Source organism: Brassica napus, chromosome C5 (genome assembly GCF_020379485.1).
Source record: "Brassica napus cultivar Da-Ae chromosome C5, Da-Ae, whole genome shotgun sequence".
NCBI classification, from domain to species: Eukaryota; Viridiplantae; Streptophyta; class Magnoliopsida; order Brassicales; family Brassicaceae; genus Brassica; species Brassica napus.
In genome coordinates, this window is record NC_063448.1 from 25,538,627 (window position 1) to 25,609,733 (window position 71,107).

The 71,107-nt window shown below is 37.7% G+C and overlaps 8 protein-coding genes and 1 long non-coding RNA gene across 9 annotated transcripts; 5 read left to right on the forward strand and 4 right to left on the reverse strand.

Moving 5' to 3' along the window:
• Nucleotides 1-1,718: 1,718 nt before the first annotated feature.
• Nucleotides 1,719-2,871, reverse strand: LOC106373333. The gene is made up of 4 exons (XM_013813518.1): nt 2,491-2,871; nt 2,079-2,410; nt 1,806-1,980; nt 1,719-1,727 (listed from the first exon to the last, which is right to left on the reverse strand). The coding sequence occupies exons 1-4, from the start codon at nt 2,869-2,871 to the stop codon at nt 1,719-1,721; spliced, it is 897 nt and encodes a 298-aa protein (XP_013668972.1).
• A 6,444-nt stretch (nt 2,872-9,315) lies between these two features.
• LOC106373334 lies at nt 9,316-10,164 on the reverse strand. The gene has a single exon (XM_022702479.1). It carries the CDS (start codon nt 10,162-10,164, stop codon nt 9,316-9,318), a length of 849 nt encoding a protein of 282 aa, XP_022558200.1.
• A 1,989-nt stretch (nt 10,165-12,153) lies between these two features.
• On the forward strand, nt 12,154-14,331 carry LOC106376316. Its single transcript, XM_022703875.2, has 6 exons — nt 12,154-12,486; nt 12,860-13,018; nt 13,447-13,507; nt 13,608-13,695; nt 13,865-13,992; nt 14,103-14,331. Exons 1-5 carry the CDS (start codon nt 12,473-12,475, stop codon nt 13,966-13,968), a joined length of 426 nt encoding a protein of 141 aa, XP_022559596.1. The 5' UTR covers nt 12,154-12,472; the 3' UTR covers nt 13,969-13,992; nt 14,103-14,331.
• A 2,671-nt stretch (nt 14,332-17,002) lies between these two features.
• Nucleotides 17,003-18,339, forward strand: LOC106376317 (50S ribosomal protein L11, chloroplastic). The gene is made up of 4 exons (XM_013816382.3): nt 17,003-17,299; nt 17,374-17,546; nt 17,633-17,696; nt 18,032-18,339. The coding sequence occupies exons 1-4, from the start codon at nt 17,089-17,091 to the stop codon at nt 18,241-18,243; spliced, it is 660 nt and encodes a 219-aa protein (XP_013671836.1). The 5' UTR covers nt 17,003-17,088; the 3' UTR covers nt 18,244-18,339.
• Nucleotides 18,340-22,743: 4,404 nt separating this feature from the next.
• LOC111206388 lies at nt 22,744-31,798 on the forward strand. The gene is made up of 11 exons (XR_002658617.2): nt 22,744-25,791; nt 25,862-25,918; nt 25,996-26,567; nt 26,655-27,936; nt 28,024-28,270; nt 28,472-29,129; nt 29,223-29,558; nt 29,631-29,687; nt 29,767-29,832; nt 30,946-31,044; nt 31,152-31,798. It is a non-coding gene; the product is annotated as an uncharacterized LOC111206388 (long non-coding RNA).
• Nucleotides 31,799-32,522: 724 nt separating this feature from the next.
• LOC125587017 lies at nt 32,523-35,962 on the forward strand. Its single transcript, XM_048757090.1, has 2 exons — nt 32,523-33,817; nt 34,105-35,962. Exon 2 carries the CDS (start codon nt 34,237-34,239, stop codon nt 35,767-35,769), a length of 1,533 nt encoding a protein of 510 aa, XP_048613047.1. The 5' UTR covers nt 32,523-33,817; nt 34,105-34,236; the 3' UTR covers nt 35,770-35,962.
• An 8,241-nt stretch (nt 35,963-44,203) lies between these two features.
• On the reverse strand, nt 44,204-44,631 carry BNAC05G24990D. The gene has a single exon (XM_048757091.1). The coding sequence runs from the start codon at nt 44,506-44,508 to the stop codon at nt 44,308-44,310; it is 201 nt and encodes a 66-aa protein (XP_048613048.1). The 5' UTR covers nt 44,509-44,631; the 3' UTR covers nt 44,204-44,307.
• A 3,672-nt stretch (nt 44,632-48,303) lies between these two features.
• LOC111206122 lies at nt 48,304-50,202 on the forward strand. Its single transcript, XM_022702480.2, has 4 exons — nt 48,304-48,624; nt 48,893-49,278; nt 49,357-49,438; nt 49,582-50,202. Exons 1-4 carry the CDS (start codon nt 48,304-48,306, stop codon nt 50,200-50,202), a joined length of 1,410 nt encoding a protein of 469 aa, XP_022558201.2.
• Nucleotides 50,203-53,568: 3,366 nt separating this feature from the next.
• LOC125587167 lies at nt 53,569-55,392 on the reverse strand. The gene has a single exon (XM_048757345.1). The coding sequence runs from the start codon at nt 55,390-55,392 to the stop codon at nt 53,569-53,571; it is 1,824 nt and encodes a 607-aa protein (XP_048613302.1).
• Between the last annotated feature and the right edge of the window lie 15,715 nt (nt 55,393-71,107).

Below are 71,107 nucleotides of genomic sequence, written 5' to 3' on the forward strand. Positions count from 1 at the left end.
AACCCTTGAAAGTTACACGGGTAACTAGTATTACTACGCCATGTACGACCTCTTCATCATACTCAACTCCTCATGTCTTTCTCTTCCCATATATTGATCTCATCTCAACAATGAGGCGGGATATTGTGGTCGATAGAACTTTTCTGAAGAATAAATACAAAGGAGTTCTATTGGTTGCAACTATTGTAGACGGAAACTCTAATTTTTATTATATTGCATTCGGAGTAGTCGACTCAGAGAATGAGCGTTCTTGGGAATGGTTTATGAGAAAACTAAAAGTTGTCATTGCTAATGATCATCATTTGGCTTTTATTTCGGATAGACATGTGGCCATCGGGAAGGCAGTTGAGAACATGTTTCCAACAGCTAGACATAGTATTTGTATTCATCATTTTTTTGAATAATGTGGTTACATATTTCCATGGGAAATGACTTCCTGGGTTGGTTTCAAAGGCGTCCAAGGCTTTTAGAGTTGCTGATTTTAAAAAGACATTTGTTAGTGTATGTAATATCAGTCCGGCAATTGGAAATTACCTACGGGAGGCTGATGTGCAAAAATGGGCTAGATGTCAATTCCTTGGATACATATATGACATAAGGACAACCAACCCTGCTGAATCCATTAACTCTGCTTTGCGTTCACCGGGAGAGTATCCAGTCATTCCTTTGATTGACAGTGTCAAGGAAATGTTGTCTTGGTGGTTTTATAAGTGTAAGAAACTTATTTCAAAGCATAAACATCCTCTGACCAAAGATGTGGAGAAGAAGATTGATAGGAGAACCGGGTAAGGTAAAACATTTACAGTTTATCCTGTCACTGATGGTCGATTGCTTGTTAGAGGGGATAAAATTGACTGCTTAGTTGATTTGGATAGACGGACTTGCTCATATGGAAATACCGACCTGATGAAGATCCCTTGTAGGCACGCAATTAAAGCTGGTTTTCATGTTTGCAGAGAGCCACACACATTGACTGATTTGATGTACACGACAGGAGCTTGGAGAGAAGGTTATCAGGAAAACATAAATCCTATTGATGTTCCTGAGGATGCTTGGTCCATACCAGAAGATGTTGAGGAAGTCAATGTGCTACCACCGGACACAAGAATATCAGTTGGAAGGAAAAGAAAACGAAGATACGAAAGTGCTGAAGATAAAATTCGGTCCTCACAAACATCAGAAAAGAGGCAGCCTCGCAAGTGTAGTAGATGTGGCATGAGTGGACACAACAAAGCAACTTGTGAAATACCAATCTAGTCGGCACAAATGGTAAGGGTCGCTTATATGGTCTCATTTAATTTTTCTTTCATGGTCGGTTTGTTTGGTGACTAACATTAAAGAAGGCATTCAATCATAACACAAACAAAGCATTACATTCATGGAGTTATCATTACACAAACATTCAAGCATATTAACATTTTCACTGTGTAATATTATGTAACACTTTCGGATATTGTAATATGCAATGAGACAAGTTTGTGACTAACATTAAAGAAGCCATTCAATCATAACACAAACAAAACATTACATTCATGGAGTTATCATTACACAAAACATTCAAGCATATTACACATTACAAACCTATTACACAAACTTGTCTCATTGCATATTGTAATATCCGAAAGTGTTACATAATATTACACAGTGAAAATGTTAAGTTCCAAGTACAACCTATCTCCAAAAGCCTAGCTCCAAAAGTCTAGTTCCAGCACCCTAACTCAAGCATCCTAGTTCCAAGTACATCAAGTTTTACACTTTCTCTTAAGAAATACATTTTTCTTTGCTGGAGCTTGAACTTGATTGACCTTTTTCTTTGCTGGAGCTTGAATGGTTTTTCTCTTAGGTGGAGCTTCATCGGTTTTGCTCTTAGGAACGCTTCCTTCGGCACTCAAACTGATTGCTTCCCTGAGCTGTGAAACCTCACTCCCCATGTTTCCCATTCTCTCTTTAAACATGCTCTTCATATTCGCCATTTGCGTTCTGAGTATATCCCCAAGGAATTGACAGATGAGTGGACTAAAACCTCAATGAAACTCTTACTTTCACGATTAACTTATGTTGTTTGCTTACACACCAACTTCTTCTTTCTTGTCTCGGCTCCTTCATCGTGAATTTTTCTCTTGCCTTTTCCAGTTACATTAACTGAAGATGTCCCCACGTCTTCTGCAATATCAGTATCATTCACACTCTTATCAGCTTCTGACTTTATATCCTCTATATCGGCTTCCTCCATTTCAGTCTCTTCAGGTTCTATAACTGGCCATTTTGTATTGCTCCAATCAAACTTGTTTTTAATCATATTGAGAAGAAAGTCCACTCGTTCATCTTCCATCTCATCCTTTCTTGTATAATCAGCATGCAAAAACACATCACCATTACCAGTCACTGAGATGACCGAGAACAAGTCACCCTACAAAACAATTATAACATTAAAGGCTATACAAATATATATACAACAACCATATAAAAGTATACAATAAATATACATACCTTCTCAGTAAATGAGTTCTCACGTTGAATGATGTCTTCATTAGAAACTTTTGCAACTCCTTTCCAATTGCTACAACTTGGAACTCTGAAACTGTCTGTGACTCTTCTGCCACATATTTCTCCAAAATCCGGAATTGCTTCCATAATCCAAATCTGGAAAGCATAGGAGAAACCCTCGAAAATGTAGCTGTTCTTCTTAACCAACTTCTTCCTAGCCTTCTCAATGGAACTCAACAAGAAGTCATACGAGTGAAGACCCCAATGGAACTTCTGAAGCTTGTCAAGATCCATCACCAGCTTGATGTATATATGAGGGATGTTCACCTTCTCATCTCTCCCCATCACCACACCCATTATCACGAACAAGTAGATCAACCTCATCCTATCACGCTGAGTCCAGTTGTGAACTTTTTTAGATGCACCTTTTTGATCGATTGCAAGGTGATCTTACCACCTGTCCTTAGTAGTTCACTCCAAAATCCCCCATTGTTTTTCCACTTAACTACGTCACAGCTACTTTCCCGTGAAATCTTGAGGCCTGTCACAACATGGTACTCCTGAAGCGAAAACTAGAGAGGCGTCCTCCCTAAGACAAACTACTTCTCATGCATCTTCGAGGTAATCAGCTGCTTATACAAGAAGCTATCCACCAATTTCCCGTGAAATCTTGAGCTTATTTTTCGCAATAGCCATAATATGTTTGAAAACATGATCTATCTTCACATCACCGTACTCCGCAGACATAGCTTTCTTCAGATCCCTGATAAGTTCCATGCGGCAGCAGCTGTTGATCTTATTCACCTGAGGTTCCAAACCCTCTGCATACACTCGCTTAGGTAGCTCTAAGTCTGTATCTACAAAAGATAAAAAAAAAAATGATTCTAGTTAAGCAAGCTAAGACAATTCACAAACGAAATGAGTTCATATAATCAGTTAAGCAAACTAAGACAAGATTGTTATATAAAAACACATAGACTATCATTCTGTTCATATAATCATTTACGCAAACTAAGTGAAGATTTTTATATAAAAACACATAGACTATCATCCTGTTACAGTGAAACAAAGACAAACTACAAGCAAACAAAATCAATTAACCAGCCTTTAAAACTGTTTACACTAGCAAACAGAGACAAACTACAAGTAAAACTGTCACTAGCAAACAGAGACAAACCACTTGTAGTGACAATTTGAACATTGTACGCATGATAAGCAAACAAAACATCATTACAGAAATGAAACCAAATATGACATTGTATGAACTACAAGCAAACATAGACAAACTACAAGCAAACAAAATCAAATTGTCACTAGCAAACAGAGACAAACTACAAGTAAAACTGTTTTCATAACTCTGTGTCTATAGAATACTGTTTTCAAAAGTTAGAATTACAGAGACTATCATCCTGGTCAGAAACTAAATCAATTAACCAACCCATGTCAAGCGAAATCAATTCACAAAAATCAAACAAAACAAATATCAATTGATCCAAACAATAACCGGATCGAGGAAATGAAACCAAGAAATATAAAGTTGGAGATAATACCTTAGGTGAACACGATGTCAGAGAAAGAGAGAGAGAGAGAGAGAGAGAGAGAGAGAGAGAGAGAGAGAGAGAGAGAGAGAGAGAGAGAGAGAGAGAGAGAGAGAGAGAGAGAGAGAGAGAGAGAGAGAGAGGGAGAGAGAGAAACCAAACATTAGGGTTACGTGTTTTGCCTTTTTGTTCTTGTTCCCTTTTTAAAAAAAAATATTTTCCCTTTGTAACACATTTTTTTAAATTAAATTTTAAAAAATTCTATTAGTTTGATTAATCAAGGGTTAGTTTTGGGATTATAAAAAAAAATTATACTAAAGGGACAACTTAAGGATGGATTTATACTATAGGGACAACCACGCCAAATTTTTGTTCTGTTTTGGCAATGTTACAGATCAAATTGTTTTTGCGCTTAATTACCTGTTGAATGACATAACCAACATAAATGTTTTTTTGGGAAAATTGGTTTTTTAGAGCAAAAAAATGGTAACTATGTCCTTTTAGACTAATCTCTATTATTTTATGTCCCAGTAGACTAATTTTTTTTCAAAATAGCAGTAATGCCCTTAAAATTGTAATTTTTAAATAAAATATATAATGAGTTCGATCATGCGGGACCAATCGATCCGAATTTAGAAGGTCCAACGGATCGATCGATCCTGATCATTATGCAGAACAAAAAAACGCGGAGTATATACTGATCGACCTGGTCCATCGGCGAAGGTCCATTTATATAGATCGACCGATCTCTCAATACGGATCGACCGATCTCGTGCCCAGGAAAGTATCCCAAATCGATTTTTTTGGTTTTCTTCGAATATATCCGGATTCATTCCCACTTGATTTGAACGACCAAGCATGATTTCAACTCTTTAAAGTCAATTTCTTTGGGTTGAAACCCATAATTTCCCATTCACGAACAAAGGAGGAGAAAATCAAAGTCTCACCCAAGTTCATAAACCCTAACTCACTCAATTTCACTCTGATTTGGACGATTCTTCGGCCTAACCCATACGATTTCGTGAGCTTTTTACGAATCTATCACTCTTTAGTTCGTTCTGCAAAGGTATGAAACTCTATCTCCACTTCTTTCTAGAGTTTGAAAATAGAAAGGTAAAAGGTAAATTTTTTGAGTTTGTTAGGATGTTTAGGCTTCAATCATGTGTTAAGGTGATGATTAGAAACGATTTTGTACACAACCCATGGCTTTTTTTTTTCTTGGACAACTCAACCCATGGCTTAAATCATATTTTTTGGATAGATTTAGGAATTTTTGGTTTTGTACTTAAAAAAAAAATCAAAACACCCGAAAATTGGAATTGATACAGTAAGAATGCTAATTCTTTTAGGTTTTGTTGACATTGGCTATTGATAGAGTATTAAGAGACATTATTTAACTGAGCTGTGATATTTGTTATTAATAACTATTGTGTTGTATTGTATTCAATTTTCAGGTATGGAGTTGGAGTTGCCTAGTCGTTTATACGGTGAGGGATTGGAACCTCAGGTTAAGAAGATTAATAACAGCTGCCGACTAAAACTTCTCGAGTTGCTGAAGGAAAAAATAGAGCCAGAATTCGATGAAGTTATGAAAGATCCCATTTTTCGCATATTATGGTTATCCAGAAGAATGATCTGAAGTTTTCGGCGAGGTTGGTACACTCTTTCTTGTGTAAGGAGTTGATGACAAGCAAGAGACATGAGAAGTGGTTCACTTTCGCTAGGAGGACTTTGCGTTTTGGATTGCAAGAGTATCATGCTGTCACTAGTCTGAAAGTGAAGCGAGAGAAGAACAGTGGGTTAGTGACATGCAAAGATGATGATGGTTTTTGGAGCAAGCAGATAAAGACAAATGGAAAAATAAACTTGCAGATCATAAAAAAGAAGCATTTGGAAGAGAGCAATACCTGGACTTGGGGAGATAGGGTGAGACTGATATATCTTTGCGTTATTATGGGTGTGGTGATGGGGAAGGATGAGAAGGTGAATATCCCGCATCTGTACATGAAGTTGGCGATGGATTTGGAGAAGCTTCGGAATTACCCATGGGGTCTGTACTCGTTTGATTTCCTTCTGAAGCAGATTGATAAACAAGGCATAAATTGGAGCAGAAGGAAGGGTATCTGATGGAAAGATTCTTGTTTGGTTTCCAGATTTGGATAATGGAAGCTGTTCCTGCTTTAGAAGAGATTTGTGGCACAAAAGTCAGCAAAAATTTTACAGGTCCTCTGTGTGGTAATTGGAGAGGATGTGCAAAATGTTCTTATGAAGATATCATTGGCGTTGATAACTTATTCCCAGAAAAATTATGCATATATTTTTCTAATAAAAATGTTTATTGTCTTGTTCACTTTACTAATGATTTGATTGTTTTTAGGGGATTTTGCATTCATTCATGGAATCCCACATAGATGGAGTGGTCCTTTTGGCAACTGATTTTGTACAGAAGGATGAGAAGAAAGATGAAAGAGTGCATCGCATTTTGGATATGATCAATAGAAAGTTCCAATCATGTTTGGGGAGTAAAAGAAGCTACGAGCTCCGAATTTGAGGAAGCTGGCGAAGAAAAAAGAGAGGATCAAGCAGCTGATACTGAGAGGGGTGAGAATAGTCATGTTGCAGAGAATGTTGATGGTACAGCTGATGTTTCGGGAAGAAACAAGAGAAAGCATGCGGACCGCGGAGCAGAGTCAAGGAAGAAGAATGTCTTGTGCCAGCTAGCTGCTTCATCAAAAGGGAATATTGACACAGATATGAAAAACTTTTTGGAGGGTCTGGTATAAGCTTCTTTTACTACTTTTGGGAATAAATTCTGTCAGCAGTTCTCAGACAGGTTGGGGAAGATTGAGACTGAGCTTACACAACTCAGGACAGCTTCGGAGAGAACCAACGGTCCGATTAGATGACCGAGATATGGAGCTAGACGGCGAAGATTTCCCTGATCGCTGCTTGGTGTTTGTGCATCCTGCAGATTTTAAGAAGATGCAGGACTGGCAAAATACACGAACGTATGTTATTCCTTTGTATATATCATTCCGTTGATGTTCTTAGTAATTGACATCTCTACCATTGTATTTTGTTTACAGAGCTATACAGATTGGTCCTTCTATGTTAGACGATGATCTAGCCGGACGTATTATGTCTGCAAGCAGTTGGCTTAAAAACTACGTAAACATTCAACCTCTCATTTCTATAAAATGTTAGCTATTATATAAATGTTTACATTACAGATTTGTCTTTGTTTTTGTAGGAAATTGATGCTGTAATGTACGTTTTCCGGAAAAGAACAACATTGAAACGATGGAACGTAGACTGTGTTGCTTTCATGACATGCGTCTTCAGCGACCTCATAGCTAAGGATTACCAGAATTTCAGTAAGGGTATTAAGAAGTACAATATGGATCCGTTATTACTGGAATACGGTAAAGGTGAACTGGCTTCTCATGGAAGAACGCGGATGTTGTGGAATGTCGATGTGGATCGGATGTACGTTCCTGTCTGGGTCAATTGCAACCATTGGATTGCTTTATTCATCAGTTTTGTGACTAGGAATATCCAGGTGTTTGATTGCGGGGGTAGAAAAAAAATCAAGGAAGTGGAAGCTTTCGCACAGCTTATTCCTCCACCAGCTTCAAAACGTCGTCGTGGTTCCTCTTCTTCGGGTCCTGCGCAGACACAATGTGAGGATGACACCATTCCGGATATCTCAGTCGATCATACTCCAGACCCTTCCATGGAGTATTTGTTACCACCATATACTGGTCAGTTTGATTCTGGAGCACCACCATTAGATGGTACACAGCAGCAGCAGTTCGCCTGGACAGCGGATACTCTGGTCAAGCTCTCGACGATGATGCAGACTGTGTGGGGTGCACTTGCAAAGATTAGATGTCCACCTACTCCTTCCCGCTGCTGCGCTCCAAGACTTCAGAGGCTGCTGGTATGATTGGAGACGACACAGGAGATGAACCATCTGATGAAGCAGCCGATGCAGAGCGAGGTTCACGCCTCCATAGGAGCACACGAGCACCAGGACAGAGTAGGAGTTGCAGTCCTAACGACCACCAATGATCAGTATCAGTTATATCTTTCCATTGTATTCCACCGTTTTTTTTTTAATTTTCTGCGCATTTCGAACTCGGATCTGGGTTGTTTTCATGTTTTATATACCCAGTTTGGATTATAACTTTTATTAATTATATAACCTATAGTGAGTTACCATTCTATTAAGTATAGTCATGAAGGAGAAGATAAATGCAGGTTTTTATCTTATTCTCTCTATTTTGATGAGTTAAATTCGGTTCAAATCAAGTGGGAAAATCTGTCGTAGAGATTTATTAGATTCTGGGATCGATCGATCCAAATAGTCGATCGATCGATCGGTAGGAGATCGAGCTTTGCCGATCGAGAGAACTAAAACCAGGTCGATCAAAAGATAGTCTAGGCTTTTTGTTTGTTCTGCATATTGATCAGGATCGACCGGCTGGATCGACCGGTTAGTCTACAGATCGATTGATCCCGACGGATCGGATATCACAGTTTGTTAAAGGGATCGATTGACTCAGATCTTCTAACCAAGTTAATACATCATGAAAATTAAACAAAGTTCTCCCAAAATGAAACAAAGTTACTAAAATTCAAGCAAATATAGTCTGAAAGACTGAAACAAAGTTGTCACAAGCTGAAACAAAGTTACTAGAAATCAAGCAAATGAAGTCTGAAAAACTTTCACTAAATTGTGAAGAACACAGCAAACAAATCGACAATATTGGCATCTTGCAAGTTGCTCTATTATGACCACCAAGACCACATCTACTGCACTTGCGAAGCTGACCCCCCTGTGATCCTTGTGATGATCGGATTTTATCTTCAGCAGTTTCATATCTGCGTTTTCTATTTCTTCCAAGAGATCTTCTTGTCTCAGGCGGTAGCACTTCAGAATTTTCCACAACTTGTGGGACGGACCAACCATCTTCAGGAACTGAAATGGGATTTATGCTTTCTTGGTAAGCTTCTCTCTCGTGGTATACAAAAAATCAGTCAATGTATATGGTTCTCTACCAACAAAGAAACCGGCTTTTATTGCGTGTCTACAAGGGATCTTCAAGAGGTCGTACTTCCCACAAGAACAAGTCCGTTTGTCCAAATCAACAAACCAGTCAATTGTATCGCCTTTAACAAGCAGCTGGCTATCAGTTTCAGGGTAAACTCCGAATTTTTTTTCCCTTTTCGATTCTCCTATCGATCTTTTCCTCCACATCTATGGTCAAACGATGGGTGTGCTTTGAAATCAACTTCTTACGCTTAAAAAACAGCGTGTCAGCATTTCTCTAATACTGTCCAACAAAGGAATTACGGGAAACTCTCTCGGCAAACGCAACACAAAATTTATCGACTCTGTATGATTGTTTGTCCTAATGTCATACATGTATCCATGAAATTGACATCTAGCCCACTTTTTGACATCCGCTTCCATAAGATAATTTCCAATTGCTGGACTGATATTGCAAACATGAGCAAACGTCTTCTTGAAATCAACCACTCTATAAGCCTTCGAAGCCTTAGAAATCAACCCAACTAACCCCTTCCCCTTGAAATATGATATCACATTATTCAACAAATGATGAATACAAATACCATGTCTCGCTAGCGGATACACTTTCTCCAGTGCCTTCGCTATTGACACTTGTCTATCCGAAATAAAAGACAAACCATTATCATCAGCAACAACAACTTTTAATTGTCTCATAAACCATTCCCAAGACTGTTCATTCTCGGAGTCTACTATCCCAAATGCAATAGGATATAAATTTGAATTTCCATCTATAGCAGTTGTAACCAGTAGCACCCCTTTGAATTTATTCTTCAAGAATGTTCCATCGACAACAATGACACGCCTCATGACTTTGCTAAAGCCTCTGATCGATTGACCAAACGCTATAAACAGATATCGAAATCTACCATTGACGTCAGTCTCATAAGAGGAATGTGTGCCTGGATTGGAATCTCGCAGCATGTGCAAGTATTTTGGTATTGTCCCATAACTTTCCTCTGGAATACCTCTAACAGCGTTGACTTCATATTCACGGGAATCCCATGCTAAAGAATCAGAGATCTCACATCCATAATCATTACGCATAATCTGAACAATATCTTTCGCTTAAAGCCCTTCCTTGATACCTTCATATTTATGCATGATCAGACCGCCTATCGTTTTCGCTGAAGCTGTCTTTCCGGCACTAGTTTTGCTTGAAGGTGCGCATGAATGTACACCGACATACTTCTTAATAATAAAATATGTGGAGCCCTTCAAACACTCTGCTCGAGAACCCCAAAAGCACACCTTATCAGCGCATCTAATACACCAAACTGATTTATTGGAGTTGCTAATTTATTGGAGTTGCTAACTGTGTAGTGAAAGTTATGCTTTATTGCACATAACTCAAACATCGCTTTCAAAACTGTTTTGTTGAGGAAAAGATCTCCCGTCTTAACCAATTCGACCACCAGATTTTTTGCCAATTTTTCTCTGTTTTCTTTTTCAGAGTTGATGTTGTCAGCATCATAATCATCTCCATCAACCTCGTCTTGCTTCATCTTTCCTTTCTTCTTCTCATTATGCTTGTCAGCATCATAATCATCTCCATCAACTTCACTTTGCTTCATCTTCCCTTTCTTATTCTCGTTATGCTTAGCTCCCTTAACAATACTTGAAGCGGCCCCAATGTCACAAGGATTTCGCTCGTTCTCTTCACTAGTACTTGCATCAGTTAGCATCTTATTAAGATCAATGTCGACCTTATTCGGATTTCCTTGCTTTGCTTTATAGCTAACACACAATTGAGTTGACTGATGCTTCTTACAAAACCCTAGAAAAATTTGAACTTGCCGTGAGTTTCCAATGATCACCGGTGGACATTCTGATGAATTGATCAACCCAATAGGAAGGTGACTCAACTCCAAATCGGCATCTGTTTCTTCAAAACCAAAATCCTCTATAACGTTTTTCTGTAACTGTTCCAGAGAGGACTTCAATTCCAAAGCAAGTAACCTTCCCCCTTTCTTTTTATCAACATTAAAACTCCAACCTGAAGATACAACCAATTCCCAAACACCACATGAAGCATAGACATGAATCATGGTAGAAATAATGTGAAATTTTTGTGAAAATTTTGTGAACAATCAATGGAATATAGAAGACGGCGAAGAAGGTTACCAAGGTTTTTTTTTCGTTTTGTTTAGTTCCTTTTTCGTTTTTTTTAAATCGATTTTTTTTACAAAATATAAAAGTGAATATTCCCAAATATTTTGTTTCCATATTTTTAGGAACTGATTTCTTATCCGTAGAATACATCTAATCTGTAGAAATCGGTTTCTACAGTTTTTTAGAATTATAGTAATGTGTAGATTTTGATTTCTACATGTTTTAGATTTATAGTAAATATGTAGAAGTCGGTTTCCACGTGTTTTAGATTTATATTAATGTGTAGATTTTGATTTCTAAAGATTTTCGAACGGTAGGTTAAGCGCGAAATGTGTATTCTAAATATTTTTAGAATACTCATATTTACGTAGATCACGTATTCTAAACATTGTAGATTCAACAAAAAAAGTGGATTTCGTTTTCTACTTCGTAGAATGTCATTTCTACTTTATTTAGAACATAATCTGAAATTTATGATTTCAACTTTTTATAACTGGAAAAAATACCACTAAGTTCATATAAGTATTTTATCAAAAGTTACTATTTTTCCAATTTTTTTTTTGTTTGTAAAACTATTTATTAAATTTATGTTCAAAGATATTAAAAGGTGTTATGGGAAAAAATGTCACAAAATAGAGATTAGTCTAAAGGGTCATAGTTATCATTTTTTTGCTCTAAAAAACAATTTTTTCATTTTTTTTTTGGGGCTCAACATTAACTTTATAACTAACCATATCATGATTTTTACTAGTTTTCAGTTACGATATAAATTTTACTTTAAAAATCAATATTATATATTTAAATTGTTTGGAGTATTTGTAGAATTAAGTACAATCTGAACGAAGCTGGTGACTTTGGATCACTTTAGAACTTAGAGCATCAACATATATCGCCGTATCTTAAGAGCGTGCTTAAGATAATTATGATTAAAAAAAATGAAAATTACCTATTTACCGAAGAAATGTCGCTTAATTAGGAAGATGAAGAGACGTCGCTTATGGGACAAGCGTCATCCATGGAAATCTCCTCTTCTCTCTCATCTCTATCTCTCTCCCAACTTCGTGAAATCAGTTGGTTTCTCTTACCTCACTGACCGTCGTCACTAACGGAAGCAGCTTCGATCCTCATCTCGATCCATATCCACTCGAGGAGATTTCTCTTCCCACCGTGATGTCGAAAGCTCGTTTCTACACCGACGTGAACGTGATCCGTCCCAAAGACTATTGGGATTACGAGTCTCTTAATGTTGAGTGGGGGGTAAGATCGAAAGTCTGAGTCTTTTTGTGGAATTGATACGAAAGTTTGAGCTTTTTTGGTTGCTGCTGTGTTTGATCTGTATGATGAAGATGCTTTTGTTAAAAGATTCAAGCTTTCTTCTTTGTGTTTGCTTTTTTTAGGGAGCAAGATGATTACGAGGTAGTCAGTAAAGATTCAAGCTTTCTTCTTTGTGTTTGCTCATGGTTATTGTTCACAACCGCCACAAAAGATATGTGCTCTCTTTGATTGCCTCACACGAGAAGCTTTTTGTGTTTTTGGTGTTTCTTGACCTGTTCTTGATTGGTTTCACTAGGTTTAGTAGAATGTTAATTACTTAGTTAAGCTTATGAGTTATGTTAATCTTGAGTCTCAGGAGAGTGATACGTCAGCGTTGGAAGCTAGGAACGGTAAAGACATCCAAGGGATCCCTTGGGAGAAGCTTAATTACAGCCGAGATCAATACCGTCACTAGAGATTGCAACAGTATAAGAACTTTGAGAGCCTCTTTAGATCCAGACAAGACCTTGACAAGGTTTGTAATTAAAACTTAGCTTGTATGTTTTTCTTAGTTTGATCTGGATAAGGAGTTCTAGTTTGATCTGAATGTTTGCAAGTAGAGAAAGGAAAACACTTTTATGACTTTCAGTTCAACACGAGGCTTGTCATGTCCACTATTGCTCATTTTCAGTTAGACAAGACAACTCCCAATTATGTTTGCAATGTTTGGTATAAATACTCTGTTACCTAATCTTGGGAGTCATCTAGGTTTTTTTTTTTTTTTTTGTAACTTGAGTCATCTAGGTTTTTTGTCACTTTTTTTTTTTTTTCATTTATAAATACTCTGCTACTCAGCTCTTGTGTTTAATAATTGAGTCTGCAACTGTAAACAGTTAACTTATATGCACGTTGGCATTCTCTAGTTCATTTGTGAGATTATGGAATGATTAAAGTTCATGACAGGCTGCTTACTTTAACGACTCACAGAGGACAGCTACTAAAGATGCTGGTCGTGAAAAGAGTAGTACCATAGCTTCTGTTTCTTGTTCTTGTTTGTTGTTGTTAAGCAGATGTAGTCACTTGAACCATCGTTCATAATGCTTGCGTGTGGCTGATTATCACAGGTTCGAACTATATTGTTGGATCCTTCTTGCTCTGGCTCTGGAACCATTATAGATCGTCTGGACCATCTCCTTCCTTCTCATTCAGCAGGTTTTAACTGATTCTTTTCTGTGTGTACGTGCGTGTTCTATAACAAATTTGTTCTTCCTTCTCCTTTGTCCTTCTTTTGCTCTAAAACAATTTGTTCTTATCCAGATCACGATGATCCACTCGATCAATAAGTGGTTTGACTAAGGATTCATTAATGTTTTTACACCAGCAGGTCCAGATTTCTATTCCCGGAGAAAATTATTTATTAAACAATTGTGCAGGCTACGGAGGAAAAGCTTACAATGCCATCTTCAACACTTTTTGAAGGGGTAATCCACTCGATCATGGTCTGACGGGGTAATCCACTCGATCAATAAGTGGTTTGACTAAGGATTCATTAATGTTTTTACATCAGCAGGTCCAGATTTCAATTCCCGAATAAAGTTATTTATTAAACAATTATGCAGGCTACGGAGGAAAAGCTTACAATGTCATCTTCAACATGGTGCAAGTAAACTCAGTTAGACGTGGATCTTCATAGTGCAGCTTTGGTGATGCAGTTAGATATATATTCTCATAAGGCAAGTAGTATTGTCGGTTGTCGAATCATCTTTGTAATCTTACTCATAATTGTAATATCCTAATAAATCAAAGTTAAAAAAAAAATCAATAGAAGAAAACACATATTGACAACTTTATGGTGATCCAACAATGGTAAACACATGTGAGAAAATTCATACTAATACAACATAAACTTTATAAATTAATATCTAATGACTAATAAAATGCATTAAGGTAATAGATTTCTTTGGATCTAAACTCTATTAGTTCAAAATATAACAAAATTTATAAAATCAACATATAATCAATGATTTTCAATCGTTATTAAAATTTAATATTTCATAAGAAATGTTTGACTATCACTATTTAATACTTCTTCTGTTTCTAAAAAGATGTCATTCTAACTTTTTTTTGTTTCAAAGAAAGTCATTCTACATTGTTTATGCAATTTTTCATACACAATCTCTTTCTTACAATTTTAACTAACAAAGAGATGTTTATTTAAATCAATTTTATTAAATAATTGTACATTAAATAAGGGTATACTAGTATGTTATATAATTTTCTTAATTTCCATGAAATATATCTAAGTGACACTTTTTATAAAATGGATGGAGTAGATTTTCTATTTAATTTTATTTTATTAAGAAAGAATATTAAAAAACATTTTTTGGCTCTCATATACTATTCTCATTTTGACATATTCATAAATTATAGGACTTTAATTTTACGAATAAATAAATATGGTAATCTGAACAGTTAATCATTTGGATTCTATAAAAAAAAAATCATTTGGATTCTATCAATTTCAGTTTAAATAATATTCATTTGTTTACTGTATATAGCTAAATTTATGCTTATTATTTATTTTTATAGTTAATAAAAAGACCAAAAAATATATCATATGTAGAACTAATTTTTAGATTCATATAATGAAAATATATGATTATATATATATATAATACCGGTCTAATCAGTCAACCAGTAGCTATACCAAATCGGCATTGTTCCGATTTTCAAAACATTGGTTACATGATATTACTTTTATATACAAACGATTTTGTTTTAAACTTTTTCTTTGTATACAAAAAATTTATGTTGTAACTTTAGTTAATGTATTTCAATTTTAAATTAAAACATAAATTAAAAATTTAAAATATGAGTGGTATAACTTTATTTAAAAACAAATAAAAATAACAAAAACTAATAAATCAAGATATGTATTTAATTTTTATTAATATGCCTAAGAATCTAAAACATTATTTAAAAAAAAAAATTCGGAGACGATACCTTTTTCGTGTGGATATACAGATATGATGATATTTATTTGATTCTTGTATCATTTAACCTTTTTCCCCCGAAATATAACTCTACTATATACAAGGAAGATCACTAGTGTTGTCCAAATACAAGAATGATGATTAACCCACACAAGTAAAACGAAAATCAGCCAAACAAAAAAAAAAACAAATTAATGGCTATTGCCTTGACAGAATCCAAAAGATCGAGTTACTGGTTCCATAGCTGAGAGTTAGATTATAGCAGCACATGTCTACCAAAGCTTCATTGACAACTAAAACCTCCTATAATGAATAAACTTTACCAATTAAACTAGGAAGGAAATAAATACTCTCTCCCAAAGGCGAAACCCTAGCTCTTTCTTCGTTCGGGTGGCCGGCGGCGTTGCTCTCTTCCTTAAACGCCGGTCACCCCCCCCCCTTTTGTTTTCTTCCTCTCTTCGTTTTCGCCTCTTTTCTCCCTCCTCCTCTCCGTTTTCTTTCTCGGAGCTCTGATTCTTGCACCACCGCGCGGTGTAGATCTGGCGTGTCGGACCTGGATCTCCGGAGAAGCGAGGTGGAGGAGTGGATGTGCGGTTCCTTTAGTCAAACAGAGTGGTGGTGGCTTAGATCTGGTGTCAGATCTGGTTCTGTGGAGAGCTCTGCTTCTTCATCTGCTTCCTCTGTTTGATTTTCTCGGTAGGGGCGAGATGTTCCGCTTGGCTGAAGGCGTTAGGGTCCCTCAAACGGTGGAGTTGCGGTGTTTCTTCCGACCGTTTCGTTGGTCTCCGGCGCGTCTTTTCTTAGGCCAGTCAACCATTCTCGTAGGGGCTTCTATGGTGCTGCTTTTGTTTCCTAGCCGGTTTGGTTTGTTTCAGGTTCTGTGTAGCAGGGGCGTATGCGAGAAGGCGAGGAGCTGGGTTTGTCAACCACAACAAGCCTTTTCGGTGGCGGTGCGTGTGGAGTCAACATGACTGTGGACTGATCTAGGGCTGTCCTGGTCCGCTCTGCCTTCTGGTGGAGTAGTTGGCTCTGCCTCTTTGGTATAGGTCTGATAGCGTGTGGCGGCTCATGGTCGTTCCTTCTCCAAATAAAGCTTGACTTGGTGGGGCGTGTGGTCTTGGTCTCGAGTGTAGCTGTCTGTCCATGAAGTTTGCTGTGTGGGAGTGCTTAGCAAGCTGTTTTTGACAATCTGATCATTAAGAACTGGTCACCGGGTACGCCTAACTCTACCGGGTCCAGCTCTCACTATAACTGCGGGTCGATTCTGCGGCAAGCGAATGTTCCTCTCCGCTATATCCTTTGTGTACTGCAATTGTGCTTGATGTCATTTCATGTGTTTCTTTAGGTTTGAGTTTGTGTTAGTCTTCTTTATGTTGATCTGCTATTAGTATTCTCTGTCAATGTCCGTAAAAAATTTAAAACCGGTAATGAAATCTTAACATTTTTTACCAAAAAAAGCAGCACATGTCTATACACAACCTGGGCTTTAGATCTTGAATTCTAGGCCTACTTATTAAGCCCATTAAGTGAGAACTTTAAACTCAAAAGTGGATAAGGATTTTTTGCAATCCGAGAACTCGCCTTCTGCTATCACAACCTTCTTCTTCCTTCAATGGCGTCTTCTGCTCTATCAACTCTCTGCAGCTCCGCTTTGTCTTCACTTCAGCCCAAATCAAATTCTCTTTCTGCTAAGTTATCCTCCAAAGCAAATGTATCAGTCCAGTTCCTGGGAAAGAGACAGTCCCCACTTCTCTCCTCAACCCCGAGATTTCTCACCGTCATCGCCATGGCTCCACCCAAACCTGGAGGCAAAGCGAAGAAAGGTACAGGCTTTCCAGTACCCATTTCCTTAAAATGTTAATTTCAGTGCTCAATCAATTGTCTCATCCTTTGGCAGTTGTGGGGCTTATAAAACTGGCTCTTGAGGCCGGGAAAGCAACTCCGGCTCCTCCGGTAGGTCCGGCCCTTGGTTCGAAGGGAGTCAACATTATGGCTTTCTGCAAGGATTATAATGCTAGAACCGCTGATAAAGCCGGTTACATCATTCCTGTCGAAATCACCGTCTTCGATGTGACTTTTTACCCTAGTTTCGTATATTTGGTCACCATTTTAACTAGTGAGAGTGTTTCATGGAGTTTATATGTATATGGTTGCAGGATAAGAGCTTCACCTTTATCCTCAAGACCCCGCCTGCTTCGGTTTTGTTGCTTAAGGCTGCAGGTGAATTATAATGACCAATGAATATGCATTTTTACAAATGATAATCTTAAGGCCTGCAAAGCTGAATAGTAACTTGGCAGAAGATCACAATTGGCAATAAAAAATCATGTATACCAAATGTTTTGTGAATTTTTCAACACCATGTATGTCCTTTGTCTTACTAGTTTTGTTAGATCGTTACTTGAGCATCTACTCAAAGATAGAATAAATTAGCAAGCAAATCATGTGCACCATGTGTTCTGATGTAGACTATATGATGGTATGAGTTGTGCCATCTACACTGTCTCTCTTCCTGTGAGTTTTGTGCCTGCTTGACGTTTGAGTTGTGGAAACAGGTGTTGAGAAGGGATCGAAAGATCCAAAGCAAGATAAAGTTGGGGTGATAACAATAGACCAGCTTAGCACAATCGCAGCAGAGAAGCTGCCCGATCTGAACTGCACGACCATTGAATCCGCTATGAGAATCATTGCAGGAACTGCAGCGAACATGGGGATCGACATAGACCCTCCAGTTCTTGAACCCAAAAAGAAAGCTGTTTTGTTGTAAAACCCTGCACTGTAGTTTCTGTGCTTTATTTGTTTCTAAATGTAATTTCCAACAAAGACACTTGAGAGATATCCATATAAACATTATCTTGCGTGATATCAGAGACATGACATGTGTATGTGTCTTATATTATGCTCATGTTCCTGCAATATAATTGGCAAGGCATGTAACCTTGAAGGAAAGCGACGTAGGGAGTGTGTTTTCATTAATAGGACATATGGAGTATGATAATGTTGTCCGCAAGACAAACGTCCTTTCTTCTGTAGCGTAAGGAGCGACATGCTCATTAGATTCGACCAAACGAATATATGAATACCTTACTGGTTTCCCACCACGGATCAAATGTTTTCGCCTGGAACTATCGATGTGAATACTATCAGTGCGAGGGTTCTCATTTGATGGTCTTGCTCGGACGTGATTAACAAGTTAGAAGACTTCTAGAATCACGGATTGAAAATTCAATATGTTAAGTTAGATAGATTTTTAACTTAAAATCATCAATTGGTGATAAATAGATTAATTCATCTCTCCTATACAGTAGAAACTCTGTAAATTAATAATAAATTTATTTGGTTCCGAATTGGTTGATTCAAAATATGAAACAAATAAATAAAATAATAAGATAATAACTTTTTAGAAAGTTCTGTGTAAATATATGGTCCCATTAAAATTATAAATTAATAATTTATCTTTATATACATTTTATATAAGTACAAACTAAATATTATATTGTTGATTTTATATCCCCACTGAAATTATTTTTATTTTTTAACAATTCAATATATTTTGATAATATTTAGTGAAATCGTTTTTAAAATCACATTTAATTCTATGAAACATAAAAATATACACCAAACAATATAATAGAACAATATGAAAGTCGAATTTATAAAATTTGATTAAAGTACATACAATAAAATCAACTATTTTCTTATTCTATAAATAAAAATATTCAAAAATCTAAAAAAAAACTTTTTTTGTAAATTAATAACTCTATAAATTAATAAAAACTATAGTCCCAACATTATTAATTTATAAAGTTTTTACTGTATATTTTGTAATGTTCTTTTCAATTCCTCCTGATGTGGGAGATTTTGTAGGTAATGCAATGACTTTTAAATTTAGAAAATAATATATCAGACAACTAGATAAGTTAGGGATTCTATCTTGTATCATCTTTGTAGACCCATTCGTTCAAACTCATGATTCTATCTTGTATCCATCGCATTACTCTCCCTTACAAAATAGAGTGGAAGTGGTAAGAGATCTGAGATCATAGTCCTCTGGCTCGTCATGTTCCCCTTGGCTGCAACAACTACTCAGTGAGGAGGATGGTCAGTAAAGCTTATGCCTTGAGAATTAGTACAAAAACCAGTCTGTTGGTTGGTCCTATCTCAATCTTTGGCGGTTTCTATCTATATGCTCTTTTGAGCTCTTTATGTCACTTACCGGTGATTTCTTTTAGTTTATTTAACTTTTTTTAAAGTTGGTTATTTGAACTTTGCCTTCTTATGGCTTGAACCTAAACAGTATTTAAAAAAAAAAGATAAGTTAGGAAAGGAAATATGCTGTGACTTGTGGCACTAAAGTTATAAACAACTCTAAAGTTGCAAATTAGAAGAAATGGTGATGTTCAAATTTAAGAAAAATATAATGCACAATTTAAAAAGTTGGCAACAACATATACAGAGATATTTTAAATTTTTTTTAACACTGGATGGTAGCACACATTACATCATCATATTAGGATAATGTAATTTTTCAATGTTGTAAATCTCACATTAGGATAATGTAATTTTTCACATTAGGATAATCTCATATTAGGATATTTAGATTTTTTTTTTAACACTGGATGGTAGCACACATTACATCATCATATTAGAATAATGTAATTTTCCAATGTTGTAAATGTCACATAAAAAGTTCAGCTCAATTGATGTTGGGTCATGTAAGGTGATAAATAACCCGCTTCCTAGGAATCAATTGGTTTTGAATTGTGTGATGTTAAGTAACTCGTATTAAAAATTTCTGATAAGATTATTTAAAAATATTCGTAAAGTGCATGGATTAAGAAACGAACATTTAGACCATCTTCAATGGAACACTAGTTTTTCTCTATATTTTACATTAAAATAGAGTAACTCTAATATAGAATTGGATTTGATTCAATGGTTTACAGCATAATAGTTTTTAACACTATCTAGAGTTATGTGTGACATCATATAATTCCTTTATATTTTTTTCCATAAGTCACAGCATATTTCTTTTCCTAACTTATCTTATTTGCTATCTCCATTGGAGATGCCCTTAGAGTTAAGTGTGACAATATAATTCAGATTAAAAAGTATATAAAATATTGTATTTAACAGATTTCTAATAAATAGATAGATATCGTCAAAATATTAAATTATTCTTAATAATTTCGTTACGTCTTTTACTTGACCATGTAAAAATGGGTCCTATGTATTTATTCGAAGCTTATTAAAAACAAGACAATATTAGTTACCATTTGTACATATTCAAGTCTTATTTTCATATAGAGAATATGTTTTTTTAAACGCGGAATTGTGCTATTAAGCTTTATAGACAAATAGTTCTAAACAATGAAAACTAACAAAATTATTATAGAAAATGGGTACACCAGTAGGAATTCAAATTAAACTAACACACATCTATTTTGCATATGGATAACTAAATATTTTTCATATAAAAGTTCTATACTTACTTCTGAAATAGGTGAATCTCAAGAGAGATAATCTTCTTATTAATCTAAAAATACTACGCTTTAAACTGAATTGAGAACGATTGTCACTCTCTTTTAATACTTCAGTAGGAGCCACCGAAACAAGACAACTTTTTATATTGCTATATTGATAATAATAGAGCTAAAGAGAGTATCGTTCCATAGAATTTCATGTTGCTTTTTGAAGTAACCATAATTTGTATCAAGAACTCCATCACCATCACATGAAGAACCATCGACGATTGAAGCCGGTAAGACCTGTCTCCACCAGCAATTGATCTGTCTAGGCCTGGGCGTTCGGGTCTTCGGGTCGGGTTCGGGCCGGTTCTTTTCGGGTCCAGGTCTTTTCGGATCCTAAATATTTAGACCCAATAGGTACTTAGAAATTTTTGGTTCGGGTTCGGGTCGGTTCTTCTCGGGTCCGGGTCGGTTCGGGTCTATAATTAAAATACCCATAAATATTCGTAATTTTTCGGGTCCATATCGGATCCGGATCGGGTTCAGATATTTAGGATCTGAAAAGGACATGATATACCCAATTCCATCAACTTTAGTTGAATATTTGTCATATATATCTAAAATTTTTCAAAACAGCTTAAATAAAACTATTAATAATTAAAATAAAACAATTTAAAACTCTAAATTTTACATTTTAAAGCTTTATATTACTTAAAAAATGTTTAAAAAATAATAACAAATGTTGTTCACAAAAGATATTTCAACTAAATCATAAAATAATATATATAAAATAGAACACAAAAACATCATAGTTTTAGATATACATGTTTTTAAGTCGGGTACAAATCGGTTCTTATCGGGTCGGGTCTATTCGGGTCGGTTCTTTTCGAGTCCGGGTCTATTCGGGTCGGTTCCTTTTCGGTTCCGGTTCTTTCGGGTAAAAAAAATTTAGACCCAAAAGGTACTTGTACATTTTCGGTCCGGTTCCGGGTCGGATATTTTTTGGTCGGTTCCGGTTCGGGTCTTCGGGTCCAGATTAAAATGCCCATGCCTAAATCTGTCAATTATTTTTTCTAAACAGTTCAGTTAAGCTGGATTTTTGGTCTTTCCAAATCCATTGGAAGAACATAAAAAAAAATATATATATATATACCAAGGAGGCATATCCACTTTTTAGGACAAAAATTAGGGCTGGGCAAAAAACCCGGATCCGAAAAACCGAACCGAACCCGATCCGAAAAAGTAGTATCGAACCCGAACCGAAATTGATTAAATATCCGAATGGGTTCAAAATTTTGGTATTTTGAGAACCGAAACCGAACCCGATCCGAACCGAAATATTTCGGGTACCTGATTATATCCGAAATTGATTTATATACCTATATATATTAATTATTTTTAGATTTAATATATATTAAGAACATCAAAATATATAAGATACTTTTAACTTATCCAAAATACTTATAAATATATACAAATAGTCAAAAGTAACATGTCTAAAATAGCTAAAGTATACTCAAAACACCAACAATACTTATTGATTCTCAATCCAAATATTCAAACCAAACCAATTTATATGTTAATTTTAGGTACTCTGACATATGCTATTCAAATTTATATGTAATATATTGTTTTGTTTATAGATTTTGAGAAATTTAAAGTATATAATGAATTTTAAAAATTTTAAAATAATTTAAATGGGTTATCCGAACCCGAACCGAACCCGTAAAGATCCGAACCGAACCCGAACCGAAATTTAGAAATACCCGAATGGGGCTGAAATCTTTGAACCCGAAAACCCGAAACCCGAATAGACCCGAACCGAACCCGAATGGGTACCCGAACGCCCACCCCTAAAAAATAATGATGAAGATTATCCCTTCGAACTTTATCGACCGCGTGGCGAAGAAGCAACTATTACGGCGAATTAAAGTCATAGGCAGCAGAGATCGACACTTGTCAAAGAATCATGGGCTCATCTCGATCAAGACAAGCACTCCAAGCAAGAATTAAGGCAGAGGTAATCACACTTTTTTATGTTGGCCCTCCACTCAAAATGGTGGGGAACAATTGCTGGGGCCAATAACTGGTACGGCCCGAATATGCCCATCACCGAGATGGAACGACGAGTGCGACTTGGTCAAGACCAGGAGAGCCGAGATTGGCGGAAGGAGTTGAGATGATCTTGGAGGAGAGCGACTATAAAGGAAGAAACGAAGGAAGAGGGAAGGGACATTCGAAACCCTAGACACTACACATTACACGCTCGACCTCCTCGACCTCTGACTCTCAATACTATTGTCTTAGTTCTTCTTAGTCATTATCATTTCATTTATCATAACCTTTGTATTTCAATCAATAAAGAACAGTTTTGTCGACCATCATCTAATTAAATTGTTGTGTTCTAAAGATATAGTTGCCAACATTATTTTCTTCCGTCATCTTTTACAAACAACCACTATCAATACCTAGTGTGGATATTAGGATCCAGGTTAACCATTAATTGTAACATGTCTTGAGTAGTCCATAAAGGGGATACTGAATTTGAGAATTGTATGTGTATTCTAGGTCTGGGCATAAACCCAAAACCAAAACCCGAACCCGACCCAAAATAAAGGTATCGGATCAAGCAAATAAGCCGGATTTCATATTGTGATATTTTGGATACGGGTTCATTTCGGTTTTACATGATAACTGAAACATAATCTGAACTAAACCAAACACATATACAAGTTATACAAATTTTTATTATTTTGGATTATAATGATCATTATTAAGTATTTTATTGTTATAAACTTTCGAATGTTACTATTTGGTCGAATATTATATGTGTTGAATACTTTTTTATTCAGTTTAAGTATTAAATTTCTTATGTTTAGAATTTTAGTTATGTATTTTACTTCAGCATAACTCAAATCAAACCAAAATTATCCGAACGCGAACGATATGGTTACTTTATGGGTTTTAGGATGTGATACAAATTAGAATGAGAATAGATGTTCTATATTCAAATGCGCCCCTTATTTGTAAATTTACTAGAATGGAGTTTATGATGTATTACAAATTATAATCGAAATCCGAATACTCAATTTGAACCCGAACGGCTACCCAAACGTTCATACCTAGTGTATTTATTGGATTTAGTTGCATTTATTATCATTGATTCACATCCGTTTTAGTTATTTGAACAATATTTTCTATCTTCAGTTTTTATTTTATAAAAAAAGTTTAAATTCTCTTTTTCTATATTTTCCACACTGTCCAAAAAGTTACTTTTGAGTTTTGAACAACTTTATAAGTGAATAATAATAAAATTTGATTTCAGTTTCTGTTTTATAAAGTTAACGGATATCAAAAAACTTAAAACAGCTTGTCATAATAGATCAACTTCAATGAATAAAGTTCTAAAGTGGGTTATGTAATCTAAATAATACTAATACAGTATAACCTCTTTAAATTAATGCACCATAAGTTAATATACACTAAAAATCTTCATAAAATAATATAATTTTATAGTCACAAATTGAGTTTTTGGTTCAATTAGTATATCGATAAATTAATATCTTTATAAATTAATAAAAAAATTTATAGTTTTGGTGTAGTCCCAACATTATTAATTTATAGAGGTTTTACCGTAGTTTATAAACTTTTATTATTTAGTTAACTTTTAAATATTTTAAGAATATTGAAATAGTCATAAATTGACAAATGTAATGGGAATTTCTCATGAGAATCTCTATGAGCATTAATTAATAACGATGACTTCTCAACAAGTATCTGACAAATAAAAAGTAAGAAAAAAAAAATTTAAGTTTCGTATAATAAAATCAGTTACAATGGTTGCAATTGAGAGATTGAAAAGAAGAAAAAAGTAACATAAAGTATTTAGTGTGAATTTATTCAACTAGTTAAAACAAAAAAAAAGTTCGACGTTACAAAGTATTATTTGATTATTTATATTTAAAATAGTCGACGTTTGTTTCTGCTTCATTCCTTCTGCTATTGAATCTTTGATTTTGGAGGATTAGATTCATGATTTAAGGTTAGCTTAACAATTTTATAGGTTATAGGACAAAAACAATAATTTGAAACTTTAAAATGTATATTTTAAAAAACATTAAAATGTATATTTTGTTAACATTTTTTAATTAAATTTATGTTTTTTTTTTAAATTATGAATAGTATTTTTATTATTTTAAAGAAAATAAGATACATATAAAATATTTTATAAACTTTCTTAGCACATTCAATAATAGCATGTTAGCCAAACGTCAATTGACCTAATACTATAAAAAAGCAAAAAGGATAATCGATTCAAACTGTCACAAAAAATGGAACCAAACTTTATCAGTATCGAAATATGAGTTCCGCTTACCTGTGTTAACCATGCCGGAGGAGGAACTAGAATACAGGGACACATCATTCTGATTAACCTAAAAAAACTGGCAGTTGTCAATGCTCCATAGAGGAAGAATCTATTTCTAAGTATTATCCTATTGTTTATATTTTTCCTTTTTGAAATTCAGATGCTTAAGTAGGTGAGCAAGGAGGTGTTGTTCCACCCGGTGTTCAAGCACCTCAATACCCTCAAGCCTATGGTTTTCAAGCCCCTCAGGCCTCCGATTTTCAAGCTCCGCAAGCCCCACAAGCCCCTGTTTTCAAGCCCCTCAAGCCCCAGGTTTTCAATCCCCCCAAGCCCCCGGTTTTCAACCCCTCAATCCCCCGATTTTCAAGCCCCTCAAGCCCCCTGTTTTCAAGCCCCTCAACTCAAGCCCCTCAAACCCTCACTGTTCCACTCACATTTGTTCCCTTTGTTCCTATTATTGGTTATGTTCCTCCGTTTCCTGGTAATTTTATGTTCTCAACAATTCCTCATCCATCCATCTTTGTCTAAATTTTTTTATTTCTTATATCCAGATTTGATGGTTTCTAATTTCATTCTTCCTCCAATCGCTCATCCTAATCGTATTCCTAGTAAGGATTTGTTTCAAAAATGATAAAATAATCTTTTGTACTTTTCTTGTTTTTATTTGTTCTAACCATTTGTGCAGATCATGTTCTTATACAACGGACCGTCGAAGACAGCTTTCACATGTTTTCTCTTGCAGATGCATATCGTAACTTTTGTTCTCATTTGTTCTAACCATAACTATTATCTTGTTCTTATTTGTTCGACCAAAGGAATCCTAAATCCTCTTCCGATAATTTTAAATTTTCAGAATATGTTCATTTGCATGATCTGAACTAGCACTTATATAACACTGTGGCACTCTACATACTGAAACGCCCATTGTTTGTCACTTTTCAAGTAATGAATGAAGAAGCACCCACCAGTGGTATATGAATAGTAATTTTATAATTTAAAATACATATAAAATCTTTTATAAACTATCTTAGCCCATTCAATCTTAGGCCTGTTAGCCTAAGATCAAATGACATAATACTATAAAAAGGCAAAAGGGGTAATCGATTCAAGCCGTCACCAAAATTAATCCAAACTTTATCAGTATCGATATACGAGTTCCCCTCACCTGTGTTCAACATGCCGGAGGAGGAGCTAGAATACAAAGACACAACATTCTGATTAACTTAAGAGAACTGGCCTTTGTCAATGCTCCGTAGAGTAAATTTTTATTTCTCAAATCGATTATCCATTAGTGTTATCATCGGTATTCTCCTAGTGTTTATATTTTTCTTTTTTGAAACTCAGATGCTCAAGTAGGTGAGCAAGGAGGTGTTGTTCCACCCAATATTCAACCCCCACGGTGTTCAAGCACCTCAAGCCTCCGAATTTCAAGCCCCTCAAGCTCACGGTTTTCAAACTCCTCAAGCCCCTCAAATCCCCGGTTTTCAAGCCTCTCAAGCCTCCGAATTTCAAGACCCTCAAGCCCACGGTTTTCAAACTTCTCAATCCCCTCAAGACCCCGATTTTCAAGCCCCTCAAGCCCCAGGTTTATAGCTCCTCAAGACCCTCAAGCCCCCGGTTTTCAAGCCCCTCAAGCCTCTCAAGCCCCGTGATCCCCTCAAGCCCTCAAGGTCCCAGTGTTCATGCCCCTCAAGCCCCCCGGTGTTCCACCTGTTGTTCCATCCGCCTTTGTTCCCTTTGTTCCAGTTGTTGGTTATGTTCCTCCGTTTCCTGGTAATTTTCTGTTCTCAACAATTCCTCATCCATCCATCTTTGTTTATTTTTTTTTCTTTCTAATCCCCAAATCTGCTGGTTCCTAATTTCATTCTTCCTCCAATCGCTCATCCAAATTGTATTCCTAATAAAGATTTCTTTCATAAATGATAAAATAAACTTTATTTTTTCTTGTTCTTATTTATTCTAATCATTTGTGCATATCACGTTCTTATACAACGGACCTTCGAAGACAACTTTCACCAGTTTTCTCTTGCAGATGCATATCACAAGTTTTGTTCTTATTTGTTCTATCCATATGTATTATCTTGTTCTTAGTTGTTTGAGGAAAGGAATCCTAAATCCTCTTCCATTAATTATAATTTTTCAGAATATGTTAATTTGTATGCTTTGAACCAGCGGCTGTCCAAAACCATGACACTCTATATACTGAAACGCCCAGTATTTGTCATTTTCAAGTAATGAATGAAGGAGCCCCCACTAGTAGTATACGTTAAAAAAAAACTTTGAAATGTATATTTATTTAATTTTTTTATTAATTTTATGTTTTTTTGAAAATTTTGAATAGTATTTTTATAATTTTAAAGAAAATAAAATACATATAAAATATTTTATAAACTCTCTTAGCCCATTCAATTTTAGGCCCTTTAGCCCAATGTCAAATGACCTAATCCTATAAAAAGGCAAAAAGGATGATCGATTCAAACCGTCACCAAAAATGGAATTTAACTTTATCAGTATCGAAATACGAGTTTCACTTACTTGTGTTAACCATGCGGAGGAGGAGCTAAAATACAGGGACACAACATTCTGATTAACCTAAGAGAACTGGCCATTATCAATGCTCCATAGAGTAAGTTTCTATTTCTCAAATCCATTATCCATTAGTGTTATCATCAGTATTATCCTAGTGTTTATTTTTTTCTTTTTTGAAATTCAGATGCTCACGTAGGTGCCCAAGGAGGTGTTGTTCCACCCGGGGGGGGGGGGTTCAACCCCTGGTGTCCAAGCAGCTCAAGCCCCTCAAGCCCCCAGTTTTCAATCCACTCAAGCCCTTCAAGCCCCCGGTGTTCAAGCTCCTCAAGCCCCCAATGATCAATCCCTTCAAGTTCCCGGTGTTCCACCTGTTGTTCCACCTGCCTTTTTTCCCTTTGTTCCTATTGTTGTTTACTTTCCTCCGTTTCCTGGTAAATTTATGTTCTCAACCATTCCTCATCCATCCATCTTTGTTTAAATTTTTTTCTTTATAATCTCCAAATTTGCGTGTTCCTAATTTCATTCTTCCTCCAATCGCTCATCCTAATTGTATTCCTAGTAAGGATTTTTTCATAAATGATAAAATAAAATTTTGTATTTCTTGTTCTTATTTGTTCTAATCATTTGTGCAGATCACGTTCTTATACAACGGACCGCCGAAGACAGCTTTCACCAGTTTTCTCTTGCAGATGCAGATCATAAGTTTTGTTCTTATTTGTTCTATCCACATGTATTATCTTGTTCTTATTAGTCCGAGGAAAGGAATCCTAAATCCTCTTCCATTAATTTTTTTTCTTTTTCAAAATATGTTCATTTGTATACTCTAAACCAACGCATGTCCAACACCATAGTACTCTACATACTACATACAGAAACGCCCAGCGTTTGTCACTCTTCAACGTTTGTCAAGTAATGAATAAAGGAGCTCCCACCAGGGGTATATGCTAAAAAAACTTTGAAATGTATATTTTATTAAATATATGTTTTTAAAAAAAATTATGAATAGTATTTTTATAATTTTAAAGAAAATAAAATACATATGAAATATTTTATGAATTCTCTCATCCCATTCAATCTTAGGCCAGTTAGCCCAGTGTCAAATGACCTAATATTGTAAAGGAAAAAGAGGTAAACGATTCAAGCCGTCACCAAAAACGGATCCAAAATTTATTAGTATCGAAATGCGAGTTCCGCTCACCTATGTTCAACTTGCCGGAGGAGGAGATAGAATACAGGGACACTGCATCCTGATTAACCTCAGAGAATTGGACTTTGTCAATGCCCCATAGAGTAAGTTTCTATGTCTCAAATCTATTATTCATTAGTGTTATCATCAGTATTATGCTAGTGTTTATATATTTCTTTTTTTTTAAAAAAATTCAGATGCTTAAGTAGGTGAGCAAGGAGGTGTTGTTCCATCCGGTGTTCAAGTCCTCGGTATTCAAGCCCCTCAAGCCTCCGGTTTTCAAGCCCCTCAAGCCCCCGATTTTCAAACTTCTCAATCCCCTGGTTTTACCCCCGGTTTTCAATCCCCACAAGGCCCCGGTTTTCAAGTTCTTCAAGTCTCTTAAGCCCCCGGTTTTCAAGTCCCTCAAACCCCCGGTTTTCAAGGACTTCAATCTCCTCAAGCCCCCAGTGTTCAAGCCCCTCAAGCCTATGGTGTTCCACCCACCTTTGTTCCATTTGTTCCTATTGTTGGTTATGTTCCTCCGTTTCTTGGTAATTTTCTGTTCTCAATAATTCCTCATCCATCAATCTTTGTTTAAATTTTTTTTTCTTTCTAATCTCCAGATCTGCTGGTTCTTAATTTGATTCTTCCTCCAATCGCTCACCCTAATCGTATTCCTAGTAAGGATTTCTTTCATAAAGGATAAAATATAAACGTTTTTTTATTTCTTGTTCTTATTTGTTCTAACTATTTGCGCAGATCACGTTCTTATACAACAGACCTCTGAAGACAGCTTTCACCAGTTTTCTCTTGCATATGCAAATCGTAAATTTTGTTCATATTTGTTCTAACCATAAGTATTATCTTGTTCCTATTTGAGCAAATAAATCCTAAATCCTAAATCCTCTTCCATCAATTTTAATTTTTCAGAATATGTTCATTTGTATGCTCTGAAGTAGTTAATTGTATATATCCTAAAATACAAGATAACCTAATAAGAATAAAATAACAATTAAATTTATAAATTTTAATCAATATTTAAGACTATAAAAATAACTGTTATTTTTTTTAATTCTGATAAGTATATTAATCTAAATGATAATATTTCTTCTAATTAGTGATATATTATAGTTCTAAAACTATTAATTTATGAAAAAAATATAGCTCCTCATGTTTAAAACAGAGCTGAAAACTTTTGTATTACTAGGTTTTAAGTGGATCTCTAACTAATTGAAAATATGAAGTGAAAAGCGGTTCACAAATCAAATGTTTTTTTTTTTTTTTGAGATATCCATTAAATTCTATTTGATATATTTCATAAATAATTGTATTTTATTTTTTCAGTAAAAAATAATCTGTAACTATATTATTTTCAAACAATAATTGTTTTTTTGTTTTGAGGTATTCCTGAATTTATTATCGATGGAGATGGTCAAAATAATTCACCAAAGATAGTAGAAACTCTATAAATTAATACTCGATAAATTAATAAACTCTGTAAGTTAATAAATTTCTTCGATCTCGACTTGGGTCGGTTCAATATATGACAAATTGATAAAATAATAAGATAATATTTTTAGAAAATCTTATGTAAATATATGATCTCACAAAAATCATTAATTAATAATTTATACAAGCAAAAACAAAAATCGAATTGCTTATTTTATATTCACAATAAAATTCATCTCTGTTTTTTTTATTCATTTTGATATATTTTTGATAACATTTAGTAAAATTATTTTTAAAACAACATTTAAATTTTATGAAACATAATTCATATGCACCAAATAATACAATAAATAATAAAAGTTTTAATTTTCTAAAATTTACATTAAAATCTAAAAAGAAAAGTTTTTGTAAATTAATAATTCTATAAATTATTTAAATACCATATTTCCAGTATTATTAATTTATAGAGTTTTTTTTTTGATAATCCAGGTAATCCGGACACCCCGGAGGGAACCCGACTAGCGCCTAAGTACACCTCCGCAGAAGGCATCCCGGAGGGCCGCCTTTTTCACCCCATTTTAATCGACGGTGGCCAGCGGGATTCGAACCCGAGTTTTAATTTATAGAGTTTTTACTGTACCATAATCTATGGGGGGGGGTTTCATTGATTTTTTTTTATATGTATATGGTTGCAGGATAAGAGCTTCACCTTTATCGTCAAGACCTCGCCTGCTCTGGGTTTGTTGCTTAAGGCTGCTGGTGAATATTCCTCTCTCCACCACAATGTATTATAGTGACCAATGAATGTGGATTTATTTTACAAAAAACCATCTTAAGGTGTTTGGTTTTGCAAAGCTGAATAGCTTGAGTTTTGCTTTTACTCCTCGTTAATTATACAAGTGTTGTACAAGAACAATTGGCAAGGAAATCATGTATATCAAATATGTTTTGTGAAATTTTCTACACTATCCCCTTTGTCTTACTAGTTTTGTTTGATCATTACTCGAGCTTCTACTCAAACGATAGAATAAATTAGCAAGAAATCCATGTGCACCATATGTTTTATGATAGAGATAAACTATATGAGGGTATGAGGGGTGGCATCTGCACTATTTCTTTGTCTCTCTTCCTGCGTTGTTTGACATTTGCTGAGTTGTGGAAACAGGTGTTGAGAAGGGATCGAAAGATCCAAAGCAAGATAAAGTTGGGACGATAACAATCGTACAATCGCAGCAGAGAAGCTTCCTGATCTGAACTGCACGACCATTGAATCCGCTATGAGAATCATTGCAGGAACTGCAGCTAACCTGGGGATCGACATAGACCCTCAAGTTCTTGAACCCAAAAAGAAAGCAGTTTTGTTGTAAACGCCCGTACTGTAGTTTCTGTTTGATAATTGCCTTGTTTGTTTCTAAATGTAATTTCCAACAAGACTCTTGAGATATATCCTTATTTTTTGGATCAAACTGAGATATATCCATTTAATTAAACATTATCATGCGTAAAGTCAGTCTTGGTGTGGAACATGTGTATGTGTCTTATGTTATAGAAACATGAAATTCATAGGTGCAACACCGTTATGCTCATTTTCCTACAACATAATTTGGTAAGGCATGTAACTGTAGGAGTTAAAATCTGTAACCAAAATTTATTTTAATGTGTATAAACTAAGGTTTCAGGAAACGATCTTTGTGAGTAGATTTCTAGAACAATTTGTGTTGAATTGGAGTGATATTATTGACATTGAATAGGGTGAATACAAAAAACAAAGCACAAGATAATACAACATGTAGAGAGTATTCTCTATGTCTCAAGTGAGTAAGTCAAAAGGTGTATCAAATAATGGTTTTGGCTTACCTTTATATCACTTTAGCTCGTTTCAACGACTCCGCGTATTTATGATGCACGTGACGTGCTGCTCTGGAGATCTCTGCTTGTTGCGTAACCGTTTGACCACGAAGTGATCTTGGTATAGTCATCGGTTAGAATCAAATCTGGTTATCTCGATTTTTGAGGTAGCCCTTTGGTTCAAATAGCCGGGCTTCATCTAGTCTTTACTGACCCGGATTTATGTGCTAAATTTTGCTTCAACAGTTGTCCCAACCCATTAAATAATTTTCGAGATCAATAGTGTAGAATTTGAGCCGTCGAACCGTCACCTCTCGTGACAATTGTTTTTTGAATAACTCGAAACCATCTGAGTCGACAACATCGATGTTTACTTGTTCAGTATGAAGAAAATCTCGCTTATTTCGATTATGTTGTTCCTCGTTTTTTGAAAAGGATGACTTATCTCTAATGATGATAGACTATAAATGTGATTCTTTGGTCTCCTCAATTACTCGTCGAATCTTTTTGCGAAAATTATCTATACTACTGTATTTAAGAGCATCTCTTACATCAATTTTTCTTCTTATCATCGTGTCTTTTAAAGATATTTTGGTTTCGTTTAATCTGAATTTTAGACATCACTATCTTTAAATTTATGTCGTCGCAATGAGTAGACCTGTTCGGTAATCATCCTCGGTCACGTGTGACCGAAGGCAACTTGGTGTTATTCAAGCAGAGGCATAGAGTCTTATCGGCAATTAAGCTGATCATGCTGAGATATGAGTGATGCGGTCCAAATATTTTATTGTTTATTTTATTAATTATACTAAATTTAAATAATTATCTTTATTATTTATGATTTTATGATTTTATCGTATAAGTCATTTAGGCTTAAGTTTGTATTCAGTTGAGGGGTTTATGAATAAAATTGAGAGTTCTCTATTTGTTCCTTGTTTTCGGTAGATCATTGGTGATCTCAACGAATTTAAGCAGACTTTGATCTTAGGTATTCTTAGAGCATGACTGGTTTCCCTGCTATCACCCGCAAACGCAACTTTTGCGGTTGGTAGTAGTTGTTAGCGTTTAACAACAATCACAAAAAACACTATAAACCACTACAAATCGCTCTAAACCTCTAAAATTAAAAAGCTGGAACCAGCTAGCGTTTGCGGTTCCAGGAAGGTAAAATATTTTTTTTTAAAACTATATAAATATAAATGTTTTAATTTATATTATAAAAGTTTAATACTAAAAAAAAATTAAAAACAATAACTAGCGGCGATGAAACGGGAGATCTAGGGTACGATGATTTCGCGAAGATGGGAGCCTGGGATTGGAGCAGGAGATTGGATCGTTACGTTCGGGCATGATCAAGATTGTGATATGGCGTATCAGGGCTGTATCTCGGGTCGATGGAGATTCGATTTAGGTTTTAGAAAGGGGATAGGCGGAATTTTAAGGAAAATAAAGATTTGGATCGAAGGGCGATGGATTTCGGTTACCACTACGACAGATTACTCAATCAATACAGGTTGTATAATGGATTGCGATCCTTTCGTCTCTTGCTTTTATTTAATTGGGAGTGATCTCAATTATCAATGGTGGATATGGGGTTTACGGTTTTTGGAGAAAGCAAGATTGGTTGATATCAATTTACAGGGATACGGGATCGTGGGATTTTATTGTAGGAATGAGAATATGGAAAATTGGGAACAATATAATAAGATGAAAGGCACCTTTCGTTGGAATATCATTCTTCTTTCATCTTGTTATATTAAAGATCTAAAGACCTTTCTTTGTGGTGATTTTATGGCGCAGAGTAATTTGTTGAGTCATGGTGAGGAGCAGAGGAACGGTGACGACAAGCGTAAGAGGTTGAAGATTTCCGTGGCGCATTTCGACAACTCTGCGCTTATCAGGACCTATTCCAAAACTCTGATTGGAAGGTGCATGAATCACGTGGAACAAGAGATGAAGGCTTTGTTTACAAATCTTCCAAAGATTTGGAAATTGGAAGAAAGGGTTACGGGTAGTGACTTGGGCTTTGGCAAGTTTCAGTTTGACTTCATGACGGAGGAGGAACTTGAAGCTGTGTTGAGGCAACAACCATATCATTTCGACTACTGGATGCTGGCATTGGCGAGGTGGCAACCAAAGCAACTCAAGGATTTCCCTTCTGAGATCCCGTTTTGGATCAGAGTTTTTGGTCTTCCCCTTGAATTTAGGACCGCTCCTACATTGGAGAGTATTGGTGGTGCTTTGGGGAGAGTGGTAGATGTAGATGTGGTCCAAAACCGAGTTCAAGTTGTGATTGACGCTTTCAAAGAACTATGCTTTGAAACGACGATAGACTTCAAAGGAGGAGAATTCTACGAGGAGGAGGAGGTGGTGGTATCTCTGCGCTACGAGAAGCTCTTCGGTTATTGCAAGGGCTGTGGGAGTCTTTGTCACAAGGAGGAGATATGCCCTCTTGATGAGAAGAACACAAAGGCGGAACCAGAAAGAAGGAGGGAGAATAGAGAAGGAAATGGGGGATGGACTGATGGCGCAAAACATGAAGAGCGAGCTCGTAGCTATAAGGGCGTGGTCATTAACGGCAATACGGGCCAACAGAACAGAGAAAGAGACAGTAAGGAGTATTATGGAAAGGGTAAGGGTAAGATGGGGGAGGCACCTGATTCTAAGTGGGTGAAGGTGCCAGAGCGGGGCAACAGGAGACCTTATAACCATTACGGAAACTACAGAGGTAATGGGGAGGGTTCACGGGTTAAAACTACATACCGAGAAGCTGTTCCAGTTGTGGGCTCTGGTACTCAAGGGGTGTCGTCTAGGACATATCCACTGCAACGAAGAGAGGATCAGGGGCAGCAGCAGGATGTACCTCAGGTAGCACGTGAAGAAGGCGAGATCACGCTGAATGGAGATGCTGCTGCAGCACTACCGTCTGCAGAATTTCAAATGGAACTTGCTAAGATACAGGCGGAAGGATCGGAGGTGGTCGTGGAGGCTATGGAGGAGGAGAGGAGTTTACTTGCAGTGCAAGGAATGATGGAGAAACATGATGAGACTTTTGACGATATTGAGATGGAAATTGATGCTATTAATGCGACGATGATGGCGAGTGGTGTCGACTTGGAGGCAGAGGAAGAGTTTCAAACTCTTTCAGAAGAGGAGTTTGAGCAAGCTTCTGAGGCTCAGGTAGAGAATGTTATTCTTCAGAATGCGGAAGAACCGGTGGCTGGTGATGCGAACATCAATACAGAGTTGGGGGCAAGGGAAATGGCGATGAGACAGAGTCATCGTAAGAGGTTATTTAAGCCCAACAGCAGCACTGCGGGTAGTACTAAAATGAGAATGGCGTCTGCGCTTCTTTCACCAAGGAAGAAAATTGCAGCTAAGGTCGGGACTCGTCATGGAGACAATACCAAACCACCGGAGAGCAAGGGACCTTCAATCCCGAAGCCGGTTAACTTAAAGTTCTAAGGTTATGGATCAAACCTCATTTACAATGAGAGTACGAATAAAGGATTGGTTTATGGGGGTGGCGCTTTCATTATATCATTAAAGTTACTTTTCTTTGAAGTTTTATTTGGTTTCATGGGTTTGGGGGTAGTAATCATTGTTCTGTTTCTCTTGCTTCTTATTAAGTATTGGAATAAGATTGGTTTATTGTGTTCCTGGTGTTCTATTCAAAAATACGTTTTGATGATATGTGGCAAAGAGGTTTTGTGGAGGAGGAGTTGGAATTGTGGACATAATGGGTGCTCTTTTGTTAATTACTTTCTTACTGTATCGAAGTCTTTTGAAGAGAGGGAATTTGTTAGATATGTATGTAGATTATTTTATGGGAACAGAGGTTGGTGGATTAACGGAGGATGGTGGATTAACGGTTTGATCTTGAGTCGGTGGTTATGTTTATTTATATTGTTGAATAGGCAGGGTCTAGTAATCATGGTATTTTTTTGGTGGGAGCTAGAAAGTATAAGGAGCTTGCGGGTTCAAGATGTAATCAGGAGCGCAGAAAAAGCTTTACGACCTCGGCGGTGCGGAGCCATCTGTGGATTATTAGATCATATGGTAGTTGAAATCAAAGGCCAAGTACATTTAGAAACCAACCATAATGTATTTGATTATGCGTGTATTATGCAAGTTATTATTTCTTTGGTATATGTAATTTGGTCTATGAGGAATACTTGGAAATTTGGAAGTGGAGTGGTTTCAAATTTCATACGTCTGAAGGCGATTTGGAATGTGAGGATGCGAGGTTTTTTGATTCCCTTACAGGAAATAACTAAATGTAAGATTTTGATACGCCTCTGCTCAATATATAAATTAGCAGGAACAATTATGGATGTCTCATCTCTGAGTTTGAGGATTAATTTGTCAAGTATATTATTTGAACGACTGTACGGATGTAGCGTGGAATGCAAGTATCAGAATAAGGGGTCCAAATGGCTTGTTTGGGAATCAGTAGTGATGGGAGCTTGGTACTGTTACATTGGGATCATAAAATGGATGGGTATCTTTAAACCCAAATTTTGGGCTCGAGAGAGCAATACAAGATGTTATTATATATATTAAAATATTAAGCTGGAATTGTAGAGGACTTGGGAGTCATTGGACCATAAGTTATCTTCGGGAGACATGGCATAAACACAAAGCGGATTTTTTATTTTTATCTGAAACGAAACAGGATTTCGAGTTTGTACAAGGGTTTCAATCACACTTTGGATATGATAGTGTTACTACTGTGGATCCTAATGGGAAGAGCGGTGGTTTAGCTCTTTTTTATTATAATGAGTATCAGGTGAAGATTCTTTATTCTAGCAATAGAATGATAGATATTGAGGCGGTGGTTAAAGGAAAACAAGTCTTTCTTACTTTTGTTTATGGGGATCCGGTGCCAAAGCTAAGAGAACAAGTATGGGAGAGACTAACCCGATTTGGTTTGGCACGTTCAGAACCTTGGTTTATTATTGGAGATCTAAATGAAATTACTGGGAATCATGAAAAGGATGGGGGTTCTCTTCGTTGTGCTACTTCATTCATCCCTTTCAATAATATGATAAGGAATAGTGGTTTACTAGAATTTCCGGCTCGAGGAAATACAATGTCTTGGCAAGGAAGAAGGGGCAAAGGGAAAGGAGCAGTGACGGTCAGATGTCGTTTGGATCGAGCTTTGGCAAATGAAGAATGGCATACGCTTTTCCCATGTTCCTATACAGAGTATCTAAAGATGGTGGGATCTGACCATCGCCCACTGGTGGCTTTCTTAGAGGATAAATTTACAAGGAAAAGAAGGGGGCAATTTAGATTTGACAAAAGATGGATTGGCCAAGAGGGTCTTATGGAGTCTATTGTAACAGGATGGACGGAGAGTCAGGAAGGAAATCTATGAGATCTTGTTACCAAAATTACTAATTGTCGTCATGAAATATCTTCATGGCGTAAAGATAATCAACCATATGGAAAAGATAAAATTCAGGAGCTTCAACAGGCACTTGAGGAAGTGCAAATGGATAATAATCGATCACAAGAAGAGATTATTGAGGTTTCTAGGAAATTGCAGGAGGCTTATAAGGATGAGGAGGAATATTGGCATCAGAAAAGCAGGAATATGTGGTACTCATCTGGAGATCTAAATACTAAATTTTACCATGCTTTGACGAAGCAGCGTAGGGTTCGTAACAAAATAGTGGGTCTTCATGATGAAACAGGTAACTGGATAACGGATGAGAAAGGGGTTGAGAAGGTGGCGGTTGATTATTTTGAGAGTCTGTTCACGACCATGGATCCAACGGAATTTGATAGTTTTTTTGGAGGAGATAACACCATCTATTTCTCCCCAAATGAATCAAATATTGCTGAGAATGGCAACTGAGGAAGAGGTCCGACAAGCTTTATTTATGATGCATCCAGAGAAAGCGCCAGGACCGGATGGGATGACAGCTCTTTTCTTCCAGCACTCCTGGCATATAATTAAGAGGGATGTGGTTGAGATGGTGAATAATTTTCTTCTTACAGGAAATATGGATCCACGTTTAAACATGACTAATATTTGTATGATTCCGAAAGTAGAGAGACCCACAAGGATGACGGAATTACGGCCGATAAGTCTTTGCAATGTTGGTTATAAGATTATCTCGAAGGTTTTGTGTCAACGATTGAAAATTTGCCTTCCAAGGCTAATTTCGGAGACACAATCGGCATTTGTGGCGGGTAGGTTAATATCGGATAATATTCTTATAGCGCAGGAAATGTTTCATGGACTGAGGACAAATAAGTCATGTCAGAACAAATTTATGGCAATCAAAACAGATATGAGTAAGGCATATGATAGGATTGAGTGGAAATTTATTGTGGCACTTCTACACAGAATGGGATTTGATCCCCACTGGATCAATTTGATGATGAAATGTATCTCTTCGGTTCAATATAGGGTACTTATCAATGGGCAGCCATAGGGACTTATTATCCCTCAACGAGGTTTACGGCAGGGGGATCCTCTGTCTCCGTACTTATTTATTATGTGCACTGAGGCATTAATCGCGAATATTAAGAGGGCAGAGAGAGAGAAACAACTTACTGGTTTAAAGGTGGCACGAGCGTGTCCAGCAATCTCTCATTTGCTATTTGTAGATGATAGTCTTTTCTTTTGCAAGGCAAACAAGGAGGAGTGTCAAACTATTCTTAGGATTTTACAGGAATATGAGGCTGTCTTAGGGCAACAAATTAATTTCCAGAAATTCTCAATTCAATTTGGGCATAAGATTGAAGAATCAAATCGTCAAGAGTTGAGGGATGTTCTGAGAATCCAAAATATAGGAGGCATGGGATCCTACTTAGGGTTGCCAGAAAGTCTTGGAGGGTCTAAGATACAGGTATTTGGTTTTGTTCAGGAACGTTTGAATAATAGGGTTAATGGATGGACATTCCGATTTTTTACTAAAGGAGGAAAAGAGGTAATTATTAAATCGGTGGTAACGGCCCTGCCCAATCATGTTATGTCTGTTTATCGGTTACCGAAGACTACCATTAAAAAATTAACAAGTGCAGTTGCTCAGTTTTGGTGGAGCCCATGAGGAAGTTCTAAAGGTATGCAATGGAAATCATGAGATAAATTATGTGAAACCAAAGATAATGGTGGGTTAGGTTTCAAGGATCTTATGGATTTTAATACGGCAATGCTTGGAAAGCAACTATGGAGGCTGATAGAAAAGCCAAATACTCTTTTCTCAAGAGTCTTCAAAGGACGGTATTACAGGAATGCTTCACCCCTGGAACCGATTCGTTCTTCTTCTCCGTCATATGGCTGGAGGAGTATTATTTCTGCTAGATCTCTGGTTGGTAAAGAACTAATTAAAAGGGTGGGAACAGGTTCGTCTATCTCTGTATGGAATGATCCTTGGATCCTAGCCACTCGCCCGAGACCAGCAACCAAAAAATTTTCCAACTTTTATCCGGACCTTACAGTGGATTCCCTCATAAATTCGGAATCTCGCTCATGGAATTTACAGGTAATTAGGACTCTAGTGGATCCTACGGATGCGAAAATAATTGAAAGTATTCCTTTAAGTAGGAATCAGTTTGAGGATAGGAATGGATGGCATTTTACTAATACTGGAAAATATTCAGTCCAATCAGGCTATCAAGTGGAACGGGTCTATCCTGATAGGGAAAAACCGCCAGCTTTTTATGGCCCTACAGTGGATATACTTAAAGCTTTTTGTTGGAAAGTTCGGTGTCCCCCAAAAATAAGGCATTTTTTATGGCAACTTCTCTCAGGATGTATATCGGTAATGAAAAATCTAAAGGCAAAAGGGATACAGGGAGATATATATTGTGCTCGATGCGGAGAACCTGAAGAATCAATTAACCATGTATTTTTTGAATGTCCACCGGCACGCCAAGTGTGGGCATTATCCAAGATTCCGTCAGCTCCGAATATCTTTCCTATCACTTCATTGTTTGCTAATATGGATCATCTTTTTTGGAGAGTCCGGCCAAAGATGGATGATCATCAGTTTGCATGGATTTTATGGTATATTTGGAAAGCTCGAAATAACAAAGTTTTCAGTAATCTGGATATTGATCCGAGGGATACTCTTCAATTAGCTGAACTATAATCATCACTTTGGGCAGAAGCACATGTGGGAAATGACCCAACGAGAGGGGTCTCGGTACAGACCAGCGTCCCCCTAGTGACACAAGGTCGATGGTGTTTCCTAGATGGTTCATGGAAAGATAAGGATACATTCTCAGGACAAGGCTGGTATGGTACTTTACCAGGGTTTGATGGGCTGCTAGGGGCAAGGAATGTAAGGGCATGTCTTTCACCCCTTCATTCGGAGGTAGAGGCATTGATTTGGCAATGTAATGTATGAAGAATTTAAGACAGTTTCAGGTAACGTTTGCAACGGATTGTTCTCAATTGGTGAAGATGGTTTCAGAACCAGAAGAATGGCCAGCATTCGAAAGCTATCTGGAAGACATCAAGCTTCTCAAAGGAAGTTTTCTCAACTCAGTTATCGTCCATGTACCTCGGACAACAAATCTTCGGGCGGATAGTCTAGCACGCAGTGCTAGGAAACAATCGTCCTTTGTCGTTCACATGGATGCGGAGTTACCGATTTGGTTTACAGAGTCAACATGAGTCTGTAAATTTTTTGCTGTCAAAAAGAAAAAAAAGTTTAATACTAAATATATTTTAGGATTTTACACAAAGGATCCATATATTCGATGGCTTGAAAATTTTTACACATGGAACAGAAGAAAAAAATTAATCGAAGAAGTTTTGAGGACTAATCTTTTTAGTCCTCGTGTCCTGATCATCAATATTTTATATTAAAATGGTGAAGAGTTATAGTGATTCCAAACTCTTTTCAAATTGGGGGAATTTGATCAATATTCATAAGAGAACATATCCATAGTAAAGTGGAAGTCATGGGATGTGACAATTAGAACCAAATCTTGACCTTTTTCACCTTGCACTCGCGTGAAGATAAGGAGAGTGGCACATTTCTAGCGTAACCATTAGCTTACTATATTCACGTAACTGGAAACACAACGTTCTTTTGTAAGTGTATTACACGATAGGAAACACTATACCATAATATATATGATGTAGTATAGGCACCGTAAAAGCTATAGAGACCATCAGCCTAGGTGTTTCTGGGGCGCGAAGATGGACTCCAATTCAATAAGATAAATCTTATAGCAGTGGTGACCATAAAAGGTTTGAAAGTGTTGGACTGTACTATATACGTGACATGTATATGCTAACATGACATATAAAAATAATAAGGACGAAAATTTTAGTATACTAAATGTGATATAATATAGTCCAACGAAGTTGCTATCGGAAAGCATATTGTTGGAGAAGACATAACAAGTGGTTCAAGTGGAGGCGACTATAGTGGACACGTTTGTACACTAACCAACGGTGTATTCTAACGGCAAACAAACTATGATATGTATACAATGCATAGTATAGTTACCAACATAACATCAAAGCTCACCTACAAAAGTAAACACTCTATACTTAATTATTTGTTTCATATTCTACATAGTAAACCTGCATATTTGGTACAGTGTGGGAATTAACATATGAAAAATTGGAGTATGCCACTAAAACAGAAAGTTGTGTGTATCTTCTTACAAAAGGCGCACAATTAATACAAAGGGATTGAACCGCAGTTGACACAATCAAGATCAACATGATTAAGCGTACTCGTAAGGAAACAAACGGTTGGTACCACATGGGTGACTTTGGCTGGCCTGTTGGAGGCGGATCCATGTGAGTGGCCTTATGCGGTGACATAGCAGACCGTGTCTAGCCTTCTGCGATCAAGAGGCATCAGCAACTCTGATCCCCAGTGATGCAACCTACAAAATATAAGAATAAGTTGGCATTTCCAAACTATACCAACACTATAGTATTGTCCTCATCTAAACAAACAAATGTTACTTGTCCGAAATTAAACTTTCCATACTATTAGATACTGGTCCATAGTGTAGTCTTGTCTTACATCCATATTTGCAACATTCAACGTTTAAATGACTACTTACAATTATGGACTCAGTCACACCATGACTAGGGAAAACTCGAGGCGCTTTGGATGTTGACATGTCTACGGTTGGGCGTATAGGCTGGTCACTAGCAGGACCGATACCACATGCGCCCTATCAGGGGCATTAACTGGCAAAAAAGTACCACATGGTTGTTTTTTTCAATGCTGGTTGCAGTCTCATCGCGTGTCCCAGTAATTGCAGTCTCATCGCGTGTCCCAGTAATTGCAGCCTGAAAGATATATAAAGTATGTAGTCACTGCACACATGAACATCAACATAGACGAGTCTTGACCTAGTTACAATGTGGGATGGAGTTACAATTCATATACACAACTAGTATAAAACAGAACATATGTAAACGAATACAATAAAACATTCCATAGTACTAAGACATGCTAAGTAATATAGTACCAATGGGTACTGGTACCTACGCGAGGAATGTAATAGACTCATAATAATAGAAATTCTATAGCAATACAGATGAATAAAACAAAGTGTTAATGTTTACTTACAGTGCTGGAGTCCAATCATATCTTTAAAAGCATGCAACACAATTCAGTCGCTACTATACTATCTCACACGTTACTATATTATAGTTTTGTTCACTTACAATATACATCACTATCTCCAACCCAAAAACTTAGATACACAATCTCTGCATAAACTAGTGACACAGACATGCAATCTTTTATTTTTCTGGTAATACATAAAAATAACACCAAAAGGTAAAAATTGAAATAGATATTAGGTTATCTTCTTACTGTATTCCGTCGTACACCTCTTTCACCGATCTGAAAAATCAAAGTCGTTGTTTAGTGAATTACAGTGTCAGTGTCGCCGAAATTGGCTCTCAACCTAGAATTCTAGTCAATCCAAACCGAACTTACCATTGCGTGGTAACTTGTGCTCCTTACTCGCACCACTACAAACTCGTCGGCCCAAGAACCCTAAATTAGCTTCTCGAACAACCTCAGCCTCTCTCGTCTACCGCGTCCCTCTCTTCAATCTCTATCTCTTTTTTCTCCTTCCCTGATGCTTCATCGATCTTCAAAGATTTGTGTCAAAGTGAAAGAAATCTTTTGATTGAAGAAGATAAGTAGATATCAAACTTTTTTCACGGGCAGAGATAAGGGTATGTTTGTCACTTTTTAAACAATATGTATAATATCATAGCCAAGTATTTAATATGATTATACAATTAATTTCGGTCTTCCTTATGTATACGCAATCTAATTCCCCTTTCAAAATAATGCGTGTACAGACAAATTGAAATACTCTTTGTTTTCTGTTTAAACAAGACTGGATGTTTTCTGTTTAAACAAGACTGGACATGTGATCATTTGATCACTTTTGAACACATGAATTATCTTCCCACCTGTCTTTCAAACCACCCAAATGCGACCAGATTATGCATCTATAACTTGATGCCCAACACGCAAGTTTCAAAAGAAATGGCAATAGTAATCTTGTAACGTCGTGAAGAAAAATCTCGCATTTATAACTTTTGATCTGACTTACAAATAAAGTCAACAAACTAAGGAAGGTCGAAAATTCGTCGATGAAATGAGATACAGTGTAGTTAAGAAGCCAAGTAGGTCAGTTCGTATGGCCTTTTGACCAAAAAAGAAAGCAAAAAATTAGTGAACAAAAAAAATTACTAAGAAGAGACGTAAAACTGTAGAAGCCGGAAACCCAATTGAAGCCCATTTGACTCAGATAATAGACCCAACAAAAACAACAGTTTTCTTCCTTCCTCTTCTTTAACAGATCAATTAAAGAAAAAGAAAATCATAACAAAGCTAAGCTCTGTGACATGTTGGTTTTGTATTTCCAACAAGAGGATGCATTAACTTGAAAATATCTTATTTACAACAAAAGCTCTGGTATACACATCTCAACTCAAATATAAATCACAGAGTAAGCATATAATAAAACATCAAGCTTCTTGGATTATAAAGTACGAGCGTAAGGAGGAGGAGAAGGAAGGAGAAGAGGGAGAGATGAACTGGAATTATGGAAAGGGAGAGAGTATAATATATGAAGTCGGATCCTCCTCGGAAATGGCGCCTGAGAAAAGAGATGCTCCAAAACTCCGGCAAGTACCACCGTGTACTCCTTTAACATCTCGGCCAATACTGTCACCAGCAACATTCTTGATTTTTTTTATTCTCTCAATCGAACCTTCTTTTCTCTGGGTCTCTTAACTTTTACACTCAGTTGTCTTTATATATAGTGTAAGAGGGGAAGTAAAATCTAGGGGTGTCTTCTATTGGTCTCCGCTCTTGGTTTTCTCTACTTTCTTAATCTATCATTTTGATATATATTTATTACAGAAACATTTTTGTTTGACTAATCCCAAGTCCAGGATTTTTACATAACTTTTATTATTATTTGATTTTCACTATTAAAAAAGCATAAAAATAAATACAAGTTTTGGTATCTGGATTTTCCTATTTTCACACGGCATACAATAAACAAATATGTTTACTTTTATACTGTTATCAAAAGCGTATACATAAATAAATATATGTATATATTTTCAGCTTTTTCACCAAAAATAGATATCCTCAATGTAAAGTATTTAACAATTTTTCAATTAGCAAACAACCATTTTTTTTTGAATTAGCAAAAAAAAAGAGTAATGAACTATATATGATCACTACAAATTAACTCGGAATCTCTTTTTTTTTACAAAAAACAAAAAAAAACTCGGAATCCCTTTAAGAATGCAAAACTCCTGTAAATTAAAACTTGTAATTTTTACTAAACGTTACTAATTTATATAATGGGACTTTTTAACATATATTATTAACAAGAACCAACAAAATGAGAAAACATTGGATTTTTTAATAATACGATTTAATTATAAAAGGCTGTGACAAAAGTTTGAGCAATAGAAAACTCCCAAGTGTTTTTGGGAAAGAGATATCGCACATTGTATTGATATGCATCTGGCCACCAATTTGTTGTGCGGGACCTAGTAAGAACCGGATGATGTTTATCCCTAAAATATGATAACAGTTACGACTTACGAGCATATTAAAAAACAAATTAAATCATCGGTTACAAGATAAACACGACGATTGTACTTTGGAGTTTTTTTTGTGGACTTTAAATTTCATTAACTATGCCCAAAGGGTATATAATATGTGATTTTTTGTAAATAAAACCCATAAAATTTGCATAGTGTGGTGGTAACCGCCTAACCGGTTTCGAATTTCATGACCACTTTATTTTTGCTTCTTTTACAAAAAATAAATGAGTAGCGTTTTTGTAAATATGTTGTCGTCTTCTTCACTAAAGTTTCTAGGTTCTGCAAATTTTCCTCTTCCTAGCCGCCATTGATTTTCTGTTTATAATCTTCATTATTTTTGCGATTTAATCACACTTAACACTATAATAATCGATTTCGGATATCAGAATGACGAAAAGCATAGATTTTTATTTGTTATTTATAAACTTTCAAACCCTTCACTAATCACGATTAACAATAAGTAAGTTTGATCTATAAAGCAGAAGTATTTCATTTCGACCAAAAAAAAAAAAAAAAAGCAGAAGTATTTCAGAGAAAGGGGTGTGGCCCATTTCGTATGATTCATATAAAAAGTAAAAATAATTACTTACGGTTTATAAAGGATGAAATGTAAGTCCACGTGCCAAATTACCATTTTGCTTTTAATCAAGGGAAATCTGTTTTTTAGAGAAAAAATGGTAACTATGTCCCTTTAGACTAATTTATACTACTTTATATTCTATTAGACTAATTTTTTTCCAAAATGGCAGTAATGCCCTTAAAATTGTAATTTTTTAAAAAATATATATATTGAGTTCGACAAGGGGGATCGAACGATCCCACTTTACAAGTTATAGTGGATCGATCGATCCCGATCATTATTCAGAACAAAAAAAAACGCGAAATATATACTGATCGACCTGGTCCATTTCACTCGATCGGCGAAGGTCGATTTACATAGATCGACTGATCTGTAAGAATAGATCGATCGAATATCCCGTGCCGAGGAAAGAATCCCAAATCGATTTTTTTGGTTTTGTATGATTATATCCGGATTGATTCATACTTGATTTGAACCGACCAAGCATGATTTCAACTCTTTAAACTCGATTTCTCTTGGATGAAACCCATAATTTCCCATTCACGAATAAAGGGAGACAAAATCAAATTCTCACCCAAGTTCATTAACCCTAACTCACTCAATTTCACTCTGATTTGGACGATTATTTGGCCTAACCCATACGATTTCGTGAGCTTTTTACGAATCTATCACTCTTTAGTTCGTTCTGCAAAGGTATGAAACTCTATCTCCACTTCTTTTTAGAGTTTGAAAATAGAAAGGTAAAAGGTTAATTTTTTGAGTTAGTTTGGATGTTTAGGCTTCAATCATGTGTTAAGGTGATGATTAGAGAAGATTTTGTACACAATCATGGCTTAAATCATATTTTTGGGATAGATTTAGGAATTTTAGGTTTTGCTCTTAAAAAAAAAGTTAAAACACCATAAAATTGAAATTAATACAGTGAGAATGCTAATTCTTTGACATTGGTTATTGATAAAGTATTAAGAGACATTATTTAACTGAGCTGTGATATTTGTTATTAATAGATATATGTTGTATTGTTTTCAATTTTCAGGTATGGAGTTGGAGTTGCCTAATCGTTTATACGGTGAGGGATTGGAACCTCAGGTTAAGAAGATTAATAACAGCTGCCGACTAAAACTTCTCGAGTTGCTGAAAGAAAAAATGGAGCCAGAATTCGATGAAGTTATGAAAGATCCCATTTTTTCACAGATTATGGTTATCCAGAAGAATGATCTGAAGTTTTCGGCGAGGTTGGTACACTCTTTCTTGTGTAAGGAGTTGATGACAAGCAAGAAACATGAGAAGTGGTTCACTTTCGCTAGGAGACCTCTGCGTTTTGGATTGCAAGAGTATCATGCTGTCACTGGTCTGAAAGTGAAGCGAGAGAATAACAGTGGGTTAGTGACATGGAAAGATGATGATGGTTTTTGGAGCAAGCAGATAAAGACAAATGGAAAAATAAATTTGCAGATCATTAAAAAGAAGCATTTGGAAGAGAGCAATACCTGGACTTGGGTTGATAGGGTGAGACTGATATATCTTTGCGTTATTATGGGTGTGGTGATGGGGAAGGATGAGAAGGTGAATATCCCGCATCTGTACATGAAGTTGGCGATGGATTTGGAGAAGCTTCGGAATTACCCATGGGGTCTTTATTCGTTTGATTTCCTTCTGAAGCAAATTGATAAAACAAGGCATAAATTAGAGCAGAAAGAGGGGTATCTGATGGAAGGATTCTTGTTTGGTTTCCAAATTTGGATAATGGAAGCTGTTCCTGCTTTAGGAGAGATTTGTGGCACAAAAGTCAGTAAAAATTTTACAGGTCCACTGTGTGGTAATTGGAGAGGATGTGCAAAATGTTCTTAAGAAGATATCATTGGCGTTGAGAACTTATTTCCAGAAAATGTATGCATATATTTTTCAAATTAAAATATTTATTGTCTTGTTCACTTTACTAATGATTTGATTGTTTGTAGGGGATTTTGCATTCATTCATGGAATCCCACATAGATGGAGTGGTCCTTTTGGCAACTGATTTTGTACAGAAGGATGAGAAGAAAGATGAAAGAGTAGATCGCATTTTGGATATGATCAATAGTTCCAATCATGTTTGGGGAGTAAAAGAAGCTACGAACTCTGAATTTGAGGAATCTGGCGAAGAGAAAGGAGAGGAGCAAACAGCTGATACTGAGAGAGGTGAAAATAGTCATGTTGCAGGGAATGTTGATGGCACAGCTGATGTTTCAGGAAGAAACAAGAGAAAGCATGCAGACCGAGGAGCAGAGTCAAGGAGAAGAATGTTTTGTGCCACCTAGCTGCTTCATCAAAAGGGAATATTGACACATATATGAAAAATTTCTTGGAGGATCTGGTACAAGCTTCTTTTACTACTTTTGGGGAGAAATTCTGTCAGCAGTTCTCGGACAGGTTGGGTAAGATTGAGACTGAGGTTACACAACTCCGGACAGCTTCGGAGAGAACTGAGCAATTTGAGACAGTTGTAACCGACAGATTGGGGAAAATTGAGGCTGAGGTTACACAGCTCAGGACAACTATAGTGGTGACTGAATTGGTGGGAAAGAGTGATCAAGCAAGCGGTCCTAGCATGACCAAAATCAACAGTGGTCCTAGCACCAGCAAAAAAGGCACTGCTCCATCAAAGAAAAAGGTAACTACTAAGAGAAAGAGTTAAAAGTTGTTGAAAGCTTGGAACTAGGCGATGGAATGTAGGTTTTGAAGCTAGGTTGTTGGAACTTGGAATGAGGCGGTAATATGTATTTGAAACTTGTCGTTTATGTAATGACTATATTTAATGTAATATGTATTTGGAAGTTTGTATGTTTATTATGGATTTCGAACTTGTCGTTTATGTCTATTCTCTATTTTGAACTTGAAATTTGTATGTGTAATTTGTAATTGTACGTGTTTGTCAACAGGCTGTAAAAAACCAAGAGTTAAAGACTGCTGATTCGTATGTCAATTTACCTCGTGCAAAAGTTACTCAATCATCAGCTAGTGATCTTCGTATGGGTACACAAGAGTTTTTGGAAAGTTGCATGAAGAACCTTCCATTAGACACATTTGTGAAAGGTTTGAATCCTTCTCAAGCTAAAGTCGAAGATTCATTGGATTGGTTGGAACTTCCAAAATCATTGAAGAAGCCAACAGATTCATTGGAACTTCTAAAATCATTGAAGAAGCCAGCGGTCCGATTAGATGACCGAGATATAGAGCTAGACGGCGAAGATTTCCCTGATCGCTGCTTGGTGTTTGTGCATCCTACAGATTTTAAGAAGATGCAGGACTGGCAAGATACACGAACGTATGTTATTCCTTTGTATATATCATTCCGTTGATTTTCTTAATAATTGACATCTCTACCATTGTATTTTGTTTACAGAGCTATACAGATTGGTCCATCTATGTTAGACGGTGATCTAGCCGGACGTATTATGTCTGCCAGCAGTTGGCTTAAAAACTACGTAAGCATTCAACCGGTTATTTCTATAAAATGTTACCTATTATATAAATGTATACATTACAGATTTGTCTTTGTTTTTGTAGGAAATTGATGCTATAATGTATGTTTTTCGGGAAAGAACATCATTGAAACGATGGAACGTAGACCATGACATGCGTCTTCAGCGACCTCATTGCTAAGGATTACCAGAATTTCTGTAAGGGTATTAAGAAATACACTATGGATCCATTATTACTGCAATACGGTAAAGGTGAACTGCCTTCCCATGGAAGAACACGGATGTTGTGGAATGTCGATGTGGATCGGATGTATGTTCCTGTGTGGGTCAATTGCAACCATTGGATTTCTTTATGCATCAGTTTTGTGACTAAGAATATCCAGGTGTTTGATTGCGGGGGTAAAAAAAAAATCAAGGAAGTGGAAGCTTTCGCGCAGCTTATTCCTCGGATTGTCAAGGCCGTGCAGTCATTGACAATACAGAAGCATCTCCACATCACACCGTACAATGTTTCCTATGTACCTATGAGTGGTCTTAACCGACTTCAATGTCATTGTGGTGTGTACACTATAAAACACATCGAATGCCACGTGCTTGGGTTGGACATATCTATGGTGAGTGATGAGAACATCTGGGGAGCTCGAATAAAGATTATGTGGGATCTATGGGAAGCAGCTAATGATCTAGAACTGATTGAGAGAATGTCAAAGTATGAACCTATTAAGTATAGTAAGCCTGCCGAGTATGTTGAGATTGATGATTTATGATTTATTGTTGGTTATGCTTTTTCAAACTTATTTTGTAATGATTTTAGGAGTTTCTGTTATAATGGTATTTTTTCTATATACAGTACTTGAGTTTACAAAATGAAAGATAACATTATCAATTGAGAAACCATAAAGTTCACTAAACTCAAAAAACAATTGCAAATCCGGTCAGCCTAAATAGATCGATCGATCGACATAAGCTGCTCGATCCGGAAAGCTCGATCTATATAGATCGATCGTTCTGTGTAGGACCAGATCGATCCAGGCAGTCGATCCTGAGCATTATGCAGAACAAACAAAAAACGCGCAGCATATTTTGATCGACCTGTTCCAGTACGCTAATTCGGCAAAGCTCGATCGCCTCAAGATCGATCGATCTGTCTTTCGGATCGATCGATCCCGCACCCAGATAAGTTTCTCAAATCGATTTTATGGTTTTCATCGGTTAAATCCGGTTTAATACCCACTTAATTTGAACCGGAATAACACGATTTTATGAGTAAAATCGTGAGACTTAGATCAAACCCTCACTTTTATCTCCTTCCCCAATTTTTCTTGAGAGAATGGGATCAAACCCACCTTCATAAACCCTTTCTCTCTCGATTTAACTCCGATTTTGACGATTCTTGAGCCTAACCCAGACGATTTCGTGAGCTAATTCCGAATCTACCACTCTTTCGGTCGATCTGTAAAGGTATGAAACTCTATCTCCACTTTTATAGTTCGAAATTTTAATAGGAAAAAGTGAAATTTTAGTGTTTTTAAGTCGTTTTGGCTTTAATCGTGTGTTAGGGTGATGGTTAGTGACGATTTTCCATATAGCTCTTGCCTTAATTCGTAGTTTTAAGTTTGATTTAAGAAATTAGGGTTACTTCTTAAAAAAAAAAATTCCGAAACGATGGAATTAAATCTGTAATGTTAGTTGTTGAGTTGCGTAGGTGTTGAATCATTGTCCATGTCAATTTACTCAGTTTTACCTTTGAGAACTCATTTGTTAAGGGTTGTGTGCAGAAAATGGTGAAAAAAGGAGGACCGAAAAAGACCAAGGAAACAGCACCGGCGGCAACACAGACACGTGATACAACAGCTGCTTCGACCTCAGCGCAGCCCGAAAGTGATGAGCCTCGGGAAGCAGCCCCTTGGCCTCGTGACCCATTGATTCTATTCTCTAAACTCCCTACAATTCATAACCGACATATCTCAAGTAAGAAGGAGCTGAGAGAACTTGCATCCTACACACACCGCGATTACTATGCTGGTTGGAGTGATTACCACTGCATTCTCTACAATGGTTTGCAGCGGATGAGATTGAAACCAACAAAGTTCATCTACGATTACACTACAAAGGAGTTGGGAATTGTGCGGGATGTCAAAAAGATGTGGAAAAACATGGGACTTGGGACTCTTGGCTACAATCCACAACCCCTATATCCAGACTTGGTTATACAGTTTCTCTCTTCAGTTGAGTTGCACTACAAGTCCGAGGTAAACAAAGTTGCTAGCGAAGGTAAACTTATATTCCTATGTAAAGGACTGCTTTATGAGATGTCTATACACGAGCTGTGTATACTATTCGGATTTCAGACCCGACATGAGGCATGCTCTTTGCCCAAGTTCCCTTGTGCTTACTTGTTGTGGAGCAAGATTGCAGACAGTTCTTATGTATCTCGGGAAGCTAAACTTGCAATGCTCAGAAACCCGGTCTTGCGAGTGGTAGCAAAATATCTGGGTCATCTTCTACTAGGAAAATCAGAAGCAGGATCACTTACTGAAGATGAAGCGCAGCTTATTCACTACGGGCTGCCATTAGCTCTCAGGCCGACGTATGACGTTGCAGATGAACCTCCAGCAGAGCTTTCGGTAAACATGGGAGCATTGTTTGCTCAGATGTTGTTTGAAAGGAAGTTTAGGGGTCTTCGTCCTCTTGACAGGAAGCCTTTGGGTGAGTCTATTGGCAGTCTACTTACTCGGATCTTCATGCACCATGATATTGATCTTTCGGATACTCCTTGTGTGGATACGATTGACAGATTTGATGCCCAGTTCTTCCTAAACACCAAGATCCTTCATCCTGGTAAAATATACCGTTTTACCAAGCCTGATGGGACAATCCTTCATTGCAAGCTTCCACAACCCGCTATCACATCTCTGACGTCTGTGGAGAACATGGAGTTCATGCCTCCTGCTGAAGTTCTTTACACGCCTCCTCCACCAGCTTCAAAACGTCGTCGTGGTTATTCTTCTTCTGGTCCTGCGCAGACACAATGTGAGGATGACACCATCCCGGATATCTCAGCCAATCATACTCCAAACCCGTCTATGGAGTATTTGTTACCACCATATACTGGTCAGTTTGATTCTGGAGCACCACCATTAGATGGTACACAGCAGCAGCAGTTCGCATGGACTGCCGATACATTAGTCAAGCTCTCGACGATGATGCAGACTGTGTGGGGTGCACTTGCAAAGATTAGATGTCCACCTACTCATTCCTGCTGCCGCGCTCCAAAGACTTCAGAGGCAGCTGGTATGACTAGAGACGACGCAGGAAATGAACCATCTGATGAAGCAACCGATGACGAGCGAGGTTCACGCCTCCATAGGAGCAGACGAGCACCAGGACAGAGTAGGAGCTGCAGTCCTGACGACCACCAATGATCAGTATCAGTTATATCTTTCCATTGTATTCCACCGGTTTTTTAAATTTTCTGCGCATTTCGAATTCGAATCTGGATTGTTTGCATGTTTTATTAGTCCAGTTTGGATTATAACTTTTATAAATTATATAACCTATAGTAAGCTATCATTCTATTAAGTATAGTTATGTAGGAGAAGATAAATGGAGGTTTTTATCATATTCTCTCTATTTTGCTGAGTTAAATTCGGTTCAAATAAGATGTATCAGAGTATGGGATCGATCGTTCCAAACTGTCAATCGATCGATCCAAATTTCTGATCGATCGATCCATATTTTCGATCGATCGGTCGGTACGAGATCGAGCTTTGTCGATCGAGAGAACTGTACCAGGTCGATCAAAAGATTGTCCGTGTTTTTGTTTGTTTTGCATATTGATCAGGATCGACCGATGGATCGACCGTTCAATATACAGATCGATCGATCCGCACGTAGTGGACATCACAGTTTGTTTAAGGGATTGATTGACTCAGATCTTCTAACCAAGTTAATACGGCATGAAAATTAAACAAAGTTGTCCCAAACTGAAACAAAGTTACTAAAATCCAAGCAAATATAATCAGAAAAACTGAAACAAAGTTGTCACAAACAGAAACAAAGTTACTAGAAATCAAGCAAATGAAGTTTGGAAAACTTTCACTAAATTGTGAAGAACACAACAAACAAATCCACTATATTGGCATCTTGCAAGTTGCTCTATTATGACCACCAAGACCACATCTACTGCACTTACGAGACTGACCCCCCTGTGATCCTTGTGATGATCGGATTTTGTCTTCAACAGTTTCATATCTGCGTTTTCTATTTCTTCCAAGAGATCTTCTTGTCTCAGGCGGTAGCACTTCAGAATTTTCCACAACTTGTGGGACAGACCAACCATCTTCAGGAACTGAAAAGGGATTTATGCTTTCTTGATAAGCTTCTCTCCAAGCTCCCGTGGTACACAAAAAATCAGTCAATGTATATGGTTCTCTACCAACAAAGAAACCAGCTTTTATTGCGTGTCTACAAGGGATTTTCAAGAGGTCGTACTTCCCACAAGAACAAGTCCGTTTGTCTAAATCAACAAAGCAGTCAATTGTATCGCCTTTAACAAGCAGCTGGCTATCGGTTACAGGGTAAAATCTGAAAGTTTTCCCCTTTCCAATTCTCCTATCAATCTTTTCCTCCACATCTATGGTCAAACGGTGGGTGTGCTTTGAAATCAACTTCTTACGCTTAAAAAACCAGCGTGTCAGCATTTCTCTAATACTGTCCAACAAAGGAATTACGGGAAACTCTCTCGGCGAATGCAACACAGAATTTATCGACTCTGCAGGATTGTTTGTCCTAATGTCATACCTGTATCCATGAAATTGACATCTAGCCCACTTTTTGACATCTGCTTCCATAAGATAATTTCCAATTGCTGGACTGATATTGCAAACATGAGAAAACGTCTTCTTGAAATCAACCACTCTATAAGCCTTTGAAGCCTTAGAAATCAACCTAGCTAATCCCTTCCTCTTGAAATATGATATCACATTATTCAACAAATGATGAATACAAATACCATGTCTCGCTAGCGGATACACTTTCTCCAGTGCCTTCGCTATTGACACTTGTCTATCCGAAATAAAAGCCAAACCATTATCATCAGCAACAACAACTTTTAATTGTCTCATAAACCATTCCCAAGACTGTTCATTCTCAGAGTCTACTATCCCAAATGCAATAGGATATAAATTTGAATTTCCATCTATAGCATTTGCAACCAGTAGCACCCCTTTGAATTTACTCTTCAAGAATGTTCCATCGACAACAATGACACGCCTCATGACTGTGTTAAAGCCTCTGATCGATTGACCAAACGCTATAAACAGATATCGAAATCTACCATCGACGTCAGTCTTGTAAGAGGAATGTGTACCCGGATTGGCCTCTCGCAGCATGTGCAAGTATTTTGGTATTTTCCCATAACTTTCCTCTGGAATACCTCTAACAGCGTTGACTGCATATTCACGGGAATCCCAAGCTAAAGAATCAGAGATCTCACATCCATAATCGTTACGCATAATCTGAACAATATCTTTCGCTTTAGGCCCTTCCTTGATACCTTCATATTTATGCATTAGCAGACTGCCTATCGTTTTCGCTGAAGCTGTCTTTCCGGCACTGGTTTTGTTTGAAGGTGCGCAGGAATGTACACCGACATACTTCTTAATAATAAAATATGTGGAGCCCTTCAAACACTCAGCTCGAGCACCCCAAAAGCACACCTTATCAGCGCATCTAATACACCAAACTGATTTATTGGAGTTGGTAACTGTGTAGTGAAAGTTATGCTTCATTGCACATAACTCAAACCTCGCTTTCAAAACTGTTTTGTTGAGGAAAAGATCTCCCGTCTTAACCAATTCCACCACCTGACTCTTTGCCAATTTTTCTCTGTTTTCTTTTTCAGAATTGATCTTGTCAGCATCATAATTATCTCCTTCAACCTCGTCTTGCTTCATCTTTCCTTTCTTCTTCTCGTTATGCTTTTCAGCATCATAATCATCTCCATCAACTTCACTTTGCTTCATCTTCCCTTTCCTCTTCTCGTTATGCTTAGCCCCCTTAACAATATTTGAAGCTGTCCCAATGTCACAAGGATTTCGTTCGTTCTCTTCACAAGTACTTGCATCAGTTGGCATCTTATTAAGATCAATGTCGATCTTATTTCGATTTCCTTGCTTTGCTTTATAGCTGACACACAATTGAGTTGACTGATGCTTCTTACAAAACCCTAGAAAATTTTGAACTTGCCTTGAGTTTCCAATGATCACTGGTGGACATTTTGATGAATTGATCAATCCAATAGCAAGGTAACTCAACTCCAAATCAGCATCTGTTTCTTCAAAACAAAAATCCTCTATAACGTTTTTCTGTAACTCTTCCAGAGAAGACTTCAATTCCAAAACAAGTAACCTTCCCCCTTTCTTTTTATCAACATTAAAACTCCAACCTGAAGATACAACCAATCCCCAAACACCACATGAAGCATAGACATGAATCATGGTAGAAATAATGTGAAAATTTTGTGAACAATCAATGGAATATAGAAGACGGCGAAGAAGGTTGTCAAGGTTTTTTTTTGTCGCTTTTTTTGTTCCTTTTTTGTTTTTTTTTTAAAATCGATTTTTTTAAAAATATAAAAGTGAATATTCTCAAATATTTTGTTTCCATATTTTTAAGAACTGATTTCTTATCCGTAGAATACAACTAATATGTAGAAATCAGTTTCTACAGTTTTTTAGAATTATAGTAATGTTTAGAATTTGATTTCTACATGTTTTAGATTTATAGTAAATCTGTAGAAGTCGGTTTCTACATTTTTTAGAATTAGATTAATGTGTAGATTTCGATTTCTAAAAATTTTAAAATGGTAGGTTAAGCGCGGAATGTGTATTCTACATATTTGTAGAATACTCCTATTTACGTAGATCACGTATTCTAAACATTGTAGATTCAATGAAAAAAGTAGATTTCGTTTTCTACTATGTAGAATGTCATTTCTACTTTTTTTAGAAAATAATCTGAAATTTATAATTTTAACTTTTTTATAACTGGAAAATATACTATTAAGTTCATATAGGTATTTTAACAAATGTTACTATTTTTTCAAATTTTTTTTGTTTGTAAAACTATTTATTAAAATTATTTTCATAAATATTAAAGGGTATTATAGAAAAATATGACACAAAATATAGATTAGTCTAAAGGGACATAGTTACTATTTTTTTGAAAAACAGTTTTCCCTTTAATTAATAAGGGGTATAACATCTGAAAAACCAGTGGCAATAAAAGTAATATGCCAGTTAGTAGGGGTAAATAATAAGAATGATTTTGTATTAATAATAGGTCCAATTTCTTTGCATCGTCCTCGTCACGCGTCTACGGTTATCACAGTCACCGCTATGGAACTCCAACGCCGGCACCGCAACTCGAGTTCCTCTCCGCACCGTAAAAATCACGGTTTTTACTCCATTCAATCACCATGAATCTGCTAGAAATTTAGCTGGGGACTTTCTCTATGTAATCCCAATATATAAAAAGGATTGAGGGAGTGTGTTTAGAGTGTCCACGTCGGATTGAAAAATCAACCAATGAGTAAGTCCGATTTTGCCATGTCACCATCGCTGAGTCAGAAAAAGCATTTCGGGTGGGCTATGTAAAAATTATAATTCAGCCCATTCCTGTTGTTGCAGGCTGGGACTCAGGCTACTCAAATGGTTAGAATGAGGTTCAAGAGATCGGACTGGACAAGACGAACAGATGGACAAGGGAGCGGCTAGGCGGATGCGATGGAGAGTTGATTGGCCAGTTTGTACCTGAAACAAGAGAGAGTGATTTTTATTGGTTTTTATAGATTAAAATGGAAACAGAAAGTAAACTAACTGAGAAATGAAGAACAGAAACAAATATGATTTTTTATGGATTTTTATTATAATGGTCGATCTAAAACAACAAGATGCAAAAATGAAACAAAACAAGAGAAGGATAGAGATGGCTGATGGATTCAAGTTGCTGGACGTGTGTCTCTCTCAACAAGAACAGGTGATGGAGATGGCGTGAAGATGGGATCTGACTTGCTGGACTGATGTCTCTCTCAAGCTGGATCGGTGGATGGAATGGAGTGAGGAATCACCACAAGTTTGGTGATGAAAACTTGATAAGATTCAAGGGTTCTTTCTAGCCGGTTTCACACACAAGTCTAGAGAGAAAAGAGTTTCTTTGCTGGGGCAAACTGACTCATATATTTCATAAGCTAAAAAAAATACAAGGCTGCTTATAGTGGGGATTAAATACCCTGCAGCTATGCCCTTCTAGGGGACTTTGAAGCAAAACAACAATGACTCTACTTGGACTCTAAATCGTGCAAGACCTAAACAGAATGGGCCGACTCTACTTACTCTAAGCAAAGGCTAAACAAATGGCCTTGAATTATTGGACTCAAAAGAAATAAAAATGACTTAAACAATTTGCCCATAAGTCTTTAAATTGAAATGAAAATAACCAACACAAACCATAAACAATAAATCGGTTAGAAATCATAAATGAAACCTTACCTGCTTACCTTAAATGGAATGGGGCGGATTACTCAGAACGGGATTGAATTGGGACAGAGTCTGAACCGAGATCACATGTGGAAATGATTAGGCCGGTTTGGTTCTGGGCGAGTGATCTGAATTGAATTGGACCGGCTTGATCTTGAACCTCTATTGAACCGGCTGGATCTTGAATCTTCAATTGGATCATCTCTTCAATCAGCAACTGGTCTTGGTCGGTTTGGACATCTTGATCAAGGATTTGTTGGACAGCTTTAGAGAAATCGAGTCTTATGGCCTTGGCTCCACTTCGGGTAGTCGGACCATGCCTAACGAAGGGAACCTCTATTAGGATGGCCGCATCATTCCCTCCCCCTTGAAAAGGTTCTGGCCTCAGAACACCATCATCTGCAAGGAAAGGGGACAAATCAGATACATTGAACACGGGGGAAATCTTAAACTCACCTGGGAGCTCAAGCTTGTAAGCATTGTCGTTGATCTTCTCAAGGACCCGGAATGGTCCAGTGCCTCGTGGTGATAGTTTGGACTTCCTCTCTTCTGGAAACCTCTCCGGTCTCATGTGTAAACACACTAAGTCGCCTGGTTCAAACAACACCTCCTTTCTCTTTTGGTCAAGACGAGCCTTGACTTTGGCCGCCTTCGCCTCTAGTTTCTCTCGGACCCTCCGGTGCAGGTTCTTAACGAACTCGGCCTTAGTGGAACCATCTCGACTGCGGAACATAGAGTTGGGCAGCTCGAACAGGTCTAGGGGCGTTTCTGGCTGAAAACCATAGACAACTTCAAAAGGAGAGAGTTCAGTAGCAGAGTGTCTAGCATGGTTATAAGCAAACTCAATAAACGGTAAACAAGATAACCAGTTCCTTAAGTTCTTACCGACCGTAGCTCTCAATAACTGAGAGAGTGTACGGTTTACTACCTCGGTTTGGCCCTCGGTCTGTGGGTGACATGTGGTCGAGAACAGCACCTTGGTACCGATCTTACCCCATAGTGTCTTCCAGAAATGGCTTAGGAACCCAGTGTCTCGGTCGGGCACAATGGTTCGGGGAACACCATGTAGGCGCACCACTTCTTTAAAGAACAGGTCGGCTGTCTGGGTAGCATCGTTGGTTTTGTCACAAGCTATGAAGTGAACCATCTTGGAAAACCTGTCCACCACTACAAAAATGAAATCTTTGTGGTTTATCTTGGGAAAGCCCAGCACAAAGTCCATAGAAACATCTACCCAAGGGTGGTTAGGAATAGGTAATGGCATGTGTAATCCATAAGGATGTGACCTGAATTTTTTCTTAAGACAGACAGTGCATTTGGCGCATAGGTTCTCAACATCTCTCTTCATGTTCGGCCAAAAGAAATGGTCGGTCAGGACACTTAAGGTTTTATCACGACCAAAGTGTCCCATGAGGCCGCCACCATGGGCCTCCCGAACCAGCAATTCCCTCATAGATCCTTTGAGAATGCACAATTTCTTTTCTTTGAACAAGAAACCGTCATGCTGGTAGTAGGTACTGAATGCTCCTTGTGTAGTGTTCCTGAAAGCTTCTTGAAAATCAAGGTCAGTAGCATAAGAATCTTTAATAAGTTCAAAACCCATGATTTTAGCTTCCATGGTCGAGATAAGAGTATATCTCTGGGACAAGGCATCGGCCACAACATTGTCTTTGCCCTTAATTCTTATACTTAATCACATAAGGGAAAGTCTCCACAAACTTCAACCATCTGGCGTGTCTCCTCTTGAGTGTGGTTTGACCTCTTAGATGTTTAAGTGTCTCATGATCTGTATGAATAACAAACTCTTTAGACAAAAGATAATGTTCCCAAGTTTCAAGAGATCTCACTAGAGCATAAAGCTCTTTGTCATAGGTAGGATAATTGAGGGTAGCTCCACTCAATTTCTCACTGAAGTAGGCCACGTGACGGCCTCCTTGAGTAAGCACGGCTCCAATGCCTATACCTGATGCATCACATTCAATCTCAAAAGTTTTATCGAAGTTAGGTAGAGTAAGGACCGGTGCATGAGTCAAACTATATTTAAGCTTGTTAAAAGACTCTTCTTGGGCTGGTCCCTAAGTAAAGGATACGTTCTTCTTGTTCACAGAAGTCATTGGAGCAGCAATGGTGCTGAAGTCCTTGACAAACCGCCGATAGAAGCTGGCCAGACCATGGAAACTGCGGACATGTCCGATTGTGGTCGGTGTGGGCCAGTCTTGAATCGCCTTGATCTTTTCCTCATCGACCTTCAGTCCCTGTGAACTCACAACAAAGCCTAAAAACACCAATTGATCAGTGCAAAACACACATTTCTTTAAGTTAGCAAATGGACCTTCTTGTCTAAGAACTTTTATCACTTGTTCAAGGTGGCTAAGGTGATCAGTTAAGCAGCGACTATAGATCAGAATGTCATCAAAGTACACAACCACAAATTTACTGATATAAGGTCAAAGAACCTGGTTCATGAGTCTCATGAAAGTGCTGGGGGCGTTGGTGAGACCGAACGGCATGACTAGCCACTCGTATAGACCTTGGTTGGTCTTGAAGGCAGTCTTCCATTCATCACCCTCCTTCATACGAACTTGGTGATATCCACTCCTGAGATCAATCTTAGAAAACACAACAGATCCACTTAGTCCATCCAACATATCATCTAATCTTGGTATTGGTTACCGATACTTGATGGTTATGTTGTTGATGGCTCGGCAGTCCACACACATGCGCCATGTCACGTCCTTCTTAGGCACCAATAGGACCGGAACTGCACACAGACTAAGACTCTCGCGGATGTAACCCTTATGCATGTGGTCTTGGACCTGTCTCTCTAACTCCTTGGCTTCTTCAGGATTGACTCGGTAGGCGGCTCGGTTTAGTAAGGGCGTGCCTGGTACAAGGTCGATCTGATGTTCTATGCCTCGGATAGGGTGTAAACCGGCTGGGATCTCATCAGGAAAGACGTCCTTATACTGCTCCATGAGGCTTTGTACTTCAGCTGGTAATTCTTGGGCCTCAATACCTGCAAAACAACCTTCCCTAAAGACCATTACTAGCACCTGCATTTCATGGTATAAAGACTTAACTACTTGACTGGAAGTGAGATAAAGGTTAGTCTTGCTTACCTTGCTGGAATGGTCCATGGCCTGTTGCATTTCGTAAACCTCTTGAGGACTTAGAGGTGCCAGGCTGTGCTTTTTTGTTGTTGTGGCTGAAGCTATAGACATTGGTTCGGCCATGATGAATTGTCTCTTTGTCGAACTGCCATGGCCGCCCTAGGAGTATGTGGCCGGCTTGCATGGGCAAAACATCAAACTTGACCTGGTCATGGTACTTGCCAATACTGAAAGACACAACAACTTGCTCGGCTATCTTGAGCTCAGTCTCATCATTGAGCCACTTAAGTCGGTATGGCCGCGGATGGGGCTTTTTGTTCAGACCTAGCTTATCAACAAGATACTTGCTAGCCACGTTAGTACAAGAACCACCATCTATGATCAGGCTACATACCTTTTGTTCCACGCTACATCTTGTATGAAAGATGTTTTATCTTTGGATGGTTTCAGGGTCGAAGAGGGCACTGAGTGAACGTCTGGTCACTAATAGTTTTCCGGTTTCAGCATAATCGACCACCTCTTCATCAGACACTAAGGTCTCGACCTCGGCCTCGTCTTGGGATTCATATTCACCATCAGCCTTGAGGACCATAACACGTTTGTTTGGGCAATCTCTCGCGTAGTGCCCCTTTCCCTGACATTTAAAACAAGTAATGTCACGGGTCCGTTGATTTTGAGCTTGGTTCTTACCTTGGTTGGATTGACCGGTTTTAGGCTGCTCGGCTTGGTTCTTCTTGAACCGGTTCTCCACCTCAATGGATTTGCCCTTGTCAACACCTTTGGAAGCCGGTTGCGTCCAAGTACTCTTGCCCTTGGCCGTAGACGCATTCTCAGCTTGAATGGCAAAGTGGAGCAGGTCGTGGAAGGTCTCGTATTGCTGGTGCTCCACCTTTCGGGCGATGCGATCTTGCAGACCGTCCATGAACTGTGCCATCAGCGTCTCCTGAGTCTCACACGTCTTGAGTTTGTTCCTGAGGGACTCAAACTCCTCGTAGTACTCCTCTACTGTCTGGGTTCCCTGAGACAATTTACGAAAACGTTTTTGTAAGTCCCGTTGATAATAAGCCGGAACATACCTTGTGCGAAGCTTGGACCGCATCTCTTCCCAAGTCTCAACTCGATAGACTCGGCTAGCCTCAGACACTTCTCTATCCCACCAGGAGAGAGCATTGTCAGTCAGTTGGGCCGCGGCTAAGGCTATCTTCCTGGCCTCGGAGTAGTTGTAGTACTCGAAGATGTACTCCATGCGCCTCTCCCATTCAACATAGGCGTCTGGGTTAACCTTTCCAGCAAACGTTGGCGGGTTAAGTTTGAGGTCTTTTCCTCCTTGCCATGGAACTTCATCCTCTCGGCGCCTCCTCCTGATCGGACTCCCATCTCCTTGGATCCTATGTTCTCGTCGACCCTCTCGTTCAGCTTGGACAGGTCGAGGTTCTTCTCGATCGGGTGGTTCAGAATCGGAGCTGTCCTCATCAGAATGTAGCCGTGGATCCTCTAGATAAGGGTGATTCCTTCTCCTAGGACGCGGGCCATTGGGACAGTTCCCTTGTTCCAGTCGAGCCAGCTGCTCGGTTACTGCATTCATAGTGGCCGTCAGTTGGGCTTGGCCGGCTAGTAGCTGAGCATTGATGTCAGCTTGGTTTGGAACATCATTAGCATTGATGTCTCCCATGTCTCTCCTGTATACAAGAAAGAAAAGAGATCAAGTGCAAAGGGAAATAGAAAAGAAAGAAGTAAAGAAACAAAGATGATTCTATACTTAAAAAAAAGAGACAAGCAATCAAGAGTAAATGCAAATGGTATATATATATTTTTTTAAATTAAAACAATTAGAATTCGAAATAACTTAAAAAAAAAGGAAAGTTGGATTTTTTTTTTTTGAAAAGTTTGAAATTGAAATCAGATCAATCAAAAAAAAAAAAAAAGGAAAGTAGAAACTGAATGCAAATCAAGTTTGAAAATAGATTGAATTTTTTTTTTTTTTTAAGTTTTGAAAAGAAATTTGAATCAATCAAAGAAAACAGAAAAAGGAAAGTGCAATGTCAAATGCAATTTTGAAATCAAAATTAAGTTGAAAGATATTTTAAAAAAAATAATAATTAAAAATATGATTGACAATCTGAACTAAATGCAATACTAATCAGAACAATCAACTTAAATGCAAAACTAATCAATCTAAGTGATTTGAACAATTACCAATCAGAATTAATGCTAATCAACCAATCGACCTCCAAATATGGAAAGCTGGTCGATCAATCAGCTAGGATCTAGGAAAATGCTAGGATGAACAATCAAGAACAACAAGAACAAATTTTTTTTTTTTTTTTTGATTTTCTAATGCAAAAGAATGAACACAAAAACGAGATGAAAATTATCTAAGGAGAAGAAACAACCGATTATTCAGGAGCCTTAAGCTCTGATACCAAATGTTGCAGGCTGGGATTCAGGCTACTTAAATGGTTAGACTGAGGTTCAAGAGATCGGACTGGACAAGACGAACGGATGGACAAGGGAGCGGCTAGGCGGATGCGATGGAGAGTTGATTGGCCGGTTTGTACCTGAAACAAGAGAGAGTGATTTTTATGAGTTTTTACGGATTAAAATGAAAACAGAAAGTAAACTAACTGAGAAATGAAGAACAGAAACAAATATGAATTTTTATGGATTTTTATTATAATGGCCGATCTAAAACAACAAGATGCAAAAATGAAACAAAACAAGAGAAGGATAGAGATGGCTGATGGATTCAAGTTGCTGGACGTGTGTCTCTCTCAACAAGAACAGCGGATGGAGATGGCGTGTGTTGAGATGAAGACCAAGAAGTGAAGATATGAAGCTTTGGGGTTCAATGAAGTGTGACAGTAACTTTGGAGTTTTTACCACAGTAACTTTGGAGTTTCACCATTTCTGGATAAAGGTAACTAAGTTACAGCTTGGGAAGTTACCTTGCATCCATTTGGAGAGGAAAAACATCCAAGGGCATTTGGAGAGGATAAGGGGCACATGGACAGCCTGTCTTGAGCTGGAAAGGAGAATATGCTTTATTACTATAGCAAGCATGTGAGAAACCACAAACAAGCATTTCAAAAAGAGTTCCAGCCTTTCCATTGACTCCACATGCTTATGGATTTCGAAATCCCCTTTGTATCAGCCTTATCTCTTCATATATAACTTGTATCTGAGACATAAAATTAATAAAAATGGAGTTTTGAGTCTCTCTCTTTATTCTCTCACTAAAATCTCTTAATCTCTCTAATCTTTTCATCTGATTATCTCTGATTGTTTGAATCATGCTCTAAAACACAAAAGTGTTTATGGTATCAGAGCCAGGTTGGCTAAAAGGGAGTGGGTGTAGATTCTTTTTCGCACAAATCAGAGAGTGTTCTTGAGTGTTCTTGAGTGTTCTTAAGATTATTGAAGATTCTGGGTATCTGTGTTGTCTATTCATCTGTGGCTTGGTTGTGTGAGATTCTCTGGTGAAAACAAGTGACCTCAACATGGATATGAAGCACATAAGTGGTAGATCAGAGAAGTTTGAAGAAGAGAACGAGTGGGTATTGTCAAGAGTGGTAAAGACAACTTTGAAAAGCTGTGGATTTGGAGTAATCATGTAAAGGTGGAACCTTTAAAGGAGGTAGCTGCTGAAGAAAGTCAGACAGCAAGTTTGGAGAAGATCCATGTAAAGGTGGAACCTTTAAAGGAGATAGCTGCTGAAGAAGATCAGACAACAAAGTTGAAGGTTCATGAAGCCAAGGGTGTTGAGACTGGAAACATGGAAAGGGCGAGTTGTATCAGCTTGTGGGAAGGCTGAAATGTGTATGGTCGGAGCTAGATGTGTTGAGGCCAAGCACATCAGATCCGAAAGTGATTCAAAAAAGGCAGGAACAAGATGTTGTATTTAACCTTCTTGTGAATGGGATTTGTAAGCTTGTTCAACATGTGCGTGGTGTGTGGGGGAAGAACAAGGGATCAACTCAGTGGAGAGGTGGTACAAGCTGTAAAAGGAGAAGGTTGAGAAAGCTTTCCAAGGTGTGGTTCATGATGAGAAGACCTTGGAGAGAGGATAGTGAGTCGGATGACTTAAGACACATGATGGGCTTGAAGGGGATCAAGGATGTAGTTCACCAGATGGTTAGAGGAGAGTGTTCTTACTCAGCCTACATGGGTGAATCAGTAGAAGACAGTGTGGTGCTAAGAGAGCAGGAGAAAGGGAGTGGAGCTGATGATCGCATCACCAGGAAGGAATGGAGAGTGTTCATGGAACATGTACAAGCTTTAGCAGCAAGCAAGAAACATGTTGTACAATCCGGAGCTCCTAAACCCATTGTGATTGATTCTGGAGCAAGTCATCATATGATCAGTGATAGGAGGCTTATAAGTGAGATCAAGGCTGCAACAGGGAGTGTTATGATAGCTAATGGTGCTATGATTCCAATAGAAGGAGTGGGAAAGCTCAAACTGTTTGAGAAGGACACGACTGCCTTCTACATGCCCTGTTTCACTTCAAATCTGTTATCTGTGAAGAAAGCTACCATTGATCTTGATTGTCAAGTAGTGTTCAGACCTGATGAAGTTGAGTTTCAAGATTTGAAGATTGGGAGAGCTATTGGCAGAGGAGACAGCAAGAATCAGCTATACCATCTTCAAATGGCTAAGAATTCTAAACCCTTTGATTATGTTTGCTTGAGTAGTGTTGCTGATAAGTGTGATAGTATGACTTGACATGCAAGATTGGGACATCCTCATGCTCGTGCAATTGAATTGATCATGCCTAATATGTCATTTAATCACTTGGAGTGTGAGGCTTGCATATTAGGAAAGCATTGTAGGACTGTGTTCCCAACTTCTGAGACTACTTATGAGCATTGTTTTGATTTGGTTCACTCGGATGTGTGGACATCTCCATGTGTGTCTAGGGACAGCCAGAAATACTTTGTGACATTCATTGATGAGAAGTCAAAGTATACTTGGCTCACATTGCTTCCATCTAAAGATAGGGTGTTAGAAGCTTTTATAAACTTCCAAGCATATGTTACTAATCAGTACAATGCTACTGTGAAGGTACTGAGATCAGACAATGGAGGTGAATACATCAGCAATGCATTCAAGAGTCATCTAGCTAAGCATGGGATTGTGCATCAGACTAGCTGCCCTTATACACCACAGCAGAATGGTGTAGCTGAGAGGAAGAACATGCACTTGATGGAGGTTGCTAGATCGATGATGTTTCATTCAAATGTTCCAAAATGTTTTTGGGGACATGCTGTGCAGACTGCTTGCTATCTCATCAACCGGGTACCAACCAAGATATTGAAGAACCTGTCTCCATTTGAAGTGTTGAACAAGAGCATGCCACACATTGATCACCTACGAGTCTTTGGGTGTGTGTGTTATGTCATGGTTCCAGGAGAGCAGAGAAACAAACTGGATGCAAAGAGCACTAAGACAATGTTTATTGGATATTCAATAACTCATAAGGGGTACAAGTGCTATGATCCTGATGCAAGGAGAATGTTGGTATCTAGAGAGGTGAAGTTTGTTGAATCAAAAGGGTATTATGGAGAAAAGAAGTGGGAAGATCTGCAGGATTTAACTCAAGCTCCCTCTGATAAGGCAACAATACTGAGAGTGTTGTTGGAGAACCTAGGGATAGGCTTATCCCAGGATCAGGAACAAGGAAGGAGAGTGCCTTCTAATCAGGCTGGAGAAGCTGGAAGGACAACTCCTCTTGATCATGAGAGGGAGAATGAATTTGAATCAGGTGAGCAAGAGCAAAACCAAGAAGATTCAGGTCATCATAATCAAGAGGTAACACATGAAGTAGAGAATGGTGCTCAGTCTAGTGGAGATGGGCAAGGAGAGGCTACTGGTTCAGAGGAGAGTCAGTCTACTGGTTCAGAGGACAGTGTGACTCAGTCTACTGGTTCAGAGGAGATTGGGGCTTAGTCTAGTGAAGATGGGCAAGAAGCACAAGAAGAAGAACAAGTTCAGGCTTTGCGGAGGAGCACAAGGATAAAGAGGGATGCTTCCAACAGGGTAAACACGAGAGTGTACTACAATGCCCAGGGTGTGGAGCATCCTTCTCAAGCCGTGTGTTCCTTTGCAGAATATCCAGAAGAGCACATGGTGTTTATGTGTAACTTGGATGAGAATGAGATACCAAGATCTTATGAAGAAGCTATGAAGCACAAGGTTTGGAGAGATTCAGTAGGAGATGAAAGGGATGCAATGATCAGGAATGACACTTGGTATGAGAGTGAGTTACCTAAAGGGAAGAAGGCAGTTTCAAGCAGATGGATCTTCACGATCAAGTATCTTGCAAATGGGGAGATAGATAGGCGCACGACCAGGCTGGTTGCAAGATGATTTACACAGACTTATGGGGAAGATTACATTGACACTTTTGCACCAGTGGCCAAGCTTCACACAATTCGAATTGTGTTATCCATTGCAACAAACTTGGAGTGCGATTTATAGCAAATGGATGTGAAGAATGCTTTCTTGCAAGGTGAACTTGAAGATGAAGTATACATGCATCCTTCTCCTGGTCTTGAGCATCTAGTAAAGCCAGGGAATGTTTTGAGATTGAAGAAGGCAATATATGGGCTGAAACAGTCACCTAGAGCTTGGTACAGGAAGCTGAGTACAACACTCAATGGGAGAGGCTTTAGGAAGTCTGAACTAGATCACACTCTCTTCACCTTGACAGGACCTTCAGGGATCATTGTGATTCTAGTGTATGTGGATGATTTGATTATCACCGGAAGTGATAAGGCAGGGATTCAAGCTACTAAGGAGTTTCTCAAATCTGTGTTTGACATCAAGGATTTGGGAGAGATGAAGTATTTTCTGGACATTGAGATATGCAGATCAAAGGAGGGTTTGTTTATGTCTCAAAGGAAGTATACTATGGATATGTTGAAGGAGACTGATGTGCTTGGAGGAAAGATAGTCAAGACACCCTTGAGGAGGGATATAAGGTTATGCGTGAGGGGGAGGTTGAAGAGAAGCAGCTGTTTGAGGATCCTAAGCTATACATGAAGATGGTTGGCAAGCTGATCTACTTGACCATCACCAGACCAGATATATGTTTTGTTGTGAACCAAGTGAGCCAGCATATGTAGGCGCCAAAGGTACATCACTGGAAGATGGTTGATAGGATACTGAGGTATTTGAGTGGCACGCCTGGACAAGGAGTTTGGATGGGATGCAATGGCAGCACAGAAGTGGTGGGCTATTGTGATGCTGATTGGGCAGGAGATAGAGTGGACAGGAGATCAACTACTATCTACTGTACATTCATTGGAGGGAACTTGGTTACTTGGAAGAGTAAGAAGCAGAAGGTCATCTCTTGTTCAAGTGCTGAAGCTGAGTATATGGCTATGTTGAAGCTGACAAACGAGTTGGTGTGGATCAAGGGTATCTTGAAGCATCTGGAGATTGAGCAGAGTACTCCTATGACAATGCACTGTGACAATCAAGCAGCTATCCATATTGCTTCTAACTCAGTCTTTCATGAGAGAACGAAGCACATACAAGTGGATTGTCACAAGGTGAGGCAGATGATTGTCTTAGGAGTGATTCTGCCATGTTATACAAGGAGTGAGGATAAACTGGCTGATGTGTTTACTAAGGCAGCGAGATTAAAGACAATGGAGTCCATACTTTCTAAGCTTGGTCTCATTAATCTTACTCCTAGAAGCTGATCCCCTTAACCATGGAGTCTCCACTCTTTTTCCCTTATCAAGGTTTTGTCCCAATAGGTTTTCCTTGGTGAGGTTTTTAATGAGGGAGGTCTTCATGGTTTCCAAGCTTGACTGGTTCCCATAGTCAAGCTTGAGGGGGAGTGTTGAGATGAAGACCAAGAAGTGAAGATATGAAGCTTTGGGGTTCAATGAAGTGAGACATTAACTTTGGAGTTTTTACCACAGTAACTTTGGAGTTTCACCATTTCTGGATAAAGGTAACTAAGTTACAGCTTGGGAAGTTACCTTGCATCCATTTGGAGAGGAAAAACATCCAAGGGCATTTGGAGAGGATAAGGGGCACATGGACAGCCTGTCTTGAGCTGGAAAGAAGAATATGCTTTATTACTATAGCAAGCATGTGAGAAACCACAACCAAGCATTTCAAAAGGAGTTCTAGCCTGTCCATTGACTCCACATGCTTATGGATTTCGAAATCCCCTTTGTATCAGCCTTATCTCTTCATATATAACTTGTATCTGAGACATAAAATTAATAAAAATGGAGTTTTGAGTCTCTCTCTTTATTCTCTCACTAAAATCTCTTAATCTCTCTAATCTTTTCATCTGATTATCTCTGATTGTTTGAATCATGCTCTAAAACACAAAAGTGTTTAGCATGAAGATGGGATCTGACTTGCTGGACTGATGTCTCTCTCAAGCTGGATCTGTGGATGGAATGGAGTGAGGAATTGCCACAAGTTTGGTGATGAAAACTTGATAAGATTCAAGGGTTCTTTCTACCCGGCTTCACACACAAGTCTAGAGAGAAAAGAGTTTCTTTGCTGGGACAAACTGACTCATATATTTCATAAGCTAAAAAAAATACAAGGCTGCTTATGGTGGGGATTAAATACCCTGCAGCTATGCCTTCTAGGGTACTTTGAAGCAAAACAACAATCACTCTACTTGGACTCTAAATCGTGCAAGGCCTAAACAGAATGGGCCTACTCTACTTGGACTCTAAGCAAAGGCTAAACAAATGGCCTTGAATTATTGGACTAAAAAGAAATAAAAAGGACTTAAACAATTTTTCCATAAGTCTTTAAATTGAAATGAAAATAACCAACACAAACCAGAAACAATAAACCGGTTAGAAATCATAAATGAAACCTTACATGCTTACCTTAAATGGAATGGGGCGGATTACTCAGAACCGGATTGAATTGGGACAGAGTCTGAACCGAGATCACATGTGGAAATGATTAGGCCGGTTCGGTTCTGGGCGAGTGATCTGAATTGAATTGGACCGGCTTGATCTTGAACCTGCTTGATCTTGAACCTCTATTGAACCAGCTGGATCTTGAATCTTCAATTGGATCATCTCTTCAATCAGCAACTGGTCTTGGTCGGTTTGGACATCTTGATCAAGGATTTGTTGGACAGCTTTAGAGAAACCGAGTCTTATGGCCTTGGCTCCACTCCGGGTAGTCGGACCACGCCTAACCAAGGGAACCTCTATTTGGATGGCCGCATCACCGTCCCAAAACCTATTTCGTGTCAAGCTTTGCAATTCTCTCCTCCCCGACTTTTCCACTTCGTCTTCTCCCATCTATGATTTCTTGAGTTACCTGAGACCACTCATGATCATCAATAATAAACTTTAAACTCTCTTTCTTCAATCTGTTTTCACGATAACTGATGTATTTTATTTTCAGTTGATTCTCTAGGTTATATTGATATGGTTTTAATTTGTTTTAAGTTTTGTTTCATGTTGTAGTTTTCTGTATTTTAAAAAACATTGAGAAAGAAGAAGCTTACTTTTTAGCTGCTAGAGCTTCAAGAACAGAGAATCAAAATGCTATTGATGCTTCTATGGTTGGAATACTTTCTGACCCTAAAGAGTCAAGAGATGGTAATTAGAGATATTCACTTCGTTTGGCCTTTGGCCTTTTTCCTTTTCTCTTAACAACTGTAACTGCTCAAGAGTATATGTATGCCCCATCTTCTCGGTTTTAGAGTAGATGACAATTGGATCTTTTCTGTGTATGTTGACTAAATGTAATTCGACTTGAGGTTACGTCATCACTCATTGTATGCTAAAGTGCAGAATGGAAGCAACTGCTGGACAGGATTCTGCGAGGTTTGCGTATGGATTAGTGGTAAAGCCATTGTCCCTGTATAATATAAGGGTTGCATAAGTAGTCTAATCAGTCTGCATGTTTATGTCACTACATCTTTATCCCTTTAAATAGTTTGATCAGTCTCTGATTGTCGACAATCCTCCTTCAGGGACGCGACATCATTCTCGCCGGCGGCTCAAATCATGGTACGTTCA

Bases quoted from the DNA above. Each gene is read 5' to 3' on its own strand.
- LOC125587017 (XM_048757090.1), top strand. From the start codon at position 34,237: ATGAATCACGTGGAACAAGAGATGAAGGCTTTGTTTACAAATCTTCCA.
- LOC106373334 (XM_022702479.1), bottom strand. From the start codon at position 10,164: ATGCGTAATGATTATGGATGTGAGATCTCTGATTCTTTAGCATGGGAT.
- LOC111206122 (XM_022702480.2), top strand. From the start codon at position 48,304: ATGAAAAATTTCTTGGAGGATCTGGTACAAGCTTCTTTTACTACTTTT. The intron at 48,625-48,892 runs GTAACTACTAAG...GTTTGTCAACAG, and splicing joins CTGCTCCATCAAAGAAAAAG to GCTGTAAAAAACCAAGAGTT. The intron at 49,279-49,356 runs GTATGTTATTCC...TTTTGTTTACAG, and splicing joins GACTGGCAAGATACACGAAC to AGCTATACAGATTGGTCCAT.
- LOC106376316 (XM_022703875.2), top strand. The intron at 13,019-13,446 runs GTTTGTAATTAA...AGTTCATGACAG, and splicing joins CCAGACAAGACCTTGACAAG to GCTGCTTACTTTAACGACTC. The intron at 13,696-13,864 runs GTTTTAACTGAT...TTTTTACACCAG, and splicing joins CCTTCCTTCTCATTCAGCAG to CAGGTCCAGATTTCTATTCC.
- LOC106373333 (XM_013813518.1), bottom strand. From the start codon at position 2,871: ATGAGGTTGATCTACTTGTTCGTGATAATGGGTGTGGTGATGGGGAGA. The intron at 2,411-2,490 runs GTATGTATATTT...ATTGTTTTGTAG, and splicing joins AGAACTCATTTACTGAGAAG to GGTGACTTGTTCTCGGTCAT. The intron at 1,981-2,078 runs GTTGGTGTGTAA...GGATATACTCAG, and splicing joins GCCGAGACAAGAAAGAAGAA to AACGCAAATGGCGAATATGA.
- LOC125587167 (XM_048757345.1), bottom strand. From the start codon at position 55,392: ATGAAGCAAGACGAGGTTGAAGGAGATAATTATGATGCTGACAAGATC.
- LOC106376317 (XM_013816382.3), top strand. From the start codon at position 17,089: ATGGCGTCTTCTGCTCTATCAACTCTCTGCAGCTCCGCTTTGTCTTCA. The intron at 17,547-17,632 runs GTGACTTTTTAC...ATATGGTTGCAG, and splicing joins TCGAAATCACCGTCTTCGAT to GATAAGAGCTTCACCTTTAT. The intron at 17,697-18,031 runs GTGAATTATAAT...TTGTGGAAACAG, and splicing joins TTTGTTGCTTAAGGCTGCAG to GTGTTGAGAAGGGATCGAAA.
- BNAC05G24990D (XM_048757091.1), bottom strand. From the start codon at position 44,508: ATGTTGCTGGTGACAGTATTGGCCGAGATGTTAAAGGAGTACACGGTG.